The 72,089-nt window shown below is 39.5% G+C and overlaps 2 protein-coding genes, 2 long non-coding RNA genes and 1 pseudogene across 5 annotated transcripts; 4 read left to right on the forward strand and 1 right to left on the reverse strand.

Moving 5' to 3' along the window:
* Positions 1-220: 220 nt before the first annotated feature.
* Positions 221-17,203, forward strand: LOC133645278 (uncharacterized; the record flags this gene model as incomplete). The annotated part of the gene is made up of 7 exons (XM_062040164.1): positions 221-310; positions 892-1,164; positions 11,716-12,768; positions 12,913-13,068; positions 13,312-13,404; positions 13,612-13,872; positions 17,108-17,203. Coding segments are annotated over 7 exons (2,022 nt in total), but the record flags the coding sequence as incomplete, so codon positions are not given.
* Positions 17,204-19,618: 2,415 nt separating this feature from the next.
* Positions 19,619-20,579, forward strand: LOC133645268 (uncharacterized). Its single transcript, XR_009824939.1, has 4 exons — positions 19,619-19,680; positions 19,764-19,814; positions 20,235-20,296; positions 20,404-20,579. It is a non-coding gene; the product is annotated as an uncharacterized LOC133645268 (long non-coding RNA).
* Positions 20,580-46,251: 25,672 nt separating this feature from the next.
* Positions 46,252-48,708, forward strand: LOC133645269 (uncharacterized). The gene is made up of 4 exons (XR_009824940.1): positions 46,252-46,305; positions 47,251-47,456; positions 47,583-47,679; positions 48,597-48,708. It is a non-coding gene; the product is annotated as an uncharacterized LOC133645269 (long non-coding RNA).
* A 1,714-nt stretch (positions 48,709-50,422) lies between these two features.
* LOC133645277 (uncharacterized) lies at positions 50,423-52,401 on the reverse strand. 2 transcript variants are annotated; one of them, XM_062040163.1, is made up of 5 exons: positions 52,316-52,401; positions 51,854-51,949; positions 51,371-51,465; positions 51,005-51,284; positions 50,423-50,829 (listed from the first exon to the last, which is right to left on the reverse strand). In XM_062040163.1, exons 3-5 carry the CDS (start codon positions 51,433-51,435, stop codon positions 50,608-50,610), a joined length of 567 nt encoding a protein of 188 aa, XP_061896147.1. In that variant the 5' UTR covers positions 51,436-51,465; positions 51,854-51,949; positions 52,316-52,401; the 3' UTR covers positions 50,423-50,607. The 2 variants fall into 2 exon arrangements, with proteins under 2 accessions (XP_061896147.1, XP_061896146.1); XM_062040162.1 differs by lacking the exons at positions 51,854-51,949; positions 52,316-52,401 and having other exon boundaries at positions 51,371-51,539.
* An 18,000-nt stretch (positions 52,402-70,401) lies between these two features.
* Positions 70,402-70,905, forward strand: LOC133645265 (ubiquitin-conjugating enzyme E2 D3-like; annotated as a pseudogene).
* Positions 70,906-72,089: the final 1,184 nt, after the last annotated feature.

Below are 72,089 nucleotides of genomic sequence, written 5' to 3' on the forward strand. Positions count from 1 at the left end.
ACGCTCTCTCTATCTCTCTACCTCTCTATATCTCTCGCTTTCTCTCTGTCTATCTATCTATCTATCTATCTATCTATCTCTATCTCTCTCTCTCTCTCTCACATTAAATAAATAAATTAATATAATTTAATTACATTGCCTTTTACATGGCATAGTGAACTTTGTGTATCTGTTTGCATATACATGTTCTTTGCAATAAATTTGCTTCTCTGTTTTATAGCAACATGTTGAAGGCAGAAGAGATCTCATCATACGTTGCCTAATGGAGTTCCTTGGAGAGTCGGGAGAGGAGCTGATCAAAGACTGCCAGGTACATTTTGAAAATTTGGGATTTTTGATGATTATCCTCACCATAGTAAATGTATCTCTTCTCCAACCTGATACTATAACCTCTGTTCTTTGTGTATTAATGTATTTACATAAAAGTCACATGTGCCACTATATATGAGGAAAAACATTTGTATTCAGATTAACAAATATTAGGCCATTAACTTAAATTGGTAATTAATTGCAATGTGTCCCAATTTTTCAACTGGTTCTGAATCTGAAATGTTTGAAAAGCAAATGTTTTGAAAGTATGAAAAATTGTATTTAAAACAACCTTCTGGATTTTTTAGACACTGTTGTTGAAAAAAATGATGGTTGCCTCAGTGACCCAAGTGTACACTGACAAATTAAAGTGCAAACCTGGGTTAACCCAGACAAAGATCAAATAAAATAAAATCAATAGTTACCTAAATACTTCCCCAGCATTTAACCAATGCCGTGGTCTCCGTATGTATAGGTTATATGAACTGGCTGTTTTAACATCATGAATCACCTCTTGGGAACTTAAGAGAAAAAATGTGTATAATATTGACTCCTGAGCACAGAATCTTGTGTTTTTCACAGGATGTAGGTGAAAAAGACTCTGTTCATCATGTCCTCAAGATCCTCGTCATCAGTGGAAATGCAGCACAGGAAGGCCACAATCCTGCCCATGTGTCAGTCATCGTCGAAGGAAAAGAGGTTCTGGATGACTGCAAAACCGTGGCAAAGGCTTGCCTTCTGCTCATGGGCTTAATCTACGCCATGAACTTGAGTTACCCACTGAAACTGAAATACACATTTGAAGTGTTTCAGAAGCTGTTTCTAGAGCTGGATGTTCTGGAAATGTCGCCTAAGGTACGGTCTTTGCGAAATAAACTTCTACTGTGAGTGTTTCCACAGTATACATATGCTGTTCTAGCATATAGCTGTTCTTTGGTGTGTGGAAGCAGTACATGACGCTTGTCAATTTAACTTGTTGAAAGATTTTGCTGTTGTGCTTAAAAGTTACAATTCAGGACATTTTATTGGGTCTTTTACCTGTAATTGTTCGCATTATTGTGAATGTTCTAAAACAAAAAAATCACTGTTTTATAATGTTTTGTCTGGTAATGCTGCTGGAAAATGTAATAAAGGTGCTCTTGTTTGAAAGTATGTTATCATTTTATATTTGTAGAAGATGTGTTAAGATAATTTAATTTAATTAACAGTAGGCCATGTTAAAAATACAACACATTCATATTATGATAGTGGTGTAGGTGGTATCTTAAATATTATGTAAATATTACTTAAATATTGCTGCGAATAAAGTAAAGAAAAACTAGATAAATTATCCTGAAAATCAAGCATTTTTATAAGGGTTTTGTAAGTAGATACAAAGGTAGTTTTGAGTAAAATTTACTATCAAAGAGTGAGTACATTTTGTCTCTAAGAAAGAAAATCTCTAGTAATGTTTACTTGAGTGTTTTTGATAAAAAATAATTATTGCTGGCAAGTAAACTTTACTTGACTATTTCCTAAGTAAAAGTTACAAAGGATTTCTGTGTGGAAATTGTTACCTAGCTTTTTTTAAGTAAATGGCACTCCACATTTTTTTCAGTGTACAATTTGTCAATAGGGTTTTAATATGCAGTTAGGATTTCCCCTGAGGGTTTCAATATAAAGTTAGGGTTGTCCATTCAGGTTAAGGGTGAGGGGTTAGGGTTGTCCTCAAAGTACAGTTATGGTTAGGGTTTCTCAGTAGGTTTTTAATGTACAGTTAGGGTTTCCCATTAGTATTTTATTGTAGTTAGGGTTGATAAATGTTTCATTCGGACTTTTAAATGTGGATTTACCAGGGTAATTCACTGGTTATTACTCAGGTAAATTATGTTAGTATGTGCTTTTAAATATTTAGGATTTTTATTGATGACCACTTGAGTTTTAAGGAGCACATTCAGTATGTTGTAAAAAAACTGAAACTTTTACTGGGATTTTATCATAGAAACAAGTCTTGGTGGAAACAACCTTCTTACCTGTTATTGACTATGGAGATGTGTTGTACATGAATGCTACTGCTGGTTGTCTCCACAAGCTGGATAGTGTGTACCACGGTGCACTGAGATTTATCACCAACTGCGCTCCCCTTACTCACCATTGCGTATTATACTCAATGGTTAACTGGACATCTTTATGTGCTCGACGCCTCAATCATTGGTATGTTTTCAACTACAAAACCATTCTGGGTATCACTCCATCTTATCTGTCTTGTCTTTTAATAAAGAAACAAGGAAGTCACAATCTTCGTTCAATGAATGTTCTGCAATTTGTCGTCCCCAAAGTAAGAACTGAACTGGGCAAGAAAGCATTTAGGTTTTCAGCAGCGAAGGCTTGGAATAACCTACAATCGAATATTAAACTTCAAACCCTTGTTACGTTGAATGAGTTTAAAGCTTCTGTGAAAGGACTGCAGTCTACCTTGTCTGTATGCACATGTGTTATGTGAGCAAGTTTTAATGTCGTAAATGTGATGTTTTATGTATTTGTTTACTGTTTTTAATGTAACCTTGCTGCTGCCCTCTTGGCCAGGTCTCCCTTGGAAAAGAGATCTTTGATCTCAATGGGATTTTACCTGGTTAAATAAAGGCTAATAATAATAAAATAATAGGTGTATTATTTAAAAATTGTTCAAAAAAAAAACAATTACAAAAATTAAAAATTTGCACATGAGATTCAAACCCTGACCTACTTGTTGAGAGGTCAAACATCATAACCCACTGTGAACTATCCAGATATTCTGTTTGCAAAGACAGTTAGGTGTAGGGTTTTGCATTAAGGTTTCAATATGCAGTTAGGGTTCCCCATGAGGGTTACAATGTCTGGTTAGGGTTAGGGTTGTCCATTAGGGTTAAGGGTTTGGAACATGAAATATGCCTAACTATGCCTGTATTGATGCATCTCTGTGAGTTTTACTATAAACATGTGCTTTGGTCACAGATTGTCAATAACAAACACCATGTTCAAACATAAGGGTGTCCATATGTGCACTTGGCACCAGAACACCCTAGGCCGCAGTTCCATGATCGACTTTGTAGTTGTGTCATCGGATTTGCGGTCTCATGTTTTGGACACTCGGGTGAAGAGAGGGGCGGAGCTTTCTACCGATCACCACCTGGTGGTGAGTTGGCTGCGGTGGTGGGGGAGGATGCCGGACAGACCTGGCAGGCTCAAACGCATTGTCAGGGTTTGCTGGGAACGCCTGGCAGTCTCCTGTCAGAGAGAGTTTCAATTCCCACCTCCGGAAGAACTTTGAACATGTCACGAGGGAGGCGCTGGACATTGAGTGGACGATGTTCCGTACCTCTATTGTCGAGGCGGCCGATTGGAGCTGTGGCCGCAAGTTGGTTGGTGCCTGTCGTGGCGGTAATCCTAGAACCCGCTGGTGGACACCAGCGGTAAGGGATGCCGTCAAGCTGAAGAAAGAGTCCTATCGGGCTCTTTTGGCTCATAGGACTCCGGAGGCAGCAGACAGGTACCGACAGGCCAAGCGGTGTGCGGCTTCAGCGGTCGCGGAGGCAAAAACTCGGACATGGGAGGAGTTCGGGGAAGCCATGGAAAACGACTTCCGGGCGGCTTAGAAGCGATGCTGGACCACCATCCGCCGCCTCAGGAAGCGGAAGCAGTGCAATGTCAACACCGTGTATGGTGGGGATGGTGTTCTGCTGACCTCGACTGCGGAGGTTGTGGATCGGTGGAGGGAATACTTCGAAGACCTCCTCAATCCTACCAGCACGTCTTCCTATGAGGAAGCAGGGCCTGGGGAATCTGAGATCGGTAGGTTGGAGTTCAAATCCCAGCCGAGTCATACCAAAGACTATAAAAATGGGACCCATAACCTCCCTGCTTGGCACTCAGCAACACGGGTTGGAGTTGGGGGTTAAGTCACCAAAATGATTCCCGGGCGCGGCGCCACTGCTGCCCACTGCTCCCCAAGGGGATGGGTCAAATGCAGAGGACAAATTTCACCACATCTAGTGTGTGTGTGACAATCATTGGTACTTTAATCTTTAATATTTAATTAATTTTACTGTGCATTCTATTTCCTAAGGACACAAATGTATTATAGTATATTTAAGAGTTTTGCGAGAGACATGTGCTTTTGTAAGGTTTGCAAACACAATAACTTGATTTTTACTCATTATGACAGTAATGTTCTTAGAATCCTGAGAATGCGTTTGAGGCCATTACAAAATTATTCAAGCATAACTCCTAAACTAGACATGCTATATGTCTAATAATGCCTGTATTAATGTATCATTATGAGTTTTAGTAAATACATGTGCTTTTTGTAAAGTTTGCAACAACAAAAATGTGTTTTTACCTTAATATGACAGTAATGCCATAGAACCAAGAAAAAACTTGTTTGAAGCAAGAAAAGGTTGTTTTAAGTACGCTGAAAAAAGTGACTTTTTGGTGCTGTAAACTCTATTAGAGTAACTGTCATAATTTATACCTAGTATTTTTAACATTTAGTAAGAACTCGAGTTTCTTAAGTAAAATTAAACATTTTATTAACGTAATACATGAATTATGGGGGAAGAGTAAGTTTTACTTATGTTTCCTCATACTATTTAAATGTTTAATAGTTGTACGTACATAAACCTAAAAATATTAACTCTGAAAATCTAGTGTTTTGAAACGCATGCACGACGACGCATGCGCACAGCACAACAGGCTCTGGCCGACTGGCTCTGCTACGGCCGTTAGGATCACTTCACAGAGCACTGCAAGGTGTAGCGCGCGCAAGTCATTCCACAGGTAAGTTATTACGTTCTGTTTTAAATTTGTGATAATATACGTCTGCATGTAGTTTGACGCAAGATATGTAACTGCTCATAAGTTAATTAAGTTAAGTTAAGTAAGTAAGTAAGTTAAGTAAAAAAGTTAGCATAACGCTACATTGGTCCGTGCTGGCCTGTAGTGGGAGGGCTGCAGTTTTTCCTGATAAAAACTAAAGATAACTAATATAAAGTTAGGATATTAATAAACCACCAACCTAACGGTATAACTTTTATCAACTGACGTCAACATAGTAGAACAAGGTATTGTTCTCTGTAAAACTTTTGGCGGCGACACTGAAGTAACGTTAACGTTAGTGAATTAATGTTAATTAATGTGCATTGGGAATGAGGGGGCGATACTGCTGAATGTTTGGGAGAAATGCACCAGAATAGGTTTTTAAAACACACATTTACTGACAGAAGTGCCAGAGGTCTTTAAGAGCATCAGCTTGTGATTACAAAGAGACTTCGCTGGCCGCATACAATGCTTAAATGCTTTGTGCTATGTTAACCAGGGGTCTCCGACGCACGCACGCACTTTAATGTGGAAATTGGATGTTAATGCAGCCCTCGAGTTTTGAATGAATGGCGCTTGATAGCGTCATTCTTGCCAACCCTCTCATTTTTCCCGGGAGACTCCTGAATATCAGAGCGTGATGACACTGCATTTGGCACCCTCTACAGTCTGCCCTAACAGTGTACCTGCTCGACCACACGTAGAATGCAATTTCAGCTTGCTCTAGTAAGTGACAGCAAGGCGTACTAAGTCAGCAGCCACACATCTTACACTGACGGTACCAATACCCAGAATCCCATGCAGCCCTAACTCTTCCGCTCAACCAACGCAAGGAGAGGGGGGGGGGGGGGGGTGATGTGTGGGGGGATTTGGTGGTAGCGGGGGTGTATAAAGTTAGGGCTGCATGGGATTCTAGGTAATGGTTGTGTTGTGTTTATGTTGTGTTACGGTGGGATGTTCTCCAGAAATGTGTTTTTCATTCTTTTTTGGTGTGGGTTCACAGTGTGGCGCATATTTGTAACGTAACAATGTTAAAGTTGTTTGATACGGCTACCGTCAGTGTAAGCTGTGTGGCTGATGAGTAAGTATGCTTTGCTGTCTCCTGTGTGCGCAAGTAATAACAACATGCAACATGTGGCTGGACTGGCATGCTGTATGTAAATGCTATAGAGGACAATTACTGCAGTGCAATTAGGGCATGCCCTGCTTTTAGTAATTAGAGTGCAAATAGGATTATTTTTTCCCTGGGAGTAATCTATGAGAGACACTGAGATCCATAAGTCTGCTGGGAAAATCGGGGGGGTTGGTATGTATGTAGCTGAGCCGCATCAGAGTGGTCAAGGAGCCGCATGCGGCTCCGGAGCCGCGGGTTGCCGACCCCTGGTCTAGAAATCATACACAGACTCAACAGTTAGGGCAGATAGTTTCATTTTCGTGTCTTGTATGTAATTCATGTAGTTTTAACACAGAGAAACAATATTTTGAACACCTCGGGACTCATCTGAAAAAGCACAAAACTGTTAATTGTGTTTTTAAAGATTGTGACTACAGTACGAATATATATTCAACTTTTGCTTCACATAAAAGTAGGAAGCACAATCCTCACTGCATTGAAGATTTTAAAAATAATGTATTCCAGACACATTCAAGTCAGGCAAGTGAGGTAACAGAGGGTAGTAGTTTGATTGAAAGTGAAGTTACTTCTGATGAAGCATTTGTCCAAGAGGGTGAAGATTTAGTCCAGGCTATTGTTGATGAGCTTGGTTCCTTATTGTTTAAACTAGACTGTATATTCAATGTGCCTAGAATATGTATCGATGAGATTGTAGAGGAGCTTCAATGTATTACTTGCTCAGCATCTGCACCTGTTATTAAAAATATTGTCCATAGTCAATTACAAAACCATAACTGCACTGTTGAAGAAGTGGTGATCACAGATTTAGTAAAAAGCCTTTGCCAGTTAAATCCTCCTAGTGTAGCCTTTAGTGGAGAAGGCCCTCTTGGCACGGCATACAAGAGAAATAGTTATTTAAAAGAACATTTCTCTATTGTTGAACCTGTTGAGTATATACTAGATGCGAAAGAAGGAAAGATCGTTCAGTATATACCTATTTTGCAATCCTTGTCACAAGTTCTGAAAAATAGTGACGTCCAGGAGAAGGTTTTGAAAAGTGTAAGACATTGTAGTTCTTCATGTCAGTACACTAGTTTTCATGATGGTACCCACTTGAAGGAAAACACATTTCTTTGTGGAGAAGAGTTAAGGCTTTCACTCCTACTTTACTGTGATGACTTTGAAATATGCAATCCATTAGGAACATCTCGTAAGAAGCACAAGGTAACAGGTGTTTACTGGGTGTTTGCTGATATTCCGTCTGTATTGGGGTCTACATTATCATCTATTTACTTATCTGTTTTGTGCAAGGCAGACGACATTAAGAAATGTGGTTATCCCCAAGTGCTAGATCCATTGTTAAGTGATTTGAAAAGACTTGAAGAAGATGGTCTTTTTGTGCCCTGTTTAGGAAAAATAATAAAGGGCACTGTTTTTTCTGTGATTGCCGATAACCTTGGTGCCCACTCAGTTGGGGGGTTTATTGAAAGTTTCAGTGGGTCACATGTTTGTAGATTTTGTGTAGGAGAGAGAGCCCAGTTTCAGGAATTTGAGGTCAGGACAGGAGCATTCCCAGGTAGAACAAAAGAGCATCACAAGTTGGACATTGAAGCAGCATTCACTAGTAACACTCATAGTCGTGGAGTTAAAGGACAGTGTACTATTACTGAAAGATTAAATCATTTTCATGTGACAACAGGTTACCCACCTGATGTATTACATGATTTACTTGAGGGTATTATACCTTTAGAACTGGCATTGTGTTTAGATATTTTGATAAAGAAAAAATATTTCTCTCTTGAAGAGCTCAATAAAATAATCAAACAGTTTCCATACAAGTGGAAAGACAGGACAAATTGTCCCCAAGTTAAACCACCAACATTTGCCTCCCGTAAAACCAGGGGTCTCAAACTCAATTTACCTGGGGGCCACTGGATGCAGAAACTGGGTGAGGCTGGGCCGCAAGAAAAGATTTCTTAAAAAAGATCTAACATGCACTTTTTAATGAATTCACCTTCTTTGAATGGCTTTCCCGCCCTAGCAACCATCTCACTCACCATGTAGCTAGCTTTGACTGCTGCATCGCTCTTTTTGCTTGCTTTCTTGACGAAATCTTGTTGCCTCAGTAGACTGGTTTTAAAATTTGCAACCCGGTTCACTCTCTCATCTCCCTGGTATTTTGCATACTCTTCAGCATGTCTAGTTGTATAATGACGTTTCAAATTGTATTTGTTGTGCACCGCAACTTTCTCTGTATCAACTACAGAAAAGAGCTATAAGGATTATTCATAAAGTAGATTACTTAGAACACACTAACATATTTATTAATTTGAGTTTATTGAAATTACAGGAGCTAGTAAAGTTACAGACATTATGTGTCATGTTTAAGGCTAAAAGTAAAACATCACCAGCAAATTTACAAAACATGTTTGTCATCACTTGTGAGAATGAAGAGCATAGAAGAAAAGGTCATTTCCAACATCAGTATTCAAGGACAACTTTAAAACAAATGTGCATATCAGTGGTGGGGGTTAAACTATGGAATTCTCTTTACAATGAGATAAAATATTGTAAATATATTCCAATTAAAAATATATATAAAGACAGAACAATAAAATCATATGGACAGCCATAAGTGTTTACATTTTGCTTTATATTTATTATTTTACTTATTTTTTGCCTGGTTTTGTATTTGTTTTGTATCATCCCATGAGGTGTATATTACTTCTTTTGTTTTTTTTTGTTTGGTTTGTACATCATAAAGTTTTGCACTTCTTGTGTTTTTTTGTGGTTTTTTTTTTGTTGTTTTCGTTATATTTGGATGTAATTGTTGGTTTATATGATATCATTAAGTAAGACTACGTATTATGTTGAAGGGGGCAGAAAAATATACGATTTTTCTGCATCCTGCTCCTTCTCAGGCATTGGTGTGTAAATGTATAATTGAATAATTGAGGTATAATTGTCTATCGATCAAAGATGCACATCAATGAAGGGAGATAAATAAAAATGAAATGAAATGAAATAAGACACGTCGGGGTGCGCCTGTGCTCAACAAAGAAATATTGCATCAAAAATCGTCTCTGTCTGGAGCCAACAGGAGGGGGGGGGGGGGGGGGGTGGGGGAAGGAGGGGGGGGGGGGGGGAGGAGGGGGGGGGGGAGAGGAGGGGGAGGGGGGGGGGAACTTGCCGTGGAGTTTACAGTCACGGTAGCACAATTAGCCCCGAACGGGCTAACATCACCACTAACGTGTTACACGTCCTGATTCGCCCAGCGACTCTCTGTCAGAGTATCAGCGCTGCGGTCCAGTGCACCACACTTTTGTATTGTCGCTCGCTCCTTCGGCGGAGTGCTTTGGAAGCTACTGGACCGCTCGTCTTCCCCGCCCGGACTGTTTACAACGGGGGCGGGAGCGAGCAGGCGGGCGAGCGAGGGAGGCAGGGAGGGAGGGAAGAAGAGCGTGTGTGGGTGTCGTGGAAAAAGCGGCAAAATGTTTCTCTGCTTGCATCACGCAAGTGACGTCAATGCATACTTGCCAACCTTGAGACCTCCGAATTCGGGAGATGGGGTTGAGGTGGGCGGGGGTTGGGGGTAGCGGGGGGGGGGGGGGGGGGGTTGTTTTTTGTAGCCCGGAAGAGTTAGAGCTGCAAAGGATTCTGGGTATATGTTCTGTTGTGTTTATGTTGTGTTTATGTGTGGATGTTCTCCCGAAATGTGTTTGTCATTTTTGTTTGGTGTGGGTTCACAGTGTGGCGCATATTTTGTAACAGTGTTAAAAAATATATAAAATAAAATATGACCACCCTCAGTGTGGACATGTATGGCTGTTCCTCAACTATGTCTTGCAATGACTGACGTGTGACTGCAGTAGCCTCATACAACATGTGTATGGGCCGGCACCCTGTTAGTATGGAGCAAAAGATAATGCGGTGACAGTATCTAGAGGATACTAAGGACAGTGCCATCACAGCACGCCCTCGATAATTTTGAGAGCCTTAAATTACACCATGATTGGTAGATTCCTTCAGTTCCGCACACAACGCTGTCAAGCGCCATTCATTTAAAACTTGCGGGCCGCACTAACGTTTAAACTGTCACAATAACGTCTTGCAGGCCGCAATTGGCCCGCGGGCCACATGTTTGAGACCCCTGCGGTAAAACCATTGGTGGTAATGCAACTGAAAATTGGTCGCTTATTGAGGCTACTTCCACTTATGATTGGCTCCAAAGTAGAGGAAGAAGAACAAGCATGGCAGTTGTTGATGACACTCAAAGATCTTGTTGAGCTGGTTATGTCACCTACTCACACAGATGAAAGCATTGGTTTCCTCGATAGCCTGATTTCTGAGCACAGACAGAGATTTAACAGTGTTCTTCCACAAGCGAACCTGATCCCAAAACACCACTTTGTAGAGCACTCTCCCCAGCTCATCAAATCATTTGGCCCACTGGTGTCTTTATGGACAATGAGGATTGAAGGAAAGCACCGATTCTTTAAGAAGATTGTAAGACAGACTAGTTGCTTTCGGAACATTTTAAAGTCTATGGCAAGCAAACACCAGTCCATGATCGCATGCCAGCTCCATGCTTCAGTTGTAAAAAAGCCTGCCGTGTATGTATCAAAGATGTCAAGATTTCCATTAGAAGTTGTAAATGAGAACGTACAGGAATTTCTATCACAGACATTTCCTGAGGAGACAGGACCAACCAGGCAGAATTTCAGGGCACCAGTTACAGTGTTGGCATGATGTTGGTATATGGCTCCACATCTGGGTTGCCTGACTTTGCTGAAATACTACAAATCATCATTGTTCATGACACCTTAGTGTTTGTAGTGAAACTGCAAAGTGCATGGTACTCTGAGCATTTTAGATGTTTCAAGTTGGAGTCCACAAGAGTTGTCAAAGTAATTGAGCAGTCACAACTCACTGACACATACCCATTGACTACTTGCAGTGGAAGGCGATCGCATGGTTTCTTTGAAACACCACATCTGCTTGTCAAACTAGGTAAAGTAACCCAAGTCCTTCCTACATGTTTTTCTATTTATTCCTTCAGTTGACGGGTAGAACTTCACTGTGCAGAAGCAGATGATATTTTAAGATTTTTAACAGAAACTGGAATTTTTGTGGGGAAAAAAAACATCAGACACAAATAATATTATTTTCTGTTTTTGTTGATGTTGCCCAAAAGTGATAATTCTACTTTAAGTTTATTATTGATATCATAGTGCACACAAGCACCACTCTTTCTTTACAGCCTCAATAATCAACATAAAATAGAATTAGATTTTTTTTTTTTATGATTTCCCGTTTTGTAAAAAATATTATTTTTTTATACTTTGTCTGATTTGTGAAGGTCATGTATTATTCAGGGTGTGAAAATATATTATTTGTTTTTTTAGTACTTTTTTTATTATTTGTTATCACACCATGTCTTCTTTTTTTCTCTCTTGCAGTTCTGCTTGCCCAAGACTGTGATCATGTCTGCCCCAACTCAACTATGTGTTGTTATTGAAGAGACACAAGTTTACAAGTTAACCCTACCAGATGGAATCCCTAGCACTGTAGACGAACTTTTGGCAGCTGCGCAGAATCATTTTAAACTTGAAGGGAGTTACACTGTAATGCACATGGACAAATATTTCGATAATCAATTCTTCACACTAACATCAACCGATGTGGTTAATGACAAGGACACAATCAAACTAGTTCAAACAGAACCATCTGTAATTTTGACATTGACTTCTATCAGTGAGCCTTCAGGTTCCTCCACTCCAGTGCCGCTGGATCAGTCTTCTCAAGATGAGAGTTCCTCAGCCAGCTCATCTGACACCATTATTTTACAACTTTCAGCAGAGTATCGATCAGAGCCATGGCCAACCAATTTTGTGATACCCATCTTTTCATATGGTGTCGAAATGATTCTTGAAGCTGGAAATCAAGCTTATGAACGAGATGGCTCACTTCTTCAGGATCCAAGTATCTACTCTGACATTCTAGAGAAACTTGCAGAAGCAATCTACCACTACCAGGCCTATCCCAGTGCTCTTCAACAACTCGAAGTTGTAGAAGCTCTACTAAACAAACACCCATGCTTGAGGGAGCCTGGAACCTCATATTCAGGCACATATGGGTGGCAGAATCGTCTCAAAATGAAGATGGACAATTTCCGAAGAAAACTGAAAAGGGGCAATGTCCCTTGTCCCGAGCTTCACATCAACTCCTTGAAAAGGAAGGCCCCTGGCGAGAGATATCCTGCAAAAAAATGCAAGAAACCGAAGAGAGCCGAGGTGAGCTTCCTTCCCCCATATCCAAGTGGAGAAAGCAACGACAGTCTGGAGAGGGACAGACAGGAGCTCCTTAACGAGGTTAAGAAGAAGGACAACGCTAAAATAATTAACGAAAAAATGGCCAACACATTTTCCTATCGAAGACTCGAGGTTGTGAGTGATAGTCCTGCTGCTGCTGACTTCAAAGAGAGATGGCCTGCTTTGTTTTGTGAAGCTGAGGTAGGTGATTCTATAAATCCTAAGACATTTCATTTGCTTTATTGAGCTGTAACAATAATTAATTAATGAATTTTCTTTTCAAACATGCATGTACATCTATATAAAAATAATATTGATGTACTTGTGAATCTTTTGTCCATTCAGATCAAGGAGGAATTCAGGAGAACAACTACCATTCCCCTGGAGCGAACCTTCATGCACAAACTGGACGAACACACACCAAAACGTATTACCCTGATGAAAGCCAAGGGAGGTGCCGAGGGGATCAAGATGAGGCCGCTCCTGGACAGACTGAGTCAGGTGTGCTTGTTTTGCTTGTTCATACAATATGTTTTACAGGGAGCTGGAGCTACTTTTTTTCTCACTCACAGACACATACAGTATACACATACAGGACAAGCCTCACACTTGGTAGATTCCATGCCCTTGCACGCTCTGGGTCCATGCACTTAAAACACGAGCAAATATATGCACTTGTGTTTTCACTTGACAGTTCATTGTGTATGTATAATGGTTATGTTCATGTTCTTAATCTGTTCACAGAAACAGAGCATTGAGATGAGGCGTGAAACCATTATCCGCAGCCTTATACTGTACCTTGGCGAGAAGGAAGAGGAACTTTTTGAAGACTGCTTGGTATAGCATTATTTTAATAATTTAAAAATATTTTTTAATGACACAGGTTAATTTAATGTTAAAGTTAAGAGAAAAGCAGACAAAGGAACATATACAGTATTATTGTGTTCATTCTTCCCTGATAATGAAGTCACTTTGAATGATTCATGCAGTTCTATTATTTGTTTCTCAATAACATTCTTCTTTTTTGTTGTATATTGTAAGCAGGAGGACAGCCGGAGTGATGTCAGTAACCACATCCTCAAAATTCTCGTCGTCCACGGTGCTGATGAGGATCCAGTCGATGTCTCCATCCTTGTGGAAGGCCATGAGATTTTGCCAGGGTGCAACAGTACTGCGAAAGCTTGCTCACTGCTCATGGGACTGATTTATGCCCTGAACTTGGCATACCCTCCCACTTTGCGCTACACTTTTGAAGTCTTCCAAAAACTCGTGCTGGAGCTGGATGGATTCAAACTGTCCCCAAAAGTAAACACCTTGAAGTTGAAGTTGCTTTCCTAAATGCATGTCATGACTTTGTCATCCTAGAGGAGGAAAATGACAACATTTATGGACCCTTGTTGAGGACGTAGCATCATGTATGGACTCTTGTGAAGACATGCCAAGAATTAGCACTGAGTTCCAGTTCATCTTGGTTTACTAGTGGGTTGCCTGTCATAAATGTTTTTAATTTTTTGTCAAATAAGGTATCTGTTAATGACAGTAAAGATTGTATTCTTCAACAAGAATGGTTAGACACCTTAAGCTGTTTATTTTTAGTTGATTCTGTTGATTTTATTTCATTAATGTTTTAATTGCATACTTAAAAGTGCACTAGTCAGAGGACTGGTTCAAATGTTGAAATTGCACTTTTTCAGTGTGTAGGTTTGTAAGATTTTAATTGCATATTTGAGAAGTGACTATGTTAACAGATCAATGTTGGATTTGGTGTATAATGTGTAATACTGTGTATTTGTTGTTTACCAGTCATACCAACCTTTGGATATTTTCTTTAAAAAATATACTATTACTACTATTTACTTTGAATACCTTTTGCTGGAGATACATCTTTAATTTACTGTTAGTACAAATTCTAATGCAGTACAATATAATGCACTTTTACTATTAACGCAGTACTTGTACAGTACATTCTGTTTTTCCCCCCATTTAAATAGGGGTATACATAATCCATACACCACTGCTCAAAGTTTAAGAGGCGGTTTCTGTCCTGACCCTCTCCCAGAAGTTGTTGAGTATTATATTTCTGCAATGAATGTAGAAACTCTGTTTCAGAGGTTTGTAAGATTGAATAAAAATAAACTGTTTAATTGCATTGTAATTTAGTTGTGTGATATGTGATACATATATATTAAATGCATAGAGTATTGGTTAAATTTATTTGGTAACATTTATCAAAAGAAAACTGGCAATGATTACTTAATTTTAGTGAGTAATGTAACGTAATGCAACCAAGTAAATTAAAATGTCAAGCACAAGAAAATAATTAAAATCTACTGAATTACTTTATAACAGCAAATACTACAGATATATAAAATGTACTTAAAGTTTTGAGTAAAATTATGTTCATGCCGACAAAAAACAAGTAGACTTTACTTAATTTGTTTAAATAAATATAACTTAAAACTTGGATGTAATTAAATAACTGTTACTTAATGTCTTCACAAATGTTATGTTATATGGTAAGTAGAATTTGCTTGATACTGGCAAGTGAGTGTTACTTGATATTGCAGCATTAAATTTTACTTTAATCATTTGCGTGCAAATACTTACAATAATTTTTTTAAGTAAATCGTATGTTATTTTTTTCAGTGTATAACTCCTAAACCAGCATGAAATATGCCTAAATATGCCTCTATTAAAGTATCTCTGTGAGTTTTACAAGAAACATTTGCTTTTGTAAGGTTTGCAAACACAAAAAATAGTTTTTTACTCAATATGACAGTAATTTTCTTAGAATCAGGAAAGAATGCGTTTGCAGCATAACTCCTAAACCAAACATGTAATATGTAATAATGCCCGTGTTAATGTATCTTTGTGAGTTATAATATAGTCATGTTCTTTTGTAAGGTTTACAAACACAAAAACGACTTTTTTACTCAATATGACAGTAATGTTCTTAGGATCCTGAGATAATGTGAAAAAAGCAATACAAATGGATTCAAACATAACTCCTAAACCAAACATGCAAAATGCCTAAAAATCCCTGGAATAATGTATATTTGTGAATTTTACTAGAAAAATTATATTTTGTAAGGTTTGCGAATACTTTTTTTTTTTTTTACTTAATATGACAGTATAACTGTCATACTAAATATGAAAGTTATAAAAACATAACTCCAAAACCAAACACGCAATATGCCTAAAAATGACAGTAATAATGAATATTTGTGAGTTTTACTATAATCAGGTGTTTTGTAAGGTTTGCAAATACAAAAATTATTTTTTTACTCACTATGACAGTAATGTGATTAGAATCCTGAGATAATGCGAAAAAGCAATACAAATTTATTAAAACATAACTGCTAAACCAAACATGCAAAATGTCTAAAAATGACTACAATGATGTATATCTGTGAAATTTAGTAGAAAAAAAGTGTTTTACTCAATGTACTTAGGATCCTGAGATAATGCAAAAAAAAAAAAAGCAATACAAAATATACAAACACAACTCCTAAACTAACCATGCAAAATGCCTAAAAATGCCTGCAATAATGTATTTGTGAGTTTTACTAGAAAAAGTATCTTTTGTAAGTTTCAAAACGTATCAAAACGCGTATTGGGATGTCAGACTTAGCTTTGTCTTGGTTTAACTCTTATCTTACTGACAGGATGCAGTGTGTCTCCCATAACAATGTGACCTCGGACTATGTTAAGGTAACATGCAGAGTTCCCCAGGGTTACCCACATATGCGGCCCTCTACAAGGTTTCTCATAGTCATTCACATTGACGTCCCACTGGGGTGAGTTTTCCTTGCCCGTATGTGGGCTCTGTACCGAGGATGTCGTTGTGGCTTGTACAGCCCTTTGAGACACTTGTGATTTAGGGCTATATAAATAAACATTGATTGATTGATTGATTGAAGTTTGCAAATACATTTTTTTTTACTCAATATGACAGTATAACTGTCATACTAAATATAAAAGTTATATAAACATAACTCCAAAACCAAACATGCAATATGTCATGGTCTGTGGTCTAGATTATGTTTTGTGTAGTTATGTTCTGTTAGTTTTGGTGTGTGCACCTCCCTGAGTTTGTTTTGGTTGCCATGGTTGCTAATTATGTTCACCTGTCTCTGATTAGTGTTCGGCCGCTCACCTGCTACACGGGCACTAATCAAGGCATTATTTAAACCTGCCTTTGCCAGTCAGTCGACCTGGCGTCATTATTTGCTTCATGCAACCTGCTACAGACGTTGTTGGTTTCATGCCAAAGTTTTGTGAGTATTACTTGTCTCAAAATTATCTTTTGAAAGTTTGCAAAGACAAAAATGTGTTGTTTTTTACTAAATTTAATAGAAACAGGTGCTTTTGGAAGGTGTGCAGACACAAACATTTGTTTTTTACTCAATATGACAGCATAACTTTCCCACTCAATATGACAGTTATTTAAACATAACTCCTAAACCAAACATGCACAATGGTTAATAATGCTTGAAATAATGAATATTTGTGAGTTTTACTAGAAACATGATGTGGCAAGGCGGAGCCGGAGGACCGACGGCGGGGCGTGCTGCGCCGGGGCCCGCCCCAAGATGGCGGCGAGGAGGCGGGGACGGCGAGCAAGTGGCAAGAGTAACCCCTGGCTGCAGCCCGCAGATCGAGGAGGGGCTTATTTTCCCTCAATGTGGGCGGGCTCAACGTTGAGCCCGCGGAACCAATCTGGTGGCGGAGATCCGGCACAGCACAATGACTTAATATGGAAAAAGGTTAATGTATTTGATAGACTTAGACATTCCTACTTTTAACTTGTCAAATGTGTTTTTTTTACCATGGAAATATATATATATATACATATATATATATATATATATATATATATATATATATATATATATATATATATATATATATATATATATATATATATATATATATATATATATATATATATATAAACCATAGCATTTACCATGAAAAAAAAAAGAATAATAATTATATACAAACCATAGCATTTCCAAAAGAGTATAGACATATATTATTTTGCACACTCAATTATATTAGCTAAGTCAAATAAACCAAAGACAGAATACTTTGCATCATTGATTTTATTTTTCACCCCAGGTTAAAAATGTTTGATCTGTAAAGAAAAAAAAAATGTTGTAGCCTAGCCAAATACATTCCTTAAGCTTCCATAAATGTTTAACAATGGCAAGTATCAAAGTATTTTTCTGGCCCATAACAAGCAACCCTGTTCCTTGTTTCCAGTTCTGTTCATTTTCCACTGTCTAGAAAGGAAACAGATTGCGGTTCTTATAGGCACAATAACAATGCAAGATGTAAAACTAAGGTAATTGAAATAAGTGGAGGAATTACGCTTTAGTCTAGCAATAGTTGACTACAAGACTAATTAATCACATGACCTCTCACCTGTAGCCCTCCTTGCACTCGTCGCCGTTTTCTGTCCTGCAATCGGTCTTCTTCAGACCTTAGTGATTTAATGACAACATACATTCACTATGAAAACATTCATGTTGGTCTGTTGACCGTGAGTAAAACATTTTTTTTGTGATTTGTGATATTCAAAGCACTTACGGCATGGGGAAGTTCTGCAGGAGAGCGAGACACCACCATCTCCTAATTTGCAGCATGTTTTCCTTTGAAGAAGGAAATGCAGGAAGATGTTAATATCCATCCATCCATCCATTTTCTACCGCTTATTCCCTTCGGGGTCGCGAGGGGCGCTGGAGCCTATCTCAGCTACAATTGGGCGGAAGGCGGGGTACACCCTGGACAAGTCGCCACCTCATCGCAGAGATGTTAATATGTTGTAAAAAAAATAACACCTTGTACACTAAGCATAATGTGTCACGATTTACACATACCTCTCTGAAATCACAATTGGCCCCCATTACAATGTACAGAGTGTACTGTAAGTCAAGAGGTACTGCTTAATATAATGTCAGGCGTATTCCCAAGGATACATTTTTTTCAATACAAATTAATGTGGTTTTAATGTAGCAAGCAAACATTTTGACAGACAACAGCAATGCTATAACATGCTGATTTGGTCTTACCATCAAAACAAACACGCCACAGTTGTTGGAGCACCCTTGCTTTGTTAGGCCCTGAGGTGTGAACAATGTATTTTAATAAAAGTATGGCAAGAAAATAGTAAAAAGTTAGCAAATGCTATTATGTCATGTCTCACCTAGACATCATTCACACCAAGTTCTCTCCAGGGGCCAGAAGAGAGGCTGTGAGCAACGTGTCTGTACAAATAATAAGCCAAATAAAAGTCACTCAACTTCAATCAACTTTTGATTGAAAAGCACGCATAAACGCTTGGAACAAAGCTTGAACTGAATAAGGAAGAGGTTGGAACTTCAAATCAAAAAGTTTTCATAACAGGCTTAAACAGAACTGCCCGTCTCAAAAAAGATAAATAGTTCTGTTTCCATCTGTTTAAGGAATCAAAATAGTTGGAATATGGGATGGAATATTTTAGATCAAATAAAAACAGAACCATTAATTAAAACAAACAAAGGACAAGTGGTTTAAAACAGAACTACCACTGTCCAGGAGGTGCCCTAAAAACCTGAATAGACTGGTTCTACTCTCATCTCTCCAAGACATGAGACAGCTAGTGGAAGAAAACAAAGTCTTAATACGTGTATGATTATATGAGTGACATTCATAGATAACCACAGTGGCACAATAGTTAACTTTACCAGTTGTTCCTGGCTGTCTTGGAGTTTCTGTCCCCAGTATGCAGTGTGTGCTGAAAACTTGTGGAGACTAGGGAAGTCTACATGAGGTCTCTGCTCACTGTCATCATTTACTAGTGTAGAAAGCAACAACCGAAAAATAAAATCAAGTGTGAAATGTCACATTTCTCATTTGAATGATGTGCAAAATAGAGCCAAAACTTTTTGATTTGAAGTTCCAACCTCTTCCTTATTCAGTTCAGGCTTTGTTCCAAGCGTTTATGCGTGCTTTTCAATCAAAAGTTGATTGAAGTTGAGTGACTTTTATTTGACTTATTATTTGTACAGACACGTTGCTCACAGCCTCTCTTCTGGCCCCTGGAGAGAGCTTGGTGTGAATGATGTCCAGGTGAGACATTACATAATAGCATTTGCTAACTTTTTACTATTTTCTTGCCATACTTTAATTAAAATACATTGTTCACACCTCAGGGCCTAACAAAGCAAGGGTGCTCCAACAACTGTGGCGTGTTTGTTTTGATGGTAAGACCAAATCAGCATGTTATAGCATTGCTGTTGTCTGTCAAAATGTTTGCTTGCTACATTAAAACCACATTAATTTGTATTGAAAAAAATGTATCCTTGGGAATACGCCTGACATTATATTAAGCAGTACCTCTTGACTTACAGTACACTCTGTACATTGTAATGGGGGCCAATTGTGATTTCAGAGAGGTATGTGTAAATCGTGACACATTATGCTTAGTGTACAAGGTGTTATTTTTTTTACAACATATTAACATCTCTGCGATGAGGTGGCGACTTGTCCAGGGTGTACCCCGCCTTCCGCCCAATTGTAGCTGAGATAGGCTCCAGCGCCCCTCGCGACCCCGAAGGGAATAAGCGGTAGAAAATGGATGGATGGATGGATATTAACATCTTCCTGCATTTCCTTCTTCAAAGGAAAACATGCTGCAAATGAGGAGATGGTGGTGTCTCGCTCTCCTGCAGAACTTCCCCATGCCGTAAGTGCTTTGAATATCACAAATCACAAAAAAAATGTTTTACTCACGGTCAACAGACCAACATGAATGTTTTCATAGTGAATGTATGTTGTCATTAAATCACTAAGGTCTGAAGAAGACCGATTGCAGGACAGAAAACGGCGACGAGTGCAAGGAGGGCTACAGGTGAGAGGTCATGTGATTAATTAGTCTTGTAGTCAACTATTGCTAGACTAAAGCGTAATTCCTCCACTTATTTCAATTACCTTAGTTTTACATCTTGCATTGTTATTGTGCCTATAAGAACCGCAATCTGTTTCCTTTCTAGACAGTGGAAAATTAACAGAACTGGAAACAAGGAACAGGGTTGCTTGTTATGGGCCAGAAAAATACCTTGATACTTGCCATTGTTAAACATTTATGGGAGCTTAAGGAATGTATTTGGCTAGGTTACAACATTTTTTTTCTTTACAGATCAAACATTTTTAGCCTGGGGTGAAAAATAAAATCAATGATGCAAAGTCTTCTGTCTTTGGTTTATTTGACTTTGCTAATATAATTGAGTGTGCAAAATAATATGCGTCTATACTATTATGGAAATGCTATGGTTTAGATATATATTTTTTTAAATTGTTTTTTCATGGTAAAAAAAAATACATTTGACAAGTTAAAAGTAGGAATGTCTAAGTCTATCAAATACATGAACCTTTTTCCATACTATGGTCTATATATATTTTTTTTAAATTGTTTTTTCATGGTAAAAAAAAATACATTTGACAAGTTTTTTTTGTGTTTTTTTTTGCAAATATTTGTATTGAATTTTACAGTTAAAATCACATTTAACAGTCATACTTTGGTCACGCAAAACCTTCATACAATCGCACATCCACTCATACCCACTCACATGCACACTTGAGGAGAGAGGTGCACTTAAACTTTAACAATTCAAGGTTTACAGTATAAACAGTATTAGAAAAGATACCCAGATATTGTATATATATATATATATATATATATATATATATATATATATATCCATCCATCCCGCTCTGGCTCAGGATCAGCTACAGGCTATCCAGACCATAGTGGATGGACATTCCTCGGCATCAAGGATCCTCAGGAAGTGATCCCAAGATCACCTCTCGAGGACCTCTCCACTGTACACACTTAAAAAAGAAAAGGAAAGTCACAGAAGTTGATCAGATGTAAAACAATACAAAATAAAAAGACACAAAAAATAAATAAATAAATAAGCAAATAAACCGTGGCAAGGCCATATCAGAAGTAACAAAAAAAACACAATAATAGTGTAGGATCAATACAGAAAATAATGAAGATAATAAAAAAGGAATAAAACTACAAAAAAGATGGCAGATACATTTGACAAGTTAAAAGTAGGAATGTCTAAGTCTATCAAATACATGAACCTTTTTTCATACTATGGTTTATATATATATATATTTTATTGTTTTTTCATGGTAAAAAAAATACATTTGACAAGTTAAAAGTAGCTTTATTGACGTTTGAAAATGTGTGCTGCCGGATCTCCGCCACCAGATGGAGCCCGCGGGCTCAACGTTGAGACCCGCCCACATTGAGGGAAAATAAGCCCCTCCTCGATCTGCGGGCTGCAGCCAGCAAGTGCCCCTGGCTGCAGCCCGCAGATCGAGGAGGGGCTTATTTTCCCTCAATGTGGGCGGGTCTCAACGTTGAGCCCGCGGGCTCCATCTGGTGGTGGAGATCCGGCAGCACACATTCTCAAACGTCAATAAAGCTACTTTTAACTTGTCAAATGTATTTTTTTTACCATGAAAAAACAATAAAAAATATATATATATATAAACCATAGTATGAAAAAAGGTTCATGTATTTGATAGACTTAGACATTCCTACTTTTAACTTGTCAAATGTATCTGCCATCTTTTTTGTAGTTTTATTCCTTTTTTATTATCTTCATTATTTTCTGTATTGATCCTACACTATTATTGTGTTTTTTTTGTTACTTCTGATATGGCCTTGCCACGGTTTATTTGCTTATTTATTTATTTATTTTTTGTGTCTTTTTATTTTGTATTGTTTTACATCTGATCAACTTCTGTGACTTTCCTTTTCTTTTTTAAGTGTGAACGGTGGAGAGGTCCTCGAGAGGTGATCTTGGGATCACTTCCTGAGGATCCTTGATGCCGAGGAATGTTCATCCACTATGGTCTGGATAGCCTGTAGCTGATCCTGAGCCAGAGCGGGATGGATGGATATATATATATATACAATATCTGGGTATCTTTTCTAATACTGTTTATACTGTAAACCTTGAATTGTTAAAGTTTAAGTGCACCTCTCTCCTCAAGTGTGCATGTGAGTGGGTATGAGTGGATGTGCGATTGTATGAAGGTTTTGCGTGACCAAAGGATGACTGTTAAATGTGATTTTAACTGTAAAATTCAATACAAATATTTGCAAAAAAAAACACAAAAAAAACTTGTCAAATGTATTTTTTTTTAACATGAAAAAACAATTAAAAAAAAATATATATAAACCATAGTATGGAAAAAGGTTCATGTATTTGATAGACTTAGACATTCCTACTTTTAACTTGTCAAATGTATTTTTTTTTACCATGAAAAAACAATTTAAAAAAATATATATCTAAACCATAGCATTTCCATAAGAGTATAGACACATATCATTTTGCACACTCAATTATATTAGCAAAGTCAAATAAACCAAAGACAGAATACTTTGCATCATTGATTTTATTTTTCACCCCAGGCTAAAAATTTTGATCTGTAAAGAAAAAAAAATGTTGTAGCTTAGCCAAATACATTCCTTAAGCTCCCATAAATGTTTAACAATGGCAAGTATCAAGGTATTTTTCTGGCCCATAACAAGCAACCCTGTTCCCTGTTTCCAGTTCTGTTCATTTTCCACTGTCTAGAAAGGAAACAGATTGCGGTTCTTATAGGCACAATAACAATGCAAGATGTGAAACTAAGGTAATTGAAATAAGTGGAGGAATTACGCTTTAGTCTAGCAATAGTTGACTACAAGACTAATTAATCACATGACCTCTCACCTGTAGCCCTCCTTGCACTCGTCGCCGTTTTCTGTCCTGCAATCGGTCTTCTTCAGACCTTAGTGATTTAATGACAACATACATTCACTATGAAAACATTCATGTTGGTCTGTTGACCGTGAGTAAAACATTTTTTTTGTGATTTGTGATATTCAAAGCACTTACGGCATGGGGAAGTTCTGCAGGAGAGCGAGACACCACCATCTCCTAATTTGCAGCATGTTTTCCTTTGAAGAAGGATATTCCCTTCGGGGTCGCGAGGGGCGCTGGAGCCTATCTCAGCTACAATTGGGCGGAGGGCGGGGTACACCCTGGACAAGTCGCCACCTCATCGCAGAGATGTTAATATGTTGTAAAAAAAATAACACCTTGTACACTAAGCATAATGTGTCACGATTTACACATACCTCTCTGAAATCACAATTGGCCCCCATTACAATGTACAGAGTGTACTGTAAGCCAAGAGGTACTGCTTAATATAATGTCAGGCGTATTCGCAAGGATACATTTTTTTCAATGCAAATTAGTGTGGTTTTAATGTAGCAAGCAAACATTTTGACAGACAACAGCAATGCTATAACATGCTGATTTGGTCTTACCATCAAAACAAACACGCCACAGTTGTTGGAGCACCCTTGCTTTGTTAGGCCCTGAGGTGTGAACAATGTATTTTAATAAAAGTATGGCAAGAAAATAGTAAAAAGTTAGCAAATGCTATTATGTAATGTCTCACCTGGACATCATTCACACCAAGCTCTCTCCAGGGGCCAGAAGAGAGGCTGTGAGCAACGTGTCTGTACAAATAACAAGCGAAATAAAAGTCACTCAACTTCAATCAACTTTTGATTGAAAAGCACGCATAAACGCTTGGAACAAAGCCTGAACTGAATAAGGAAAAGGTTGGAACTTCAAATCAAAAAGTTTTGGCTCTATTTTGCACATCATTCAAATGAGAAATGTGACATTTCACACTTGATTTTATTTTTCGGTTGTTGCTTTCTACACTAGTAAATGATGACAGTGAGCAGAGACCTCATGGAGACTTCCCTAGTCTCCACAAGTTTTCAGCACACACTGCATACTGGGGACAGAAACTCCAAGACAGCCAGGAACAACTGGTAAAATTAACTATTGTGCCACTGTGGTTATCTATGAATGTCACTCATATAATCATACACGTATTAAGACTTTGTTTTCTTCCACTAGCTGTCTCATGTCTTGGAGAGATGAGAGTAGAACCAGTCTATTCAGGTTTTTAGGGCACCTCCTGGACAGTGGTAGTTCTGTTTTAAACCACTTGTCCTTTGTTTGTTTTAATTAATGGTTCTGTTTTTATTTGATCTAAAATATTCCATTCCATATTCCAACTATTTTGATTCCTTAAACAGATGGAAACAGAACTATTTATCTTTTTTGAGACGGGCAGTTCTGTTTAAGCCTGTTATGAAAACGTTTTGATTTGAAGTTCCAACCTTTTCCTTATTCAGTTCAGGCTTTGTTCCAAGCGTTTATGCGTGCTTTTCAATCAAAAGTTGATTGAAGTTGAGTGACTTTTATTTCGCTTATTATTTGTACAGACACGTTGCTCACAGCCTCTCTTCTGGCCCCTGGAGAGAGCTTGGTGTGAGTGATGTCCAGGTGAGACATTACATAATAGCACTTGCTAACTTTTTACTATTTTCTTGCCATACTTTTATTAAAATACATTGTTCACACCTCAGGGCCTAACAAAGCAAGGGTGCTCCAACAACTGTGGCGTGTTTGTTTTGATGGTAAGACCAAATCAGCATGTTATAGCATTGCTGTTGTCTGTCAAAATGTTTGCTTGCTACATTAAAACCACATTAATTTGTATTGAAAAAAATGTATCCTTGGGAATACGCCTGACATTATATTAAGCAGTACCTCTTGGCTTACAGTACACTCTGTACATTGTAATGGGGGCCAATTGTGATTTCAGAGAGGTATGTGTAAATCGTGACACATTATGCTTAGTGTACAAGGTGTTATTTTTTTTACAACATATTAACATCTCTGCGATGAGGTGGCGACTTGTCCAGGGTGTACCCCACCTTCCGCCCAATTGTAGCTGAGATAGGCTCCAGCGCCCCTCGCGACCCCGAAGGGAATAAGCGGTAGAAAATGGATGGATGGATGGATATTAACATCTTCCTGCATTTCCTTCTTCAAAGGAAAACATGCTGCAAATTAGGAGATGGTGGTGTCTCGCTCTCCTGCAGAACTTCCCCATGCCGTAAGTGCTTTGAATATCACAAATCACAAAAAAAATGTTTTACTCACGGTCAACAGACCAACATGAATGTTTTCATAGTGAATGTATGTTGTCATTAAATCACTAAGGTCTGAAGAAGACCGATTGCAGGACAGAAAACGGCGACGAGTGCAAGGAGGGCTACAGGTGAGAGGTCATGTGATTAATTAGTCTTGTAGTCAACTATTGCTAGACTAAAGCGTAATTCCTCCACTTATTTCAATTACCTTAGTTTCACATCTTGCATTGTTATTGTGCCTATAAGAACCGCAATCGGTTTCCTTTCTAGACAGTGGAAAATGAACAGAACTGGAAACAGGGAACAGGGTTGCTTGTTATGGGCCAGAAAAATACCTTGATACTTGCCATTGTTAAACATTTATGGAAGCTTAAGGAATGTATTTGGCTAGGCTACAACATTTTTTTTTTCTTTACAGATCAAACATTTTCAACCTGGGGTGAAAAATAAAATCAATGATGCAAAGTATTCTGTCTTTGGTTTATTTGACTTAGCTAATATAATTGAGTGTGCAAAATAATATGTGTCTATACTCTTTTGGAAATGCTATGGTTTATATATAATTATTATTCTTTTTTTTTCATGGTAAATGCTATGGTTTATATATATATATATATATATATATATTTTTTTTTTTTTTTTTTTTTTTTTCATGGTAAAAAAACACATTTGACAAGTTAAAAGTAGGAATGTCTAAGTCTATCAAATACATGAACCTTTTTCCCTATTCGGATCTCCGCCACCAGATGGAGCCCGCGGGCTCAACGTTGAGCCCGCCCACATTGAGGGAAAATAAGCCCCTCCTCGATCTGCGGACTGCAGCCAGGGGTTACTCGCAGCCAGGGGCACTTGAGTGGCAAGACAGAGCTCGCCGAGAGCGACGCGGCAATTGTGACCAGGTGCGGGATCCGCGCACCCGGTCACAATCAGCTAATCCCCTCGCAGTGTTTAAAGAGACAGCGGCCGAGAGCGACGGGGGAGAAGGAGGTGGAGAGCCAGCGAGACATGCAGAAGTTTATGAGGAGCGAGAGCGAACAGGACGCCGACGAAGACGCGGCCGGCTGAAAAGCGGACCAAAGAGCGAGCAGGGAAGAGGAGCTGCAAAGCGACCTGAGACAGAGGTTTTATTTGAAAAAATAAACGAAAGTCTACACCTGCTGCAACATGTCTTCCTTTGATGGTCCTGAGCACCCACAAGACGGCATTAGACTGTCACACATGAGCTTTTGTAAGGTTTGCAAACACAAACATTTGTTTTTTACTCAATATGACAGTATAACTGTCATCCAAAATATGAAAGTTGTATAAACATAACTCTAAAATCAAACATGCAATATGTCTAATAATGCCTGTATATTGTATTTATGTGAATTTTACTAGAATCAGGTGCTTTTTTAAGGTTTACAAATACAAAAAAATTGTCTTTTACTCAATATCACAGTATAGCTGTCACACATTTAATATGACAGTTGTTTAAACATAACTCCTAAACCAAACATGCAAAACGGTTAATATTGCCTGAAATGTATCTGAGTTTTACTACAATCAGGTGTTTTTGTAAGGTTTTCAATTGCAAAAAATAGTTTTTTACTCAATATGACTGTAATGTTCTTAGAATCCTGAGATAATGCGAAAAAAAGCAATACAAAATTATTGAAACATAACTCTTAAACCAAACATGCAAAATGTCTAATAATGCCTACAATAATGTATATCTGTGAAATTTACTAGAAAAAATATATTTTGTAAAGTTTGCAGAGACAAAAATTATGTTTTTTTACTCAATTTAATAGAAACAGGTGCTTTTGGAAGGTGTGCAAACACAAATATTTGTTTTTTAATCAATAAGACAGTATAACTTTCTAACTTAATACAGTTATTTAAACATAACTCCTAAACCAAACATGTAAAATGGCTAATGCCTGCTTAAACAGGCAACAAAAGTAGTTTAGTACAACAAATGTATTTACCCATTATCATAAGTGCAGGTTGAATTGAGTCGGCCGTGCAGACAGACCACATGTCACTCCGGAGCAAACAAGACACACAAGCCAAAATCACTCTCGAGTTCCGGTCTTCTGCCATTTTTTATATGTCTTTTGTGCGTCATCGTTCCTTATCGAGTGTGTCAATGTCTTTTATCTTTTCCCTATCTGTTCCATAACAACTCGAATCCTTTAGACAGTCAACACATTCTGTAGACAGGTTGGCACGACTTAACATTCACTTTTGTCCCACTGGCACAGAATAGGAAAGAAATCAAATGAGCGTACATTCCCATTAGACATGCGATATAGGTCAAAGGTCAGAAATTCTACTACATACCCGCCTTCCAGGGTCTTAAGACCCTGGACCAAAACAATTTCTGATATAGACCACTAACTTGCGCTCCAAACCATAATTGATAGCTGTGGTCTTACACAAATAATACATGAACCCACGCATCGCAACGGTAATACAATAGATCTAGTGCTTGTCAGGGGTGTCACCACCTCCAAAGTTATGATACTTCCATATACTAAAGTAATGTCCGATCATTACCTTATAAAATTTGAAGTTTTGACTCTTTGTCAACAAGCTAATAATAATAATAACTGCTATAGCGGCCGCAACATTAATGCTGCCACAACGATGACTCTTGCTGACCTACTGCCTTCGGTAATGGCACCATTCCCAAATTATGTCGGCTCTATTGATAACCTCACTAACAACTTTGACGATGCCTTGCGCGAAATTATTGATAGTATAGCACCGCTAAAGCAAAAAAGGGCCCCTAAAAGGCGCACCCCATGGTTTACAGAAGAAATTAGAGCTCATAAATTATCATGTAGAAAACTGGAACGCAAATGGCGCGCGACTAAACTTGAGGTTTTCCATCAAGCATGGAGTGATAGTTTAATAACTTATAAACGCATGCTTACCTTAGCTAAAGCTAAATACTACTCAAATCTCATCCGCCTCAACAAAAACGATCCTAAATTTCTGTTTAGTACAGTAGCATCGCTAACCCAACAAGGGACTCCTCCCAGTAGCTCCACCCACTCGGCAGATGATTTTATGAATTTATTTAATAAGAAAATTGAACTCATTAAAAAGGAGATTAAAGACAACGCATCCCAGCTACAACTGGGTTCTATTAACACAAATACGACTGTATATGCGACGGACACTGCCCTCCAAAATAGTCTCTCTATTTTTGATGAAATAACATTAGAGGAATTATTACAGCGTGTAAGTGGGATAAAACAAACAACATGTTTACTTGACCCACTTCCTGGGAAACTTATCAAGGAACTGTTTGTATTATTAGGTCCATCAGTGTTAAATATTATAAACTTATCACTTTCCTCCGGCACTGTTCCCCTAGCATTCAAAAAAGCGGTTATTCATCCTCTGCTCAAAAGACCTAACCTCGATCCTGACCTCATGGTAAACTACCGACCGGTCTCCCACCTTCCGTTTATTTCCAAAATTCTCGAAAAAATTGTTGCACAGCAGCTAAATGAACACTTAGTGACTAACAATCTCTGTGAACCTTTTCAATCCGGTTTCAGGGCAAATCACTCTACGGAGACAGCCCTCGCAAAAATGACTAATGATCTATTGCTAACGATGGATTCTGATGCGTCATCTATGTTGCTGCTTCTTGATCTTAGCGCCGCTTTCGATACCGTCGATCATAATATTTTATTAGAGCGTATCAAAACACGTATTGGTATGTCAGACTTAGCCTTGTCTTGGTTTAACTCTTATCTTACTGACAGGATGCAGTGCGTCTCCCATAACAATGTGACCTCGGACTATGTCAAGGTAACGTGCGGAGTTCCACAGGGTTCGGTTCTTGGCCCTGCACTCTTTAGTATTTACATGCTGCCGCTGGGTGACGTCATACGCAAGTACGGTGTTAGCTTTCACTGTTATGCTGATGACACTCAACTCTACATGCCCCTAAAGCTGACCAACACGCCGGATTGTAATCAGCTGGAGGCGTGTCTTAATGAAATTAAACAATGGATGTCCGCTAACTTTTTGTAACTCAACGCTAAGAAAACGGAAATGCTGATTATCGGTCCTGCTAGACACCTACATCTATTTAATAATACCACCTTAACATTTGACAACCAAACAATTAAACAAGGAGACTCGGTAAAGAATCTGGGTATTATCTTCGACCCAACTCTCTCGTTTGAGTCACACATTAAGAGTGTTACTAAAACGGCCTTCTTTCATCTCCGTAATATCGCTAAAATTCGTTCCATCTTGTCCACTAGCGACGCTGAGATCATTATTCATGCGTTCGTTACGTCTCGTCTCGGTTACTGTAACGTATTATTTTCGGGCCTCCCTATGTCTAGCATTAAAAGATTACAGTTGGTACAAAATGCGGCTGCAAGGCTTTTGACAAAAACAAGAAAGTTTGATCATATTATGCCTATACTGGCTCACTTGTACTGGCTTCCTGTGCACTTAAGATGCGACTTTAAGGTTTTACTACTTACGTATAAAATACTACACGGTTTAGCTCCAGCCTATCTCGCCGATTGTATTGTACCATATGTCCCGACAAGAAATCTGCGTTCAAAGAACTCCGGCTTATTAGTGATTCCCAGAGCCAAAAAAAAGTCTGCGGGCTATAGAGCGTTTTCTATTCGGGCTCCAGTACTCTGGAATGCCCTCCCGGTAACAGTTAGAGATGCTACCTCAGTAGAAGCATTTAAGTCCCATCTTAAAACTCATTTGTATAATCTAGCCTTTAAATAGACCCCCCCTTTTTTAGACCAGTTGATCTGCCGTTTCTTTTCTTCTCTCCTCTTCTCCCCTGTCCCTTGCGAGGGGGAGTTGCATAGGTCCGGTGGCCATGGATGAAGTGCTGGCTGTCCAGAGCCGGGACCCCGGGTGGACCACTAGCCTGTGCATCGGTTGGGGACATCTCTGCGCTGCTGACCCGTCTCCGCTCGGGATGGTTTCCTGTTGGCCCCACTGTGGACTGGACTCTCGCTGATGTGTTGGATCCACTGTGGACTGGACTTTCACAATGTTATGTCAGACCCACTCGACATCCGTTGCTTTCGGTCTCCCCTAGAGGGGGGGGGGGTTACCCACATATGCGGTCCTCTCCAAGGTTTCTCATAGTCATTCACCGACGTCCCACTGGGGTGAGTTTTTCCTTGCCCGTATGTGGGCTCTGTACCGAGGATGTCGTTGTGGCTTGTACAGCCCTTTGAGACACTTGTGATTTAGGGCTATATAAATAAACATTGATTGATTGATTGAACTTAAATCTCCACCGCAGATAGAGGCAAAAACCTCAATGTTTTTATACGAGGCAAAAATTCCGTCTATGACCCTCCTTCAGAGCGATCGCTGTTACCAGCCTGCAGTAAAACCATCTCACAGAACACAATTAGTGGCCTACCCTTTGATTTAGTAAAGGAATAACAAATACTTTGATCATGAACATAAATAGATGAATGTATATAGACTTATGACTGTAAGACATTTGCAAAAATATTTTTCCCGGCATTTGCAATGAATGTAGTTACCAATATTGTTAATTATCAATTGATTTTGAACACACAACTGAATTTCGTATGAGTCCATGTTCGATTAGAGCTCGTATAGATGGCTCGGTGGTGCCTCAGGCTGGTGGCTTGCCGACACCTCGTTGGGCTTTTGGCTGCCTTGGTGAAGAAAGAGATCCACTCAAACAGTCTGTCTCTGTCTCTTCTTGGGGTGTGGTTCAGTCCATTGGGCAGACTGTTTAATGGCATGTCCGTGCTGGCCGAAATTGGGGAAAAGCTGAGAAAAAGTATGGAGCTCTGGGGAAGGCGGGGGCAGAGTATGGGGCGTGGGGCTTTGGTACAGGCCCTCGGCTTGCTTCAAAGCCTTCTCGCCGCTTCGGCACTCCCGACACCTCCTTCCAGGGCTGCTGGAGTCCCGATGGACGCATCGTTGCTGGCTAGGTGTTTTCTCTCCTTGGGGTTCCTTCCAGTCAGGTATCGGGTGTTGGTCCTGGATTGGCTTTGACCGTGCCCCTCTTAGCGAGTGCAAGGGAATCTGGAGTGGCTGCTTTCATCCTCAAATCTGCACAGAGGATCTGGCACACAAATTCTACATTTTGCAAACTTACCATTTTGGTCTCATGGTCTTTCCACCTTCCTAGGAAGCTGCTGGTCCTGAGAAGTGCTGATCTTGTGACTGAAGAAGATTAACCTGTTTTCTTAAAATAGGTGCCGTTGTTTGACCTAATCTTTTTGGGGAAACCATGTCGGGATATTAGATAATTCACAAAACATTTAATTACTGAATTGGCACCCTCCTTTGAGGTTGGGGTTGCTTCTGCCAACCACTGCAATTGTCAATCTAAATCATTATGTTCCTTTATCCTTGTACCGGATTGATCATATCGATTAAATAAAACCTCAACACGCTCAAACTTGACCCAATTCAAACTCACCTCCCCCCCTCTGTCCCTCTCACAGGGACAGTGTTAGTCGTAGTAATAGTAATAGTAGTAGTAGTAGTAGTATTAGTAGTTTCAGAAACATCCAAGAAAAAGAAAAGACAGCTGATAGTCAAGCGCAGCAAGAACAGAGGCGGAGGACAGGTCATGTTTGAGGTCACTGTTCGCTTTTGCAATAGTACTTTGATATTTTACAACACCTAGTGAATTATTGTGGCCTCAATAATTCACTAAATAGTTGTATTTAATTTAGTCTATCTATGATGGGACAATGCACAGAAACATTAAGTTCAGAAACAGATATGTTCTGTACCAGATTATATCTAAATAGCTACTTTCCATCTGCAGTCCCTGGCTACCTAAATTAAAGGGATCCAAAAATCAAGCAATAAAATTATGACAATAATTAATCATAATAAATATATACATTCATAATAATCAATAATTAATCAAAAATAATCATACTGTAGCATGTAATCAATTATAAGAAAAGTCACCAAATGCCCCTTCATGGACACATACTTACCACACAATACAACCACACCTTATTTACATCATCACACAAAGACCATACATGCTCTTGTTCACATCTGTCATCATTTGTAAAAACAACCAAGATTTTAACAGCCATACCTCACAATTTACAACAAAAATGCTCTCATGGATAAATATAATACTCATTAAATTGATGTGTCAACATAATGCCCCTCTTAGTGACCGTGTGAGCAGCCTTGATTGCTCCAAAGCCACCTTTTAACTTCAATTTTTCTATTCCTTTTGTTATAACGTGGAGAAGGCTAATTGGTCTGTACATGTTCTGGTCTTCTTTATTTCCTGCTTTATGGATTTAATTATAGTAGCAGTTTCTCGACGTGGTAGGGAAAGTGTTTTCCGTTATTGATTTATTTATCAATCGTTGTTATACGAGCAATAATACAATCCTTATATGTTTTTAGGAAGATAGTGTCCAACCCATATATATATATCTCTAGATCGTGAGTCTGATAATGCAGTGAAGATTTTGTTTAACTTTGTTTCATTTGTTAATTCTAAAATTAGTCCATTCTGAATAAATTACAATTATTTGTACTGATTTTGAGGGATTTTTTATTCAGGGTTTGTACAGACTGGATGAAATGTTCATTAAAATTATTACTTATGTCCAGACTGTCTGTGATAGTAGCGCCATTGATATTTAATGTTATAGTGTTGTTTCTTGTTTGCTCTCTTTCCGTAAGTTTGTATCTGGTTTTCCATAACTCTCTATTGTTCCCTTTTGCAGCTTTGATTAATTCTAAATGAACGTCAGCCTTAGACTTCCGCATAAACATTGTAAATTTGTTCCTCAAAACTTTTAAAATCATACGATATGTATTTAGACCTGTTTTAATTGCTCTTTTGAGAGCTGAGTCCCGATGTCTTTATTAGAATCCAAATTGTTTTATTAATCCAATGGTATTTTTATTTTACACTCTTCTTTCTGGTTTTATATACGTGTATTTACAGATTTTCTCTTTGATTTTTGTCATCCAATTGTAATTCTAGTAGGGCTGCTTATCATTTGTATCATGTAGAAGCCGTTTATAATATCCTTAAGTTTCTTTCTACGTGTTTTATTTAACCAGTCCAGATTAACGTCCCCCATGACGTTACTTCTTTCATACTATGCTGTTTGAGGATGTCTGAAAATGAATCAAGAAAAATGTCTTTAGCTGTGGTCGGTCGGTATACTACAATTACCTTGAAATACATTTCTGAGGAAAATGTGATTTTAATTTCAACATACTCAAATTGATCTACTTTTAATGTTTTCCCTTTCATAAATCATAATTCCTCCCCCCTTTGTCACTCGATCTGTATTTTCTGTAATCTTGTACCCCGGGACATTAATTAGAACGAAAGGTGTTGTGGGTTTTAACCATGTCTCTGATAGACAAGGTATCCCAGATTAGAGTCTGACAGTAACTGCTGTATTTGTTCAGTATGTTTCCTGTGGTAGAAAGTTTAATAATGCGGACACGTTTGTTACTGATTACTTTCTACAGACTTCTGTCTCTCTGCGACTTTGTGTATGTAATAAGCAACTACAATTATTTGATATGCTTAAATTTTGTTTTAGCTCAGCTGTTGTGTAGCTGCTAGCTCTTTGTAGCCTACAGCAGGAATGTCCAAATTGCAAACAATAGCTTTGTTTTTAACAGACAACCGAAATAATTGAAAATGTGGTATTTGCGTATCGGTTCAATCAGCGGCAGCTACGCCCTGTTTTATCATTTGACCTAAATTTTTGGTTTAGTAGGCCGGACAGTGAGCAAAGGAACAATGTGGGTCATTAGTTGTCCATCTTATACCATTCTAATTGTTGTAAGGATAGTTCACATGAGCGGCCATACCTTGAGTCCCACCATACATAAGAGTCAAAAGGCTCCTATTATGAGTCGTCTAATTGGTGTTCATACACTTTGGCGGTTTGGGTGGCAGGGCACACGGACGCACCTCAGTCAGCTAGTGCCAGGACAGTTGGAGCAGTCCCCGTCTTCCACTCATTCCTGGGAGGCGTCCCTAGTAGTGGTCAGCTGATGTCGTGCTGTCAGGCAACATCAGGAAGTTCCTTCTGTGCAGTATTGAATTGTCAGGGCACAGTTCGTAAGCAGGTCATTACAAGTTGTGTGCAGGTTGACCACAAAGGAATGCTTCAAAGATTGTGTTGAACATTGTCCGTTGACACTTATGTCCAGCAGGGGTCTGTTTGTATCCTGCTGTTCGTCCTGCTGTCACACCTGTATTTTTTGTGAGCATGTTCTGACTACAACTTTGGAGCTTGTCTTGTTCAGAGAAGTTGGCAGTCCCCCGGCTGCACATCCTTTCCACCCTCACTTGACCTAGCACAACCGTGGCTACCACCCAAGTCCGTCTTATGGTTTTACGTTTTGTTGAGGTTTTTTCCTCCAGAATTTGGAACTCAAAACATGTACACCCATCGTTTTCATATCCTCTCGGTTAGTTCAATTTTGCATATCACGTTTTAAAATTACAGTCTTAACTATCCCATTAATTGCTAATCAATAACCTTAATTCAAAGATTATACATACTACTTCATGCGTATTTAAGTACCCTTTTAATTCACTTAAATATTATCTATAATTTAATTTAAACTATCATTTGTCTATCAGTAGGCGCGAGCAAGCTGTCATGCTTGCACTCTGACCTCCCGCTGTGCGTGATATTCTCCAAAACAAAATAATGTTTTTATTCACGTTTCTCCTTATCTTTCAGCTAAATCTTTTAATCTTTTAACTTTTAACGTCTGCACTGTGTTTATTTTTATTGTCTGCATTTTAATTTTGCTTTTATTTTCTTTCATTTCACTTTGTTGCATGAAAAAACGCCACACAAACAAAGCTGCATATCCTTGCCTTGCCCGTCTCCGACTGGTTATCTAACCTAGTCACAACAAACACAAGGCCATGCTCTAAGCGCCAGCCCTAATCACACTTCTCCTCTTTTTAACACTTTACATATCGGCTCTTATTCTATTTATTAATGTAGGCTGTTATTTGTAATTATTATTCAACACTATTCACAGCAAACGGTTGTAAAGTTATAGTTATTCGCATTATACTCTCAAAATCTATAGCTAACTGAAAGCTGTTGAGATTTGGTTTGCCTCCTTCATCTCAGTGGCCTAGTGGTTAGAGTGTCCGCTCTAAAATCGGCAGGTCGCAAGTTCAAAACTCCGGCCGAGTCACACCAAAGACCACAAAAAACTCTGGAGCCAAATCACCAAAAACGATTCCCGGGCGCATGGTATGGTGCACTGCAATGTCCAAATAAAACTATAAATTACTCCAAACCAAAATGTCAGACTGCACATTAAAGTTGCTTTTATTAAATGAATTTCCAAACTAACCACCACCACAGCAGACATCTTCCTCAATCCTATCCCAATACTCCCATAAAGTAAAAGTGTTTCACAACAGTGGTTAAGTAGTTATTTTAAGTAATAGATCTCTATATGTAGAAATGAATAAGACTAAATTTGCCCTAGTGTGTGAATGTTGTCTGTCTATCTATCTGTGTTGGCCCTGTGATGAGGTGGCGACCTGTCCAGGGTGCAAAGTCAAATTGTGAAAGAATAATTAAAGTTGAATCAAGTGGAAATTGACAGAGTATATGAACTACATTCTTGAGAATAGTAATTGATCATTAATATGTTGGAAGCCGCATTTTGAACATATTAAAGAAAAATATCCAAATCCATTGCTATTCGGTATAAAGTTAAACACATGCTGAATAAGAAATGTCTGCACATGTTATATTATTCATTTATTTTTCCATATGTAATATTGTTTTGAAGTTTGGGGAAATGTTTATAGACGGAATATAGACCCAATACTTAAAATTAAAAGGCTCATTTCAATAATACACAAAGAATTATTATTATGATCATATCAATCCATTTTTTTTTTAAGTCATAATGTGTTAAATGTTCAGATAATTTAATTTTAAAACAATGGCAATTATGTTTCCAAGTAAAGAACAACAGCCTTCCAGTTTGTATTCTTAGCTTGTTTACATTATGAGGAGACACTATCATTTACGGGGGATATTGATTTTTGAAATAGTTCAAGTAAAATAAAATAAAAACACAAATGTATTTCAGTTTTAGGAGTTAAATAATGTACCATCCTCAGTGATGAGCTGAACACATGTAGTTTTTTGTTATGGTTTTGGAGACCCTTGAAAGGTAAAGTTTTTTGAACATTATAAAATATAGTAACAATTACTTTCATCTTTTAACGTTGATGTTCCAGGTAATTTAATGTTCAGTAAATGTATATCATAGGCCAATATAAGCTTTGGCTTCAGCCTATTCTTTTTTCGGTCATTCTTTTTTCTTTTCTTTTCTGTGTGTAAATGTGTATGATTGCTAATATGTCTAATTTACTGTTAAACTGCTCACACAAATTGGTTGATGGTTGATTATATGACCAAAATGAACTTATTTCATTTATTCATTCATTATCTATCGCACTCATAGTTTTATTCCATTTTGCATGTAATTATTCCTATTGATTTCTTCCCATTTTACTCAAACAACTAAACAAACTTGCAGCTAACCACAATCAACAGCATACCATTTATGAATACCTTCATTTGTCACTTTCTCATCTTTTCTTCACTTTCGTTTTCCTTTACAAACAACATCCTGTATCCATCTCTTCCTTACACTTCACACAATGTTTCTATTTTCTGTTCTCCTAGAAACCATTCACATAACGTAAGGTTATAAACATCCTTTTCCCTTCTTTCCTTAAACCTTCCTCTTCACCCTCATTCTGTTTTTTCACCTGCTCTCTCTTCCTCTCTCTCTCACTTTCTCTCCTTCTCTCACAGTACAAACACAATAATCCAAAATAATCAGTCTTATAAAATAATTTTAGCTTTAGATATGATTTAGGGCAGTGGTTTTCAACCTTTTTTCCAGTAAAATAAAGAAATAAAATACAGCATAATGTCATCATTTTCTGATTTATTAAATTGTATAACAGTGCACCATATTGCTCATTTGTTGTGGTCTTACTTGACTTATTTGGACAAACAAAAAAATAATAACTAAAACGTTTTAAAAATTAAACAAGTGATTAAATTATAATAAAGATTTCTATACATATAATCAATCATCAACCTTCTTTGGATATTGTAATAGAGATCCATCTGGGCTCGTGAACTTAATTCTAAATATTTATTTTGTTGAAGAATTATTCTTCTATAATTATATTTATAAAGGATTTTGAATTGTCGCTATTTTAAAATATTTAAAATCTCAGGTACCCCTTGGCATACCTTCAAGTACATCCCTTTTTTGTCCGGGCGGAAACACCATATCCTCCTTTGAGAACTACTGGTTTAGCCTATAAAAAATCCTTTGTCTCATACATCATTACACTGTACAACTCCTCTTTGGGGAGGGGGTGAGGGGGGCTAGGATGACAAGGAATGCAAAACAATAACAGTGCAATACTTTTTTATATCATGGTCGTTAATGCCTAGTTTCTCTTATTTTACTGTTCTATTTTTATTCTCCTTGTAATATATTTCTATTCTGTTTCCATTTATACCCTTATTAGTTACTGTTTACTTTTTACTTCTTCTTCCTGAGGGAACTCTTCTGAAGGAATCAATAACGTTTTATCTGTCTATCTATCTATCTATTACTAACCCGAGCACAATTCATGATGTCATGCTCATCTTGCAGACAGTTATTTCCATTTAGTTTTATTCTCTATTTGTAATTCTACATGCACCAATGTCACATAGAAATGTGCTTTCTTTGTTATTTATTTACATTATTATTTCTGGTTTACTTGCTGTCTGTTTACTTAAGTTCTCATATTTTGGTCTGTCTTCCTTCTGATTAGAATTTGTTTAACGCTTCTCTACGTTTTGTTTTGACAATGGCGCTGAGTGGCTCTTATCTGTACTTCTTCAGACTCTATGTTTCACAGATGCCCTTAGATGTATTAGAATATAAATTTAACTTTTATTGTATTGTGTGTTTATTCCTAAAAAAAATTAAAATGTCAATGTATGATCAATTTATCTTTATCAAATTTAAATTCAATATTATTAATTTATTTGTTGTATAACTATTAATTCAAAGTTACAATGTGTCCTAATCTATGATGTGTGTGTTTGTCTCAACTTCCACACAGAAACTGGATGGATCAGATAAGCAACAAGGCTGTACCAAAAAAAGTATACTAGACATATAAATGAATGATGAATTAAACAATGTTTCAATGTCCCACAATCCGTATTTATTTATTGATATTTAAACGTGTAATTTTCCATATATCTATTATTTTACTGGACTTAGCAAGCACCTACTACTAGCACACTCTACAGACCGAGAATAACTGTTCAACCACACTTAGTAATGCCAAGCTGGATGCTAACTTAGCCTTACTATGCCTCAGTAAGCAAACTTTGGCTAACCTAGCCCAATGCTATGCTAACACAATGCTAACCTAGCTCAATGCTATGCTAACACAATGCTAACCTAGCTCAATGCTATCCTAACATTGTCACACCTCTTCGGCCCACGCCTCGTACAGCTGACACTCACACAGCCTCGCCACACGCACACACTCTTATCTCAAAATGTCTTCCAGCTGAGACTTCTTTTTTTTTTCTTTTTTTTTTTTTCTTTATATGCGTCACACAGTCACTCACACAGAGAATTTACCAGCACAGTTAAAAGTAAATGCAATAGACAACTATTTTTCTCATCCAGAAGCACAGCTGTATCATATCAGAACCTTAATAATAAGAACAACATTTATCATTCACTCTTAGATGGACAAATAGTCAAGTTTAAGGAGGGTATTCTGGACTTCCCTGCTTAGGCTGCTGCCCCCGCGATCCAACCTCCGAGAGCGGATTAAGATAATTAAATGGATAGATCATACACTCATATGTTTTCTGTACATAAACTTTGTCTACTTTCTCACACGCACACACATTTTAGACAATTTCCAAACTTTTACAGATAGTGGGGCTGTGAGAAAAAGTGTGAAGGGAGGTTGCGAGAGGGGGGGAGGAAAAGGAAGGGGGGAATTAAACCAGATAAGAAACCAGGTGCTACACAAAAGTTATTAAATTATGCAGATATATATATATAAATTTAAAAAACACACATTTTTATCCCACAACCCACGCCCCCCTGGTCCGGACCAATATAAACAACTAATGCACGCGTGCTTTTGTGGAATCGGCCGTCTCATATCACAAAAACCAGGTTCCATCATTGCTCATAAAACGGCGATTAACCCGTTTCATTGGAGCAACACCTGCGTTATCCCTGACCAACACGGAAAAACCTGGCCTAACGCCCAATAGGACCACTGGAAATCACCCAGCAATCCTACAGACTCGTGTCTGGTCAGTCCATACAGTTTCACCAAGTTTCACCAAAGCTCTACCATATGCAGCCCGATCAATACCTGTCTATTTGCAGCAAATTTCCAAATTTGTCGTGACAGCTATACGCTCAGTTGATCTCCTTTACCGGAGTCAATGAGCGGTCACCTATAAGAGGCTTTTCCCACCGCTGCAGTTTCCACATAAACAGATATGTCGCAACTTCATAGACGTCATCAATTTGTATGGGCCAAATGTCACACTAAGTTAGCAACTCTTGCCTATAATTTAGCTGTATCCAACTCCGGCTAACCTAATGTACTTGCAGAAAAAAGCATCCTCTGCCAACAACGACAGAGGATGAAGAGGTTAAAAGAAATTTTTCGTCTCACATCGTCTATGCTTCAAAAACACTCCAAACCACCAAAATTCTATCAACAATCCCCTTATGTTAAAAACAAGAAATCACAAGTTTTCAACAAACACACAGACAAATGATCACATATAAAACAACTCAATCCAACCATAATTTACCCCATTCCAGGTTGTTTTTGGAGAACCTGACTAAACCTATCTTTTATCAAAAATAGATTCAGCAATTAGTCTTATTGATCCGGCTCTCTCCAGGCAGAAAATGTTTACACTTTAAGCAAAACGCTTACCTTGTTATGCGCGCGTGCAGCACACTGTCTGCCTGACTGAGAGAGCGGAGCGGGTGTCCACCTGTAGCTTCTAAACCATCCTGTTCGTGACGCCAATTTGTGTAGTGGATTGTCCGAAGCTTAAACAGGCAACAAAAGTAGTTTAGTACAACAAATGTATTTACCCATTATCAGAAGTGCAGGTTGAATTGAGTCGGCCGTGCAGACAGACCACATGTCACTCCGGAGCAAACAAGACACACACAAGCCAAAATCACTCTCGAGTTCCGGTCTTCTGCCATTTTTTATATGTCTTTTGTGCGTCATCGTTCCTTATCGAGTGCGTCAATGTCTTTTATCTTTTCCCTATCTGTTCCATAACAACTCGAATCCTTTAGACAGTCAACACATTCTGTAGACAGGTTGGCACGACTTAACATTCACTTTTGTCCCACTGGCACAGAATAGGAAATAAATCAAATGAGCGTACATTCCCATTAGACATGCAATATAGGTCAAAGGTCAGAAATTCTACTACACCTGAAACAATATATCTTTGTGAGTTTTACTACAAACACTTTGTTTAAGGTTTGCAAATACAAAAAATAGTGTTTTACTCAATATGACAGTAATGTACTTAGGATCCTGAGATAATGCAAAAAAAAAAGCAATACAAAATATACCAACATAACTCCTAAACCAAACATGCAAAATGCCTAAAAATGCCTGCAATAATGTATTTGTGAGTTTTACTAGAAAAAGTATATTTTGTAAGTTTGCAAATACTTTTTTTTTTACTCAATATGACAGTATAACTGTCATAATAAATATAAAAGTTATATAAACATAACTCCAAAACCAAACATGCAATATGTCATGATCTGTGGTCTAGATTATGTTTTGTGTAGTTCTGTTAGTTTTGGACTCCTTTTAGTTCCTGTGTGCACCTCCCTGAGTTTGTTTTGGTTGCCATGGTTGCTAATTATGTTCACCTGTCTCTGATTAGTGTTTGGCCGCTCACCTGCTACACGGGCACTAATCGAGGCATTATTTAAACCTGCCAGTCAGTCGCCCTGGCGTCATTATTTGCTTCATGCAACCTGCTACGGACGTTGTTGGTTTCATGCCAAAGTTTTGTGAGTATTACTTGTCTCAAGTCCATGCTAAGTGTTGCTTCTATGTTTCCTGCTCTAAGTTTTTGCCTTAGCTTCTGTGTGCGATCGGCACGCATCCTTTTTGCTTGTCTTGTGTTTTGCATGATTTATGGACAATAAATCATTCCTACTTTCATGTTTTCGTCCGGAGTTTTCCGTCTGCATTCTTTGAAGAACGACCCCGCATAAAGATGCGACCCCGCCGTGACAGAATGATGCCAGCATTCAGTTCTCCTGCAACGGACCTTGAAGAGATGGATGAAGGTACGCGCACGGTGTTGCGAGCGATGGAAGTGGAGCACTTTGCTATTCCCCCTTGGAGTGCCAGGATCTGATGTGGGGTCCTAATGGAAAGTTGGTCCCAATCGACTCCGTATGGCCCGAGGACATGGCCACACCTCCGCAGTACCAGACGTTGTGGTGAAGGAGCTGAGCCGGAAGGCAAAGCTCCCGATTTACCGGTCACCTATGGTCATGAGCTTTTGGTCATGACCGAAAGGACAAGATCACGGGTACAAGCGGCCGAAATGAGTTTCCTCCGCCGGGTGGCGGGGCTCTCCCTTACAGATAGGGTGAGAAGCTCTGTCATCCGGGAGGGGCTCAAAGTAAAGCCGCTGCTCCTCACATCGAGAGGAGCCAGATGAGGTGGTTCGGGCATCTGGTCAGGATGCCACCCGAACGCCTCCCTAGGTAGGTGTTTCGGGCACGTCCGACCGGTAGGAGGCCACGGGGAAGACCCAGGACACGTTGGGAAGACTATCTCTCCCGGCTGGCCTGGGAACGCCTCGGGAACCCCCGGGAGGAGCTGGACGAAGTGGCTGGGGAGAGGGAAGTCTGGCTTCCCTGCTTAGGCTGCTGCCCCCGCGACCCGACCTCGGCTAAGCGGAAGAAGATGGATGTGCTTTGGCAAACCCAATATGTAGCTTTTAACCCAATATGACAGTAATGTTCTTAAAATCCGGAAAAAATGTGATTGAAGCAATAAGAAATTGTATTTAAGGTAACTCCTAAACCAGACATGCAATATGCATAAATATGCCTGTACTAATGTATCTCTGAGTTTGTGCTTTTGTAAGGTTTGCAATTTGAAAAATTTGTTTTTACCTCAATATGACTAATGTTCATAGAATCCGGAGACAATGTGTTTGAAGCAATACAACATTGTTTCAAGCATAAATCCTAAACCAAACATGCAATATGTCTAATCATTTCTGTATTATTGTATCTTTCAGTTTTACCAAAGACATGTGCTTTTGTAAGGTTTGCAAAAACAATAACTAGTTTTTTACTCAATATGACAGTAATGTTTTTGGAATCCGGAGAAAACTCATTTGAAGCAACACAAACATGTTTCAAGGATAACGCCGAAACCAAACCTGCAATATGCCTTAATATTCCTGTATTCATGTATTCAAAAGCACATGTTTCTAGTAAAACTCACGAAGGTGAGTTTTACTAGTTACTAGTTTTCAAAAACAATAATTATTTTTTTACTCAATACAATGTTCTTAGAATCTGGAAAAACGGCATTTGAAACAAACAATTATTTTAAGCATCATTTCTATACCAAACATTCAATATGTCTAATAATGCCCGTGTTATTGTATCTTTGTGAGTTTTAATAGAAACATGTGCTTTTGTAAAGTTTGCAAAACCAAAAAACTATTTTTTTTTACGAGTAATGTTCTTAGAATCCAGAGATAATGTGTTTGAAGCAATAACAAATTGTTTCAAGCATTACTAAACCAAACCAAACATGCAATAAATCTAATAATCTGTAGAATTAATTTGACTGTGCATTCTGTTTCCTAAGGACACAAATGTATTATAGTATATTTAAGAGTTTTGCGAGAGACATGTGCTTTTGTAAGGTTTGCAAACACAATAACTATTTTTTTACTCATTATGACAGTAATGTTCTTAGAATCCTGAGAATGCGTTTGAGGCAATTACAAAAGATGCAGTTTTACCTGGTGAATAAACATATTGAGAAGACTCCAAAAGCAGCAGAGGAACTGCAACTGTTACAGGCAGGGATGGGACGGCGGACCATTAATGTAACAGAGGATGCAGATAATTTATGGGTAACGTGTAACATGCTATAGCATTAACATGTGTTCTCACACTCTCCTCCACCTCTCTCTCTCCTCAGTCCCTCTTCTTTGCTCTCTCTCTCTGTGTGAGCGTTCCCACCCTGGTCATGTACCATAGCCATGCCAGCCATAGATTTAGATAAACACTATAACATGATTTTAACCATGGACTTTATAAATATTAATCAGATATAATGGATACACACACAAAACAAGGCATGTATCTTAAATCATTATTTATATATAAAACATGTCATTGTTCCATGTATGCTACACTACTAAGTTCTAGTGTCATAGCTAAATACATAACAGTGAAATATAGTCTATGTATTTATTATAGATATAAACATCAGTACCTTTATATATCTTCGTTCTCTGAACTAGGAGTTGTTTAGAGATGAATTTCATACCACATAAACACAATACAGTGTAATACAAAATGTGACCCAAATAAATATGAAGACAACAAACACCATAATCACATCTTTCAGCCAGAACTGGTCCACCAGCAATAACATCCAACCATAACATTATTTTATATTTTCACTTCTTCTTGAACATTTGTTTTCTAATTTATGGAATTTGTTTTGATTCAGCCATAAAATTAATGAAATAATGTTTTGAATTTTGTTTTTAAAATGTTAAAAATAGCCTTTTACGAATGTATTCTGAAACAGTTTAAAATAATCAGAGAACTGACTGACTAACACTGACCCTACAAAACTATGTTGCACAATTATGTCATTTTTTTTTAAAGCGAAAGAGGTAATTTCAACAGGTACAACATCCTATGTCATATATATATATATGTAATAAGATTTTTAACAAGGCAAACGTTTGTAAATTGGTCGAAGATCGAGCAAGTTATGGTAATTTAATTAGTACATGCACCATTGTCATCAATGTAATGATTGAGGCCAGCTGTCTGAGGTAAGATGGCTACAACATTGCTACACTGGAGAATTATCTAGTATTTATTCATATCTATGATGCCAGCTTTCAATAAAGGTAGCAACAGGATGAGATTCCAAGTCCCTTCCTGTTGCAAAAACCAGAAAACCTAAGGACAAGTGGAAAAAGAAAAAGAAAGTTGTATCATGCTTTTTGCACTACATTCAATTTAATGAAAATGAGAGGGAGAGAAAACAATAATAGAAGTAATGAAATTAAGGAATACACATTATACAGTACAAAAGCTTTTCTTGAACAAAAGATTTACATGATTTTAATTTCACACAGTTGTCCAGAAAACTTGAAGAGACTTACCCCAAAATGAGCCATTTAAAAGGAGCATGGATGTTATATAAGGCTGTTGGTAAGATATTGGAGCTTTGTTGTTTTTTTTTGCTATCTCCTATATGTTGTTCAAAGTCCAATTCAATTGATTTGGTTATTTACATACATCAAATTTTCATGATTTTCATATAGGTGGATCTGGTCAAAGAAAACTTTGTATTGTGCCACCTGAAGCAGAAGGTTACACAGGCCGTTACCTCAGTGCAGTAGGACGTGGGAAGTCAGCACTGTACATTGTACTGGTTCAAGGCAATCTGGATATGACACCCCTTCCAAACTGTGCAAAGGAATTATGAAAGAATGCCAAAAGCGACGTGCCATACCTGCTCAGTGGGCATGCTGGTTCAATTACTAGCAGCGCATGTGGCATTTTGTGGAAGAGACAAGATCTTAGATGTCACCATTGAACGGGCAAGACTGTTTTGTTCACGATGATGGATAATTAGATTCAATATTCTTTTTTACCCTGGCTAATTGGTTTGTTCCTTCCACAGACTACTGACTGGAGTTCCCAGAAAACAGTGACACTACACAGGAAAACTCCTCAGATAGCATAGACATGTCTCTGAAAGTAAGTCTGTAAAATATGCAAATAAAAACTCAGTTATGTTTGCTGTTATTCAAATTTACACATGTTTACAGTCTTAAAGCTTTTTGCCTTTAATCTTAAATTTCCAGGACTCCACAGAACTCCCTTCGATGTCCAAGGTTCCCAGTGTCAAAGTAAGAACAAGACTATCAAGGGCGTACAATTTTAATCCTTTTCAATATTTAATATATTTACTAATGCTTTGTTCCAATGTAGGTGACCTGTCCAATTTGTCAGCAGCTGTATGTCACAGAATGTATTGAAGCCCATGCAAGCTTCTGTGGCGAAAGGTATTCCTCCAATGTCCCCTGTTCTTACAAAAGAGAATTTTCCAACATTGGAAAGCTCTTTTTTTTTTTTTGCTGTGTTTTATATCCTAATATGACTAAACCTTGCAACATGTGTTCCTATAGAGCTTCTATGGCCATCAGCTTAGTTTCCGCTGACAAGGACACTGATGGTACAGAGATATGCCCAAAACGGCGCCAACACCAAGACATTAAAAGGTACCTCAATAAAAGATTAATAATAATAATTAGTAATTGTCATATGTTAAAACTACCTTGGACCAGCTGAACATGAATTATGCAGAGCCCGGCAGGTAGACAACTCAAGCTGTGCCAATAATGATCAACTGATTAGTCATATTTTTAAATAACTTGTTCATTACTACTACTGCTTCTCAGCTCCCACTGCCACTCTGCTCTTGCTCTCACTGTCTCTCTCTGTTGCTCTGCTTATTCTGCCAAGCACGAAGTGCAGGGATGACAAATTTGGATGAAATGCTCAGAAAATGTTGATAATGGGAAAAGGATCAGGTGATTACATTTTGGTGATGCTCTGGGTTACCAAAAATGAGAAAATACCAAAAGATTATATGAGTTCCAGTACTCGTGCTCTGCGTGATGGCGTATGGGTAATGTAGTTGTGGGAGGCGGCTTATGGTATTTTTTCAAAAGATGAAGGTATGTTTTGTTTATCAATATATCCAATAATATATATATATATATATATATATATATATATATATATATATATATATATATATATATATATATATATATAAAATCCATGTAGGACTACAATATAGGGTGGAAATCACAATATGGGTGGAAATGAGCTGCTTGGCGGAGGTCTGCGCTCTCTGAGTGCTTTTCTAGTTGCTGCTGCTCTGGCTACCCACGAGGTGTTATAATCTCGCTGAAGTTCCAAGCATTGTTCTGGGGGCTATGTTTCTATGATCACCTACATCCTCTCTGTTAGTTAGCTCTGCTGTTAGTTACTTGTAATCACTGTGGTATTTTTTCTGGAAATAAATAATTTGAGACAGCTGATTGGTCCTGTTTAAAATGAGCTAAAATTAATTATGCTCTGCTTCTGATATGCAAACTGTTTATGCAGAGTTGTGTGACTGAAATACATACCCCCCCCCCCCCCCCCAACATTATAAGCATTGCTGACATCATCCAAAGCATAGCTGACAAGGTGGATCCAGCAACAACCTTCCACATCTGCATTACGAGGGACCAGATGCTGGAAAGAGGCATGAAACTGTGGCAACGACAAAATAAATCTTCCCCCAAAAACCTTCTTGCAGTTTCATTCATAGGAGAGGCTGGCATTGACAGTGGTGCCCTGAGGAAGGAATTTTTAACTGGTATGTTTTTTTTGTTGACCTTCAAATTAAATGTGCTGTGACATGTCATCGGTCTTACACATTTTGGTAATATACTGTACTTCTGTATTCTATAGTAACCAATTTGCATCTTCCTTTTCTAAACAGAAATGCTGGCAGGGATCGAGAGGAGGTTTTTTGAGGGGGGCATTGATGGCAAAGTACCAAAGTACTCAATGACCGACTTTGAAAAATACAACTTCAAGTAGGTTGTAAAAAAAAGGCAGATGAAGTGAAACTATAGCAATGCTTTTCTTTACACTCTCTCATGCACACATATACTCATGTTATGATAAGTATATTGTTTCAAAAATAATAACATTAATTGTTGTTATTTTAAACATATTTCAGATTACATTGCTCGAATTCAAAAACCACTTTACTACACAAACTTGGCACTCAGCAACAAAGGGTTGGAGTTGGGGGTTAAATCACCAAAATAATTCCCGGGCGCGGCGCCGCTGCTGCCCACTGCTCCCCAAGGGGATGGGACAAATGCAGAGGACAAATTTCGCCACATCTAGTGTGTGTGTGACAATCATTGGTACTTTAATCTTTAAATATTAGGCCCAATGTGCAGGATTATTCTATTAGTATTAGTTATTTTTATGTTTTATCATATTTTAGCTTATTTTTATGTTTTATCATATCTTAGTCTATTTTTATATGGTCTTATTATATTTATATTTCAGTTTTTGTATTTTATTTTATAGTTTTTCATATTGTAGTTTATTTTATGTTTGATTATATATTATTTCATATTATTTTTGGACTTTTACCTGATGTGTATTTTAATTATTTTTAATCAATTTATTTTATCATCTAGTGTTTCCTCAAAGAGCCCTCTGGATCTCTACGTCCAGAGGGTTCCTGCGATTGGCTCTTCTCGCTGGAGCCTCTGTATCCATGCATGTGCCTTTGTCATTGTGTTATTATTGTTGTTGCTGTTTGTTTATTTTTATGTACATGTTTGACTGTCTTAATGGGGTGTGTGTGTGTGTTATTTCTCATTTTGTTTTTAACTATGTAAAGCACTTTGAGCTGCATTTTAAATGTATGAAAAATGCTTTATAAAAAAAAAAGTATTAGTAATAGTATTTTTCTTTTGTTTTGGGATCACAGGACTATTGGAGAAATATTTGCTGCGAGTCTCGCACAAGGGGGACCACCACCAAACTTTTTAATGCAGCGGTGTTACAGCTACATATCCACTGGTGAATTTGACCAGGGATCAATAACTGAAAAGGACGTTGTGGACCTGGAGCTCATGGAACTAATAAAAGAGGTAATGTGTGGGCAAAATGTGTTTTGAATAATTTCATCTTTGGGTTTCATATGTTGTTTTGATATCATTACTTGTGTACTTTTCAAAGATTGAGGCTGCTGACAGTGAACTCCTGATGGCATACACAGACATGATTTTGTCATGTGGATACACAGGGCCTGTGTCCATTGAAAAAAAGGAAGACATTGTGCGGTAGGACATGTCCCTCAGTGTCGCTTCAACTTTTGTTGCTAATGTAATTAATTCACTATTTTTGTTATAGCTCTTTTTGCAAGGTAAACATTTCAAAATGTCCATTTAAAAGTCATCTGCATTTATTAATTTACAAAATATCCACAATTAAACTGTCATGACTTTCTTCTTTTTATAAACTCAAGGTGGATGCTGATTTTCTTGTGCAGTCCCTATCCCCTGTCTTTAAGTGAGATTGGCACAATGAGACATCAAAGAGAGTCCACAGTGGTCAACTTTCTCCAAGACTTTGTACAGGCTATGGAGGATGAAGGTGAATATTTTCTTTTTAATTCAAATGTTGTTGCTTCACCTTCAAAACAATTACAAAGCACAGTTTGTTAGCAGTTAATTTAGTGGATTACATATATTTGTCCTATATAGTCCTTTACATAGCAGTCAACATCAACACTTACATTACAATCATACTGCCTTTTAATGCTTAAACTGAAGTTTGTTTTGTATCATCAATGCCATCATAAAACTTCCTGTTTCAACATAAAAAAAACTAAACTAAAAACTTTCTATCACTTTTTCAGAAGAGGATGAACACAACTCAGAGACCAGAGAAGAAGATGAGGTCAACAAGGCTGAAAAACTAAACAAGAGACACATATTAATGTTGGCAAGTTCTGCCAGTGGCTCACAGGACAGTCTCATATTCCTTTAAGTTATGCAGAACGTAAACAGTTTAAAATAGTCATGGAATTTGACCATGACTGTGAGGTTTGTTATGGTGCAAATCATACCATCTGCTATCATGTGGTTAATGCATGTTCCTGCTCAGTTTCATTCCCAGTTGCACACCTGAGAACATATGCAGAGTTCAAAACAGTACTCTCTCAGGCCATTGTCAATGGCTTTGAATTTAGCCGGTATTAATAAATAAATAAATGATAAATGGGTTATACTTGTATAGTGCTTTTCTACTTCCAAGGTACTCAAAGCGCTTTGACAATATTTCCACATTCACCCATTCACACACACATTCACACACTGACGGCGGGAGCTGCCATGCAAGGCGCTAACCAGCAGCCATCAGGAGCGAGGGTGAAGTGTCTTGCCCAAGGACACAACGGACGTGACTAGGATGGTAGAAGGTGGGGATTGAATCAGATTGCTGGCACAGCCACTCTACCAACCTCGCCACGCCGCCCCTTGAGGGGTTTAAGTTTAAGGAGGAGACCCACTGTGCAATGAGTGGTCCAGAACATGTCTATAAGGCGTTGTCAATAAAACCTACAGGAGACCGCACTATGTCTTTCCATGGAGGTCTTGTCTTAATGTGAAATTAACTGGGGGAGTGGAATAAAAAAATTGTGACTTCACATTGAATCAAATCTAAACCTCCTGCATGACAGGTGAGATTTCTACCATCTGGACCACCAGTGCATCCGAGGTAACATTGAGTCTTGTAAGCATCACATCACAGATATGAGATGGTTACTAAGGTATTGTAAAACTCAATGTTACTAAGGAAGCACTGGTGGGTGAGTGGTAGGAGTCCCACTTGTCATGCAGGAGATTTAGGTTCGATTCAATGTAAGTAGAGAGATGATGCCTTGGAGATGTGTTTTGGATCAGTCTTCGCTCAGTGGGGATGAATGAACTCCAAACTCATTGTATGCGCAGTCGTTTCACATGTTCATGGCAGACAATGTATAGTTGTTCATTTGTCAAATTTGGGTCAGTCGGATCAATGAGAGTTTGGAGTTCATTCAGCTCCTCCTCAGTTAGAGGGCAATCACATTCAGGCACCACAATGCCAGTTTCAGGTTCCGAGTCGTTGCCATTATAATCAGCCGCAGTCTCCCAATCAATGTCCGGCTCTTGAAGATCCTATGTGCCAAAAGAGAGTATTTTAGTTTACACAGATCATTACAGTGTATGGTTATTTATTTTCAAGGTGTTCCATTCTTCCTGGATCTTTGTTCAGTAAACGCTAATTCAATCCTCGTGTTTTGATTGTTTTCTTTTTTTTAAGCCACAAAAATACTGTCGACAAAACACTTACTGCAATGTTCTCAGAATGAGCATCACTGTTGTTCAACATCTGTCCACATTCCCACATCTGCATCGGACTTCGGTTTCCCTCAGTGCGCATTGGATGGTGGTTCCAGCCTTCAGTGAAGATCTCCAAGTCTTTTTTGAGTTTTGGAAGAAATGCGTAGTGGACACAGAATATGTCGTCTATGGACGAGATGTCCAGTATGTCATTTTCTTCAAGAGAATACAGAAGGTTGGAATACTTGAATGATACAGAGATCCACAAATCTCGCCATAACCGCTCTATCCTATTGAGGGTCACAAAAACATAAAAATTGAATTTCCATGAAGGCAAACATGATATTGTGTTAAGTGAAAGCTAGAGGAATTGTACCTTTGATTGTGGACACTCTTTCCCGAGATGAAACTTCCACGATTGTTGCCACGGACTGTGAACATAAACCGGGCGATGTCCACGTTCTCTACTCCCTGGTCAGCTCGTACCATGAAATTGGTTAAAATGGAGGAATCAACAGAACAATGTATTTGTAACTTTTGTACATGAGTACACTATCCAATTCGTATTTTCAACATTAACAAATGTGCCCAGTAATAATAGTATGCATATAAAGTCCCCTTTTTGGTTACAGCTAAAAACATGCAGTGAGACAATAGCAAGGAATCATGAGCAAAGAATATGAACTATGTGGAGAAATGGCATAAAATATGTTCCTGTCTTAGTTTTTTTAATCAAATAGTATAAGCACTTAATGCTGTTGTTCAGCCAAAGGATGGGGTGCATAATATTATATTTGTATCTGTCATTTCTGAAAATTGGCCAATATGCATAGCATTGTAATAATCTTAATAACACTACCTTGAGGGTAAACCATGTTGTTGAGTGGCCTCCAGAAAGAAGTGAAATGCTGTTTGTTGAAGCACAGTTGTTGGTCGCTGCATTTAAGTACAGTATCTACAAAAGTCAAATAAAATGTAAACCATGCGTGTGCACCTGCACCAAGATTACACTTGGAAACTTAAAAAAAAGTAAAATAAACACGATGGCAGTTTGAATACAATATGTGGGCAACTGCCAGATTTGAACAACTGCTTTGGATAAGTTGCCTCAATAATGTGAGATTCTGGCAAATTGGCTACAGGGAAGGCAAGGGTGAAATTAAAAATTATGTACAAGATCCTGTCCTGGGAGGCTTAAGTACATGGAGCAATTGGACTGAGAATGGCACTATTGTAGCCTCAAAAATTTTTTTTAAATGAAACAATCCACACAAAGACTAATTATTATAATGTGATTTGTAAAAAACAAAAATTAGGTTACCTTTGTAGAAAAGCCATCGATTCCTCCAAATATGACAATATTGTATCTGAGAAGCAAACATACAACTTGAATTTAGTCATTTACGATGTGTGCACTAAACAGTGTACAAACAGTGAAATTTGGCTTAAGTGGATAAAGGTCCAGAATAATGCATACAAATAAAAATATTCCATGTATTATGTGAAATTATATATCCCCATGATGGATAGTCACCGTACAAATGAGAACTGGTTGATTATCAGATTACATATATATAAACATCTTCAATACAAACCTGATCAACTTGTGATTTGTGTCCACATGTACCAGGGACAAGGGCCCTGGTACAGAGTAAACTCTGCGTATGATACAGCCAAGACTGGACAGTCTTGAGATGATACCTATGGAATCAACTCTGTGCATGCAGGCAGCAACTCTTCTCCATGGAACTCTGTGTCCCAGAGAATCCAGTCGGCCTTTTACCATTCTGTAGCCTGCATTTGGTAAATCACGCTTAATGTCAGAAACCAAATAGTCAAGCTCAGCATCGGTGATGGGACTATACATGGCCCTGACAGAAAGCTCATTCTCTCTCATCCTTCGATAGATTGTCATTCTTAAAACACCCATCAGTGTGGCTATTCAAGGCACAGGAAGGTGTACGCCAAGCAGTTCCTTCAAATGCTGTTCATCGACCAAAATTTTGGGGCGTCCTTTGGTGCCTGTCTTCTCCACTGTGACATCTGGGGCCGGATGTTCCAGTTGTGCTTTCACAAGTTCAAAGAGTTCCTGCAAAGTCTGGATAATAGCAGCTGGTACTTGAATGTGGTTGGATAGGGCTTGCAGAAGATACAGCTCCTGTCGACAAACAAATTCTAAAAAGTCCAAATTTAGTGGAGTTGTGGAAAATGCCAATTGAATTTTATCTAAAAGTCTTTGAAGAAGGTAATGTCTCATCTGTTGAGAGAACATCACATAGTTAATGAAGTGTCAAGATCAATATCTCTCTTTTCATACAGTCGACAGATGTCAGTCAATGATGGAAATTATATTTTCAAATATGTTTTCTTTCCTCACTTGTCTGTTTGAAAAAATATTTTTATTTATGTAATATTTGTATATGTACATATTGAATGTATGCCACAATGTGGGACTATTTATTTTCTTTCCTCTATCTACTTTAAGTTTACACCAGAGTCTACCCGAACCCACTTATCTATGTGTACTTCATATCAGGACCACATGATTAACATATGGGCCTAATTATTGATGTTATGATTGCAATTACTATTTTAGTAGAATAATGAATGACAGGTTATCACTACAATTAATGAATATGGTTTTAATATTACTATAAAAGTATTTACGTTTCTGCAAACAACTCAAACTATGAAAAATTAGATATCAGCCCAGATCAGTATAGATGGCAGAGTTAAAAATATGTATTTAAAAAAACAACAAAAAAAGCTAGCTCCATACATTAGGCAAATTAAATCTGAGAGATAATAGTGTAAGATTTACTTGTTCAGCCATGATAGCCCCATGAAAACGTGATTTCCTTTCTTTTTAATCCCAGGGAACTGCCATGGATTTTTCATCATGAATAAAGTAAGATGGCCGCCACGTTGCTCCTCCATTGACTGACAGTGCTCAGAGCCAATCAGAAAGAAGGGGCGGTCTAAGCATACCCGCCCCCAAAGTAACAAAAAGAAACATGACAGCGCGAGGAGAGATGCCAGACCAAGACGGCGCGCGCACAGAAAGGCACCGCGCGCACGCAAAAAGGCGCCGCGCGCGCGCACAAAGGCACCACGCGCGCGCACAAGGGTGTCGCGCGCGCGCGCGAAGTGGAGAATCAGCGCGCGATAACAGTTTTTATGCGCTTGGATTTTTGGTACTAATGTGACGCCATAGAGGAGCTGCAAAGCGACCTGAGACTGAGAGGTTTTATTTGTAAAAATAAACGAAAGTCTACACCTGCCGCAACATGTCTTCCTTTGATGGTCCTGAGCACCCACAAGACGGCATGAGACTGTCACACATGAGCTTTTGTAAGGATTGCAAACACAAAAATTCGTTTTTTACTCAAGATGACAGTATAACTGTCATCCTAAATATGAAAGTAGTATAAACATAACTCCAAAATCAAACATGCAATATGTCTAATAATGCCTGTATTATTGTATTTATGTGAATTTGACTAGAATCAGGTGCTTTTGTAAGGTTTACAAATACAAAAAATTGTTTTTTACTCAATTTATACTCAATATAGTATAACTGTCACACTCAATATGACAGTTGTTTAAACATAACTCCTAAACCAAACATGCAAAACGGTTAATATTGCCTGAAATAATGTATCTGTGAGTTTTACTATAATCAGGTGTTTTTGTAAGGTTTTCAATTACAAAAAATAGTTTTTTACTCAATATGACAGTAATGTTCTTAGAATCCTGAGATAATGCGAAAAAAAGCAATACAAAATTATTGAAACATAACTCTTAAACCAAACATGCAAAATGTCTAATAATGCCTACAATAATGTATATCTGTGAAATTTACTAGAAAAAATATCTTTTGTAAAGTTTGCAAAGACAAAAATTATTTGTTTTTTTACTCAATTTAATAGAAACAGGTGCTTTTGGAAGGTGTACAAACACAAATATTTGATTTTTACTCAATATGACAGTATAACTTTCAAACTTAATATTACAGTTATTTAAAAATAACTCCTAAACCAAACATGTAAAATGTCTAATAATGCCTGAAATAATGTATCTTTGTGAGTTTTACTACAAACACATTGTTGTGTAAGGTTTGCAAACACAAAAAATAGTGTTTTACTCAATATGACAGTAATGTACTTAGGATCCTGCATAATGCAAAAAAAAAAAGCAATACAAAATATACAAACATAACTCCTAAACCAAACATACAAAATGCCTAAAAATGCCTGCAATAATGTATTTGTGAGTTTTACTAGAAAAAATATCTTTTGTAAGTTTGCAAATACATTTATTTTACTCAATATGACAGTATAACTGTCATACTAAATATAAAAGTTATATAGACATAATTCCAAAACCAAACATGCAATATGTCATGATCTGTGGTCTAGATTATGTTTTGTGTAGTTATGTTCTGTTAGTTTTGGACTCCTTTTAGTTCCTGTGTGTGCACCTCCCTGAGTTAGTTTTGGTTGCCATGGTTGCTAATTATGTTCACCTGTCTCTGATTAGTGTTCGGCCGCTAAACTGCTACACGGGCAAAGCCGCCTTGGCCGCAAATCCGATGACACAACTACAAAGGAACTGCGGCCGAGGGTGTCCTGGTGCCAAGTGCACATATGGACACCCTTATGTTTGAACATTGTGTTTGTTATGGACAATCCGTGACAAGCAAAAAGTCCAATAGCAAAGCACCACTTGGGGTTGGATCCGGGTGGCCATTTTTTCCAATCACGCCTCTCCAGGTTTCACTGTCGTTGCTAACATGAGCGTTGAAGTCCCCCAGCAGAACAAGGGAATCACCCGAGGGAGCACTCTCCAGTACTCCCTCATGGGAATACAAAAAGAGTGGGTACGCTGAGCTGCTGTTTGGTGCGTAAACACAACCAACAGTCAGGACCCGTCCCCCAACCCGAAGGCGGCTGCACCAAACAGCAGCTCAGAGTACCCACTCTTTTTGTATTCCCTTGAGGGATTACTGGAGAGTGCTCCCTTGGGTGATTCCCTTGTTCTGCTGGGGGACTTCAACGCTCATGTTAGCAACGACAGTGAAACCTGGAGAGGCGTGATTGGAAAAAATGGCCACCCGGATCCAAACCCAAGTGGTGCTTTGTTACTAGACTTTTTGCTTGTCACGGATTGTCCATAACAAACACAATGTTCAAACATAAGGGTGTCCATATGTGCACTTGGCACCAGGACACCCTCGGCCGCAATTCCTTTGTAGTTGTGTCATCGGATTTGCGGCCTCATGTTTTGGACACTCGGGTGAAGAGAGGGGCAGAGCTTTCTACCGATCACCACCTGGTGGTGAGCTGGCTCCGATGGTGGGGGAGGATGCCGGACAGACCTAGCAGGCCCAAACGCATTGTGAGGGTCTGCTGGGAACGCCTAGCAGAGTGTCATTTTAGAGGGAGTTTTAATTCCCACCTCCGGAAGAACTTTGAACATGTCACGAGAGGTGCTGGACATTGAGTCTGAGTGGACCATGTTCCGTGCCTCTCTTGTCGAGCCGGCTGATTGGAACTGTGGCCGCAAGGTGTTTGGTGCCTGTCGTGGCGGTAATCTAGAACCCGCTGGTGGACACCAGCAGTGAGGGATGCCGTCACGCTGAAGAAAGAGCCTATCGGGTCCTTTTGGCTCATGGGACTCCAGAGGCAGCGGACAGGTACTGACAGGCCAAGCGACCTCTACTGCGGCTGTTGTGGATCGGTGGAGGGAATACTTCGAAGATCTCCTCAGGCCCACTAACACGTCTTCCTATGAAGAAGCAGTGCCTGGGGAATCTGTGGTAGGCTCTCCTATTTCTGGGGCTGAGGTTGCCAAGGTAGTTAAAAAGCTCCTCGGTGGCAAGGCCCCGGGGGTGGATGAAATCCGTCCGGAGTTCTTTAAGGCTCTGGATGCTGTAGGGCTGTCTTGGTTGACAAGACTCTGCAACATCGCGTGGACATCGGGGGCGGTACCTCTGGATTGGCAGACCGGGGTGGTGGTTTCTGTCTTTAAGAAGGGGAACTGGAGGGTATGTTCCAACTATCGTGGATCAACTATTCTATTCATGTGTACTGGAGAGGAGGCTAAGCCGGATAGTCGAACCTCGGATCCAGGACGAACAGTGTGGTTTTCGTCCTGGTCGTGGAACACTAGACCAGCCTTATACTCTCGGCAGGGTCCTTGAGTGTGCATGGGAGTTTGCCCAACCAGTCTAGATGTGCTTTGTGGACTTGGAGAAGGCATTCGACCGTGTGGGGAGTGCTCAGAGAGTATGGGGTATCGGACTGTCTGATTGTGACGGATCGCTCCCTGTATGATCAGTGTCAGAGCTTGGTCCGCATTGCCGGCAGTAAGTCGGACCCTTTCCATTGAGGGTTGGACTCCGCCAAGGCTGCCCTTTGTCACCGATTCTGTTCATAACTTTTATGGACATAATTTCTAGGCGCAGTCATGGCGTTGAGGGGATCTGGTTTGGTGGCTGCAGGATTAGGTCTCTGCTTTTTGCAGATGATGTGGTCCTGATGGCTTCAACTGGCCAGGATCTTCAGCTCTCATTGGATCGGTTCGCAGCCGAGTGTGAAGCGACTGGGATGAAAATCAGCACTTCCAAGTCCGAGTCCATGGTTCTCGCCCGGGAAAGGGTGGAGTGCCATCTCCAGGTTGGGGAGGAGATCTTGCCCCAAGTGGAGGAGTTCAGGTACCTAGGAGTCTTGTTCACGAGTGAGGGAAGAGTGGATTGTGAGATCCACAGGCGGATCGATGCGGCGTCTTCAGTAATGAGGACACTATATCGATCCGTTGTGGTGAAGAAGGAGCTGAGCCAGAAGGAAAAGCTCTCAATTTACCGGTCGATCTATGTTCCCATTCTCACCTATGGTCATGAGCTTTGGGTTATGACCGAAAAGACACGATCACGGGTACAAGCGGCCGAAATGAGTTTCCTCCCCCGGGTGGCGGGTCTCTCCCTTAGAGATAGGATGAGAAGCTCTGTCATCCGGGAGGAACTCGGAGTAAAGCCGCTGCTCTTCCACATTGAGAGGAGCCGGATGAGGTGGTTCGGACATCTGCTCAGGATGCCACCCGAACGCCTCCCTAGGGAGGTGTTAGGGCAAGTCTGACTGGCAGGAGGCCACGGGGAAGACCCAGGACACATTGGGAAGACTATGTCTCCCGGCTGGCCTAGGAACGCCTCGGGATCCCCCGAGAAGAGCTGGACGAAGAGGCTGGGCTTCTCTGCTTATGCTGCTGCCCCCGCAACCCGACCTCGGCTAAGCGGAAGAAAATGGATGGATTTAGTATGACAGTATACTGTTATATTGAGTAAAAAAACTAACTTGTGTCTCTGCAAACCTTACAAAATGTATATTTGTATAGTAAAACTCACTAAGATAAACACCTCCAGGCGTTATTAGCCATTTTGCATGTGTGGTTTAGGAGTTATGTTTAAATAACTGTCAGTTTGAGTGTGATAGTGTACTGTCATAGTGAGAAAAACCCATATTTTGTATTTGCAAACCTTACAAAAACAACTGATTCTAGTAAAACTCACATGGATACAATATTACAAGCATTTTTAGACATAATGCATGTTTTGTTTTGGAGTTATGTTTATATAACTTTCATATTTAGTATGACAGTTATACTGTCATATTGAGTAAAAAAAACTAACTTGTGTCTTTACAAACCTTACAATTTTTTTTTCCCAGTAAAACTCACAAAGATACATTTCTCCAGGCATTATTAGCCATTTTGCATGTGTTGTTTAGGAGTTATGTTTAAATAACTGTCATATTGAATGTGGAAGTTATACTGTCATTATGAGTAAAACCTAATTTTTGTATTTGTAAACCTTACAAACCTTATGTGGTAACCTCACATAAATTCAATATTACAGACATTTTTAGACGGATTGCATATTTGGTTTTGGAGTTATGTTTATATAACTTTCATATTTAGTATTACAGTTATAGACTTAGACTTAGACTTAGACTTCCTTTTTATTGTCATTCAAATTTGAACTTTACAGCACAGATAAGAACGAAATTTCGTTACATAAACATTAATGGTAGGCAGGATAAAAAAGCAATAAGGTGCATATATAAATAAATAAATATATATAAATAATAAATAAATATATATATAAAATAAATAAATATATATAGATAAATAAATAAATAGATTACTGTACGATAAGTATATTGCACTTTTTCACATGCATCCACGTTTATGGATGTATGTTATATTGTCTTTTTTATTCCAGCGAGTTAATCCATTTTGGGGGGAGTTGAGGGGATCATTTAATTATGATGCGTTCAAGAGTCTTATGGCCTGAGGGAAGAAGCTGTTACAGAACCTGGAGGTTCTGCTTCGGAGGCTGCGGAACCTCTTTCTAGAGTCCAGCAGTGAAAACAGTCCTTGGTGGGGGTGGGAGGAGTCTTTGCAGATTTTCTGAGCCCTTGTCAGGCAGCGGCTTTTTGCGATCTCCTGGATAGGAGGAAGAGGAGTCCTGATGATCTTTTCCGCCGTCCTCACCACTCTCTGCAGAGACTTCCAGTCTGAGGCACTGCAGGCTCCAGCAGTCCAGACAGAGATGCTGTTGGTCAGCAGGCTCTCTATAGTGCCTCTGTAAAATGTGGTGAGAATGGGGGGAGGGAGCTGGGCTCTTTTTATCCGACGTAAAAAGTGCATGCGCTGCTGAGCTCTTTTTACAAGAGCTCCGGTGTGTAGGGACCAGATTATATTGTCAGTTATCTGCACCCCCAGGAACTTGGTGCTGCTTACTATCTCCAACGCTGTGCCATTGATGAAGAGTGGAGCGTGGCTGGACTGGTGCTTCCTGAAGTCAACGATGATCTCCTTGGTCTTGTTGACATTCAGGACCAGGTTGTTGGTTCTGCACCAGTCAACCAGATGTTTCACCTCCTCCCTGTAGTCCATGTCGTTGTTGTCACGAATGAGGCCCACTACTGTCGTGTCGTCCGCATACTTCACAATGTGGTTAGTAGTGGACCTGGCGCAACAGTCATGGGTCATCAACGTGAACAGCAGCGGGCTCAGGATGCAGCCCTGGGGGGAGCTGGTGCTAAGAAGATGGCACTGGAGGTGTTGTTGCCCACTCTCACGGATTGGGGTCTGTCTGTGAGGAAGTCAAGCAGCCAGTTGCAAAGGGGGGTACTGAAACCAAGGGGGGCCAGTTTGCTCACCAAGGGCTGCGGGATGATGGTGTTGAATGCTGAGCTGAAGTCCAGGAACATCATCCGCACGTGTGTGTCCTTTCCTTCCAGATGTTCTAAGCTCAGGTGGAGTGCAGAGGAGATGGCGTCCTCTGTGGAGCGGTTAGGGCGATAAGCAAACTGGTATGGGTCGAATGTGGGGGGAAGTCTGGAGACAATATATTCCTTTACCAGCCTCTCAAAGCACTTCATTATGATGGGGGTGAGTGCAACGGGGCGGTAATCATTGAGGGAGGAGATTGTTGGTTTTTTTGGCACTGGAATGATTGTGACCGTCTTAAAACATGATGGTACCACAGCCTGGGTCAGCGATATGTTGAAGATGTCTGTGAGAACCCCAGCCAGCTGGTCTGCACATCCCTTAAGCACCTTGCCCGGAATGTCATCAGGTCCCGGTGCTTTCCGGGGGTTCACTCTCCTCAGGGTTTTCCGGACATCCGCTATATACAGGTTGAGCCGCTGCTCATCAGGGCGAGGAATGGATTTTTTCGCCGGAGTGGTGTTAAGTGCCTCAAACCTTGCAAAGTAGTTGTTAAGGTCATCTAGGAAGCTGATACTGTCAGGGATAAGGACAGGGGGCAGCTTTATAGTCCGTGATGACCTGTATGCCCTGCCACATTCGTCTAGTGTTTGTAGGGTTCTCGAAGAAGTCCTGCACTTTCTGACTGTGAGCACGCTTTACAACCTTAATGGCACGGTTCAGGTTAGCTCTGGCTGATTTTAATGCCACCATGTCGCCAGACTTGAAAGCCTTGTTCCGAGCCTTCAGCATTGCACGTACCTCACTGTTCATCCAGGGTTTCTCGTTGGCCCGTGTGGGGATGTTCTTGATCACATGACATCCTCCATGCACTTCTGAATGTATGCGGACACAGACTCTGCATACTCCTCCACACATGTGTGGTGATTTTCGGTGGCGGCTTCTTTGAACATGTCCCTGTCTGTGGTTTGGAAGCAGTTAGGTTAAAAGAACTGTTATATTGAGTGTGGCAGTAATATTGTCATTATGTGTAAAACCAAATGTTTGTATTTGCAAACCTAACAAAAACTATTGATTACTGTAATTCGCACATGGATTTAATATTACAGACATTTTTAGACATTTCGCATGTTTAAATTAAGAATTATGTTGAATACATTTTTTTTGCTTTTTTCGCATTATCTCAGGATTTTAAGAACATTACTGTCTTTTGATTAGAAAAATACTTTTTGTGTGTGCAAGCCTTAAAAAAATGATGCTTTGAGTAAAACTCACAAGGATGCAATATTTCAGGCATTATTAGCCTTTTTTCACGTGTAGTTTATGAGTTATGTTTAAATAACTGTCATATTGAGTGTGACAATTTACTGCCATAGTGAGAAAACCTAATTTTCGCATTTGCAAACCTTACTAAAAAAATTGATTCCAGTAATTCTCACTTTATTACAGACATTTTTAGACATTTTGCATGTTTGATTTAGGAATTATGTTGGAATACACTTTTATTGCTTTTTTCGCATTATCTCAGGATTTTAAGAACATTACTGTCATATTGAGTAAAAAACTACTTTTTGTGTCTGCAAGCCTTAAAAATGACATGTTTCGAGTGAATCTCACAAGGAGGCATTATTTCAGGCATTGTTAGCCATTTTTCATGTGTGGTTTAGGAGTTTTGTTTAAATAACTGTCAAACTGTCATAGTGAGTAAAACCAAATGTTTGTATTGCAAACCTTACAAACACAACTGATTCTAGTAAAACTCAAATGGATTCAATATTAAAAGCATTTTTACAAATTTTGCATGTTTGGTTTAGGAATTATGATGGAATACATTTTTATTGCTTTTTTCGCATTATCTCAGGATTGTAAGAACCTTACTGTCATATTGAGTAAAAACTACATTTTGTGTTTGCAACCCTTAAAAAAAGCATATGTTTAGAATAAAACTTACAAGCATGCATTATTTCAGGCATTATTAGCCATTTTTCACGTGTGGTTTAGGAGTTATGTTTAAATAACTGTCAAATTGAGTCTGACTGTCATAGTGAGTAAAACCTACATTTTGTATTTGCAAACCTTACAAACACAACTGATTCTAGTAAAACTCACATGGATTCAATATTACAGACATTTTTAGACATTTTGCATGTTTGATTTAGGAATTATGATGGAATATATTTGTATTGCTTTTTTAGCATTATCTCAGGATTGTAAGAACATTACTGTCATATTGGGTAAAAAAACTACTATTTGTGTTTGCAAGATTTAAAAAAGCATATGTTTTAAATAAAACTCCCAAGGATGCATTATTTTAGGCATTATTAGCCATTTTGTCGCGTGTGGTTTGGAGTTATGTTTCAATAACTGTCATTTGAGTGTGACAGTATACTGTCATAGTGAGTAAAACCTAAATTTTGTATTTGCAAACTTTACAAAAACAACAATTGCTTTTTTCGCATTATCTCAGGATTTTAAGAACATTACTGTCATATTGAGTAAAAAACTACTTTTTGTGTGTGCAAGCCTTAAAAAAATGAAGTTTCGAGTAAAACTCACAAGGATGCATTATTTCAGGCATTATTAGCATTTTTTCACGTGTAGTTTAGGAGTTATGTTTAAATAACTGTCATATTGAGTGTGACAATTTACTGCCATAGTGAGAAAACCTAATTTTTGCTTTGCAAACCTTACAAAAAAAAATTGATTCCAGTACTTCTCACATTGATGTGGGCTCTGTACCGAGGATGTCGTTGTGGCTTGTACAGCCCTTTGAGACACTTGTGATTTAGGGATATATAAATAAACATTGATTGATTGATTGATTGATTGATTCAATATTACAGACATTTTTAGACATTTTGCATGTTTGATTTAGGAATTATGTTGGAATACATTTTTATTGCTTTTTTCGCATTATCTCAGGATTTTAAGAACATTACTGTCATATTGAGTAAAAAACTACTTTTTGTGTCTGCAAGCCTTAAAAAAATGACATGTTTCGAGTAAATCTCACAAGGATGCATTATTTCAGGCATTATTAGCCATTTTTCACGTGTGGTTTAGGAGTTATAATTAAATAACTGTCAAATTGAGTGTGACTGTCATAGTGAGTAAAACATAATTTTTGTATTTGCAAACCTTAGCAACACAACTGATTCTAGTAAAACTCACACGGATTCAAAATGACTAGCATTTTTACACATTTTGCATGTTTGGTTTAGGAATTATGATGGAATACTTTTTATTGCTTTTTTCGCATTATCTCAGGATTGTAAGAATATTACTGTCATTTTGAGGAAAAAACTACTTTTTGTGTTTGCAAGCTTTAAAAAGCATATGTTTTAAATAAAACTCCCAAGGATGCATTATTTTAGGCATTATTAGCCATTTTGTCACATGTGGTTTGGAGTTATGTTTCAAAGTATACTGTCATAGTGAGTAAAACCTAAATTTTGTATTTGCAAACTTTACAAAAACAACAATTGTTTTTTTCGCATTATCTCAGGATTTTAAGAACATTACTGTCATATTGAGTAAAAATGTACTTTTTGCTTTTGCAAGCCTTATGTTTCGAGTAAAACTCACAAGAATGCATTATTTCAGGCATTATTATCCATTTTTTTATGTGTACTTTAGAAGTTATGTTTAAATAACTGTCATATTGAGTTTAGCAGTATATTGTCATTATGTGTAAAACCTACATTTGTATTTGCAAAACTTACAAAAACAATTGATTCCAGTAATTCTCACATGGATTCAACATTACAGGCATTTTTAGACATTTTGCATGTTTGATTAGGAATTATGTTGGAATACATTTGTATTGCTTTTTCTTATTATTTCAGGATTTTAAGAGCATTACTGTCATATTGAGTAAAAAAATACTTTTTGTGTTTGCAAGTCTTTAAAAAAACATACGTTTCGAGTAAAACTCACACGGATTAGCCTTTGTTCACTTGTAGTTTAGGAGTTATAATTAAATGACTGTCATATCGAGTGTGACACTGTCATTGTGAGTATAACCTAATTTTTGTATTTGCAATTCTAACAAAACCAACCGATTCTAGTAAAACTCACATAGATACAATATTACAGGCATTTTTAGAAATATTGCATGTTTGGTTTTGGAGTTATGTTTATATAACCTCCTTTCTGAGCTGCCACTTTATCATGGTAAAGGAGTTTGCTTGTCCTACTGATCCTAGAAGCTATGTTGTCCGGGGGCTTCTATAACCCCTGGTAGGGTCTCCCAAGACAAACAGGTCCTAGGTGAGGGATCAGACAAAGAGCAGCTCAAGGACCTTTATGAAAAATACAAATCGAGGACCTCGATTTTTCCTCGCCCGGACGCGGGTCACCGTGGCTCCCCTGTGGAGCCAGGCCCAGAGGTGGGCCACAATGGCGAGCGCTCGAAGAGGCAACGTGGGTCCCCCTCCAATGTGCTCACCACTCATGGGTTGGGTCATAGAGGTCGGGTGCAGTGTGAGCTGGGAGGCAGCCGAAGGCAGGGCACTTGGTGGTCCCATAAGCTAGATCATGGGACGTGGAACGTCTCCTCGCTGGGAGGAAAGGAGCCTGAGCTGGTGGAGAAGTTCCGGCTAGATATAGTTGGACTCACTTCGACGCACAGCAAAGGCTCTGGAACCTGTTCTCTCGAGAGGGGCTGGACTCTCTTCCACTCTGGCGTTGCAAGCAATGAGAGGCTGGGGTGGCAATTCTTGTTGCCCCCCGGCTCAAAGCCTGCACGTTGGACTTTAACCCAGTAGACGAGATGGTAGCTTCCCTCCGCCTTCGGGTTGGGGGACGGGACTTGACTGTTGCTTGTGTTTACGGACCAAGCAGCAGCTCAGAGTACCCACTCTTTTTGGATTCCTTTGAGGGAGTACTGGAGAGTGATTCCCTCGTTCTGCTGGGGGATTTCAAAGCTCATGTTAGCAACGACAGTGAAACCTGGAGAGGCGTGATTGGAAAAAAATGGCCACCCAGATTTGAACCCAGGTGGTACTTTGTTATTGGACTTTTGTGCTCGTCACGGATTGTCCATAACAAACACAATGTTAAAACATAAGGGTGTCCATATGTGCACTTGGCACCAGGACACCCTAGGCCGCAGTTCCATGATTGACTTTGTAGTTGTGTCATCGGATTTGCGGCCTCATGTTTTGGACACTCGGGTGAAGAGAGGGCAGAGCTTTCTACCGATCACCTGGCTGTCTCCGATGGTGGGAGAGGATGCCGGACAGACCTGGCAGGCCGTAACGCATTGTGAAGGTCTGCCGGGAACGCCTAGCAGAGTTTCCTGTCAGAGAGAGTTTCAATTCCCACCTCCGGAAGAACTTTGAACATGTCACGAGAGGTGCTGGACATTGAGTCTGAGTGGACCCTGTTCCGTGCCTCTCTGGTCGACCTGGCTGATTGGAGCTGTTGCCTGTCGTGGTGGTAATCTAAAACCCGCTGGTGGACACCAGCAGTGAGGGATGCCATCAAGCTGAAGAAAGACCCTATCGGGTCCTTTTGGCTCATGGGACTCCAGAGGCAGCGGACATGTACTGACAGGCCAAGCGACCTCTACTGCGGCTGTTGTGGATCGGTGGAGGGAATACTTTGAAGACCTCCTCAATCCCACCAACATGTCTTCCTATGAGGAAGCAGTGCCTGGGTAATCTGTGGTGGGCTCTCCTATTTCTGGGGCTGAGGTTGCCAAGGTAGTTAAAAAGCCAAGGGTGGATGAGATCCGTACGGAGTTCCTTAAGGCTCTGGATGCTGTGAGGCTGTCTTAGTTGACAAGACTCTGCAACATCGCGTGGACATCAGGGGCGGTACCTCTGGATTGGCAGACCGGGGTGGTGGTTTCTCAACTTTAACAAGGGGAACTGGAGGGTGTGTTACAACTATCGTGGATCACACTCCTCAGCCTATTCATGTGTACTGGAGAGGAGGCTACGCCGGATAGTCGAACCTCGGATCCAGGACGAACAGTGTGGTTTTCGTCCTGGTCGTGGAACGGTAGACCAGCTTTATACTCTCGCATGGCATGGGAGTTTGCCCAACCAGTCTACATGTGCTTTGAGGACTTGGAGAAGGCATTTGACCGTGGGAGTCCTGTGGGGAGTGCTCAGAGAGTATGGGGTATCTGATTGTGGCGGGTCACTCCCTGTATGATCAGCGTCAGAGCTTGATCCGCATTGCCAGCAGTAAGTCGGACCCCTTTCCAGTGATGGTTGGACTCCGCCAAGGCTGCCGTTGTCACCGATTCTGTTCATAACTTTTATGGACAGAATTTCTAGGCGCAGTCATGGCGTTGAGTGGATCCGGTTTGGTGGCTGCAGGATTAGGTCTCCACTTTTTGCAGATGATGTGGTCCTGATGGTTTCAACCGGCCCGGATTTTCAGCTCTCATTGGATCGGTTTGCAGCCAAGTTTGAAGCGACTGGGATGAGAATCAGCACCTCCATGGTTCTCGCCCAGGAAAGGGTGGAGTGCCATCTCCAGGTTGGGGAGGCGAACTTGCCCCAAGTGGAGGAGTTCAAGTACCTAGGAGTTTTGTTCACGAGTGAGGGAAGAGTGGATCGTGAGATCCACAGGCGGATCGGTGCGGCGTCTTCAGTAATGAGGACGCTATATCGATCCGTTGTGGTGAAGTAGGAGCTGAGCCAGAAGGAAAAGCTCTCAATTTACCAGTCGATCTACGTTTCCATCCTCACCTATGGTCATGAGCTTTGGTTTATGACCGAAAGGACACAATCACAGGTACAAGCGGCCGAAATGAGTTTTCTCCGCCGGGTGGCAGGTCTCTCCCTTAGAGATAGGATGAGAAGCTCTGTCATCCGGGAGGAACTCAGAAAAAAGCCACTGCTCTTCCACATTGAGAGGAGCCAGATGAGGTGGTTCGGACATCTGCTCAGGATGTCACCAGAACGCCTCCCTAGGGAGGTGTTTCGGGCAAGTCCGACCGGCAGGAGGCCACGGGGAAGACCCAGGACAAATTGGGAACGCCTCGGGATCCCCCGAGAAGAGCTGGACGAAGAGGCTGGGGAGAGGGAAGTCTGGGCTTCTCTGCTTAGGCAGCTGCCCCCGCAACCCGACCTTGGATAAGCGGAAGAAGATGGATGGATTTAGTATGACATTAGTATTGAGTAAAAAAACTAACCTTACAAAATATATTTTTTTCTAGTAAAATTCACCAAGATACATATCTCCAGGCAATATTAGCCATTTTGCATGTGTGGTTTATGAGTTAAGTTTAAATAATTGTCAGATTGAGTGGTATACTGTCATAGTGAAAAAAAAACATATTTTGTATTTGCAAACCTTACAAAAACAACTGATTCTAGTTAAACTCACATGGATACAATATTACAGGCATTTTTAGACATAATGCATGTTTTGTTTTGGAGTTATGTTAATATAACTTTCTTATTTAGTATGACAGTTATACGGTCATGAGGAAAAAAAACTAACTTGTGTCTTTACAAAACTTACAAATAATAGTTTTTCCAGTAAAACTCACAAAGACACATTTCTCCAGGCATTATTAGTCATTTTGCATGTGTGGTTTAGGAGATATGTTTAAATAACTGTCATATTGAATGTGACAGTTATACTGTCATTATGAGTAAAACCTAATTTTTGTATTTGTAAACCTTACCAAAATACCTGATTCTGGTAAAACTCCTACGATTCAATGTTGCATGTTGCATGTTGCTAAATATGAAAAGTTATCTTTTCATATTTAGTATGACAGGGCTGGGTCATAGAGGTTGGGTGCAGTTTGAGCTGGGCGGCAGCCGAAGGCAGGGCACTTGGTGGTCCCATAAGCTAGCTCTTGGGATGTGGAACGTCTCCTCGCTGGGAGGGAAGGAGCCTGAGCTGGTGAGCGAGGTGGAGAAGTTCCAGCTAGATATATTTGGACTCACAGCAAGGGCTCTGGAACCTGTTCTCTCGAGAGGGGCTGGACTCTCTTCCACTCTGGCGTTGCAAGCAATGAAAGGCTGGGGTGGCAATTCTTGTTGCCCCCGGCTCAAAGCCTGCACGTTGGACTTTAACCCAGTAGACGAGATGGTAGCTTCCCTCCGCCTTCGGGTTGGGGGACGGGTCCTGACTGTTGGTTGTGTTTACGCACCAAACAGCAGCTCAGAGTACCCACTCTTTTTGTATTCCCTTGTGGGAGTACTGGAGAGTGCTCCCTCGGGTGATTCCTTTGTTCTGCTGGGGGACTTCAACGCTCATGTTAGCAACGACAGTGAAACCTGGAGAGGCGTGATTGGAAAAAATGGCCACCCGGATACAAACCCAAGTGGTGCTTTGTTATTGGACTTTTGTGATTGTCCATAACAAACACAATGTTCAAACATAAGGGTGTCCATATGTGCACTTGGCACCAGGACACCCTCGGCCGCAGTTCCTTTGTAGTTGTGTCATCGGATTTGCGGCCTCATGTTTTGGACACTCGGGTGAAGAGAGGGGCAGAGCTTTCTACCGATCACCAACTGGTGGTGAGCTGGCTCCAAAAGTGGGGGAGGATGCCGGACAGACCTAGCAGGCCCAAACGCATTGTGAGGGTCTGCTGGGAACGCCTAGCAGAGTGTCCTTTTAGAGAGAGTTTTAATTCCCACCTCCGGAAGAACTTTGAACATGTCACGAGAGGTGCTGGACATTGAGTCTGAGTGGACCATGTTCCGTGCCTCTCTTGTCGAGCTGGCTAATTGGAACTGTGGCCACAAGGTGTTTGGTGCCTGTCGTGGCGGTAATCTAGAACCCGCTGGTGGACACCAGCAGTGAGGGATGCCGTCAAGCTGAAGAACGAGCCTATCGGGTCCTTTTGGCTCATGGGACTCCAGAGACAGCGGACAGGTACTGACAGGCCAAGCGACCTCTACTGCGGCTGTTGTGGATCGGTGGAGGGAATAATAATAATACCTGAGATTTATATAGCGCTTTTCTAAGTACCCAAAGTCGCTTTACATGTTAAAAACCAATCATTCATTCACAACACCTGGTGGTACGAAGACCTCCTCAAGCCCACCGACACGTCTTCCTATGAGAAAGCAGTGCCTGGGGAATCTGTGGTGGGCTCTCCTATTTCTGGGCCTGAGGTTGCCAAGGTAGTTAAAACGCTCCTCGGTGGAAAGGGGGTGGATGAGATCCGTCCGGAGTTCCTTAAGGCTCTGGATGCTGTAGGGCTGTCTTGGTTGACAAGACTCTGCAACATCGCGTGGACATCGGGGGCGGTACCCCTGGATTGGCAGACCGGGGTGCTGGTTTCTGTCTTTAAGAAGGGGAACTGGAGGGTGTGTTCGAACTATCGTGGATCACACTCCTCAGCCTATTCTATTCATGTGTACTGGAGAGGAGGCTACGCCGGATAGTCGAACCTCAGATCCAGGATGGTTTTCGTCCTGGTCGTGGAATACTAGACCAGCTTTATACTCTCGGCGGGGTCCTTGAGTGTGCATGGGAGTTTGCCCAACCAGTCTACATGTGCTTTGTGGACTTGGAGAAGGCATTCGACCGTGTCCCCCGGGGAGTCCTGTGGGGAGTGCTCATAGAGTATGGGGTATCGGACTGTCTGTATGATCAGTGTCAGAGCTTGGTCCGCATTGCCGGCAGTAAGTCGGACCCTTTCCAGTGAGGGTTGGACTCCGCCAAGGCTGCCCTTTGTCACCGATTCTGTTCATAACTTTTATGGACATAATTTCTAGGCGCAGTCATGGCGTTGAGGGGAACCGGTTTGGTGGATGCAGGATTAGGTCTCTGCTTTTTGCAGATGATGTGGTCCTGATGGCTTCAACTGGCCAGGATCTTCAGCTCTCATTGGATCGGTTCGCAGCCGAGTGTGAAGCGACTGGGATGAGAATCAGCACCTCCAAGTCCGAGTCCATGGTTCTCGCCCGGGAAAGGGTGGAGTGCCATCTCAAGGTTGTGGAGGAGATCTTGCCCCAAGTGGAGGAGTTCAAGTACCTAGGAGTCTTGTTCACAAGTAAAAAACTACTTTTTGTGTATGCAAGTCTTAAAAATTAGATATGTTTCGAGTAAAACTCACACGCATGCGTTATTTCAGGCATTATTAGCCACTTTTCACGTGTGGTTTAGGAGTTATGTTTAAATAACGGTCAAATTGAGTGTGACTGGTAAGCATCCTGGCACAGCACGCCTGGCCTTCACCGAGAGGAACCACAACTACAAGATAGGATGGCTTTGAAAAGGATTAACAAGGAGCTTCATGACCTGGCTCGTGACCCCCAGCACAGTGCTCCGCTGGTCCTGTGGGTGATGACATGTTTCACTGGAAAGCCACAATCATGGGCCCTAGTGACAGTCCATATCAGGGGGGTGTTTTCTTCCTGAATATTCATTTCTCAACAGACTACCCCTTCAAACCACCCAAGGTGGCGTTCACAACAAGAATTTGCCACCCAAATATTAACAGTAACGGCAGTATCTGTCTGGACATTCTCAGATCACAGTGGTCTCCAGCACTTACCATTTCTAAAGTTCTTCTCTCCATTTGCTCACTCCTATGTGACCCCAACCCTGATGACCCCTTAGTGCCAGAGATCGCACGAATCTACAAAACAGATACCTGCAAGTACACCAAACTGGCAAAATAATGGACACAGAAATATGCAATGTGATGGCACAGTCTGGAAAAACGTTTTCTCTGGTTCAGACTGAAAATTTGTGGAAATGTTTTTTTCTTTTTCACTTTTTTTTTTTTTTTTTGGTTAATCAGCATTATACGCCCTCTTTTCCCCTACCCCGCCCGTGCGCTAATAAGAAGATAGTGTTTTCCTCTCAGGGCACGCGCCAGTTTCTGGGTGTCTTTCTCATGTAGAGTTGCAAACGGCGAGTTTGGGCGCGCGCGGATGATTCTTACTCCGCAAAGTCTCCCCATGTTCAAAGTTTGACGTCCATTTGGCAGAAAGGATCCAAACAGAAACTGGCTGGTGACCACCTGTAGGGTTAATGACATAGTAAACATGAGCACACCCACTGTGTACAGTATTTGAGAGTGTAGTATGTCATGCATGTTCATCAAGTCAAACATTCAAAGCCCATACGTTGGAAGAATTTGGTTCCCCTCCGAAGCCTTTTATTGCTTTTTTTGTTTGTTTTCTAGGAGCCAGTAGATGAGGTGTTGCTTGTACCCCCTTAACTTAAACACTGTCTTCTTGTAGCCCTCCAAGTGTTGATTGGAATCCCATGGTTGATAATCAACTTGTGGCTCTGTTTTTAGTTTCCCTTCAATAAAGTTACTTAAACCTTAAAAAAAAAAAAGAAAAAAAAAAAAAGAGTGTGACTGTCATAGTGAGTAAAACCTATTTTTTGTATTTGCAAACCTTACAAACACAACTGATTCTAGTAAAACTCACATGGATTCAATATTACAAGCATTTTTACACATTTTGCATGTTTGATTTAGGAATTATGATGGAATACATTTTTATTGCTTTTTTTGCATTATCTCAGGATTGTAAGAACATTACTGTCATATTGGGTAAAAAACTACTATTTGTGATTGCAAGATTTAAAAAAGCATATGTTTTAAATACAACTCCCAAGGATGCATTATTTTAGGCATTATTAGCCATTTTGTCACATGTGGTTTGGAGTTATGTTTCAATAACTGTCATTTGAGTGTGACAGTATACTGTCATAGTGAGTAAAACCTAAATTTTGTATTTGCAAACTTTACAAAAACAACAATTGCTTTTTTCGCATTATCTCAGGATTTTAAGAACATTACTGTCATATTGAGTAAAAATCTACTTTTTGCTTTTGCAAGCCTTATGTTTCGTGTAAAACTCACAAGAATGCATTATTTCAGGCATTATTAGCCATTTTTTTATGTGTACTTTAGAAGT

The sequence above is a fragment of the Entelurus aequoreus genome, unplaced genomic scaffold (assembly GCF_033978785.1).
Source record: "Entelurus aequoreus isolate RoL-2023_Sb unplaced genomic scaffold, RoL_Eaeq_v1.1 HiC_scaffold_29, whole genome shotgun sequence".
Classification (NCBI taxonomy): Eukaryota; Metazoa; Chordata; class Actinopteri; order Syngnathiformes; family Syngnathidae; genus Entelurus; species Entelurus aequoreus.

What these genes read in the sequence shown, in the direction of transcription:
- LOC133645277 (XM_062040162.1), bottom strand. Translation starts at nt 51,483, where the DNA reads ATGGTACGAGCTGACCAGGGAGTAGAGAACGTGGACATCGCCCGGTTT. An exon ending in AAGAGTGTCCACAATCAAAG is followed by an intron (nt 51,285 to 51,370) that starts GTACAATTCCTC and finishes GACCCTCAATAG; the next exon opens with GATAGAGCGGTTATGGCGAG. An exon ending in CTCATTCTGAGAACATTGCA is followed by an intron (nt 50,830 to 51,004) that starts GTAAGTGTTTTG and finishes TTTGGCACATAG; the next exon opens with GATCTTCAAGAGCCGGACAT.